Here is a 72089-nt window from a genome sequence, read left to right on the forward strand (position 1 = left end):
AACTACTAGGTCATTAGCTAATGGTATAATTATGTCCATAATATTGCAAAATTTTATACAAAATCAATTAAAAAACGTAAACATTTTTTTTTCAAAATTTCATCTTTAAAACTTAATTTCTCAAAAACTATTTGGTGAAACAACTTAAGTCAAAAAATTAAATAAAGAATAGATTACTAACTTTAATATAGCACAGAATTGTACGTGCATTTTTTGGTTTTTTATATTTTTTTTCTTCCGGCTAATCCAGGAGTAAGAGGGTTAGCACTTAAGTGGCTTTTACTGTAACAAGAAAATGAAAATTTTTCCTTCCGAATAACTTTTTGGTCATTTGGTACCTATTTGATGTGGGAAATGTGCCTAAATATTTTTGGCCAGGTTTTAGACCACTGTGGGTCGTTAAAATTTTCTGCTTGTTAGTCAGTCGTATGGTACTTCACTTTATTTCTAACTGTTATTGCTGTTTTTTTTTGCCAATCCGTCCCTTGTGCCCCCCCCCAGAAAAAAATCCTGGATCCGCCCCTGCATGAGGCGTTCAAAATAATAAGAAGAAGCTCTTTCTCAGAAACTAAAGTCGGTGACTAAAGTCGAAGACTCAAGTCGAAGACTAAAGTCGACGACAAAAGTCGACGACAAAAGTCGACGACAAAAGTCGACGACAAAAGTCGACGACAAAAGTCGACGACAAAATTCGACGACAAAAGTCGACGACAAAAGTCGGTGACAAAAGTCGACGACTAAAGTCGACGACTAAAGTCGACGACAAAAGTCGGTGACAAAAGTCGACGACAAAAGTCGACGACAAAAGTCGACGACAAAAGTCGACGACAAAAGTCGACGACAAAAGTCGACGACAAAAGTCGACGACAAAAGTCGACGACAAAAGTCGACGACAAAAGTCGACGACAAAAGTCGACGACAAAAGTCGACGACAAAAGTCGACGACAAAAGTCGGTGACAAAAGTCGACGACAAAAGTCGACGACTTAAGTCGACGACAAAAGTCGACGACAAAAGTCGACGACAAAAGTCGACGACAAAAGTCGACGACAAAAGTCGACGACAAAAGTCGACGACAAAAGTCGACGACAAAAGTCGACGACAAAAGTCGACGACAAAAGTCGGTGACAAAAGTCGACGACAAAAGTCGACGACTTAAGTCGACGACAAAAGTCGACGACAAAAGTCGACGACTAAAGTCAACGACTAAAGTCGACGACTAAAGTCGACGACTAAAGTCGACGACTGAAGTCAACGACTAAAGTCGACGACTAAAGTCGACGACAAAAGTCGATGACAAAAGTCGACGACAAAAGTCGACGACAAAAGTCGGTGACAAAAGTGGGTGACAAAAGTCGACGACTAAAGTCAACGACAAAAGTCGACGACAAAAGTCGGTGACTAAAGTCGACGACTAAAGTCGACAACTAAAGTCGGTGACAAAAGTCGGCGACTAAAGTTGGCGACTAAAGTCGACGACTCAAGTCGCAGTTGTTAACTCCATTGATCTGATAAGAAGTACCAATACCCAAAACATTCCTTTTTTAAATAACTAGAACTAAGATGGTCTTAAAAAAATTCAATTTATAATAAAATCGCCCTACTAAATGTTCCTAAATCCCTCCCTGTTGATTTGTGGATTATCCTGTCTATGCCAGCTGAATAGATGCTCAGTTTACCGAACTAGATGGATGGCGACGCCATCCGTGTGGATTTTGGTTTGCTACATCGAACAGAATATTGCCGGCGCGAGCAATACTTATATAGGCCGGGTGTGTTCGGTGACGCCACCTAGCCGCTAAACAATGTCAATAATTCCACTCGCATTGCGTTGCAGTTGCATTATGGTCGTCTTGTCGTCGGGCTTCCAACCGCCACCGTTGAGGTTACCAACCAACTCGTTGTCGTCGTTCGTCGCGCGGCGGCCGGCGCGATGCATCGTCATATTATATTGATATTGGCGCAATGTTTAGATTTGCGCTTGGGTTGGGATGCAATCTGCTGGCTGAGTTTTCCAAATTGGACACGTTGAAAGCCATTATAATCCTTGTTCCGGATGTCTTTTATTTCTTCTTCTGTTTTGGGGTTTATCTATATACATCATCAGCAGCAGCAGCAGGTCTCCGAACGTATTGAAGTTCTCCAAAATAAAAAATTTGACGATTTGTTTGGAGTACTGCATACCTATCAAAGATATCATCGTCATATCGTTTTCTTGGGATTTGTATTTATGTGCGAGTAATAGCATAAACAATAGATTATTTGGAAAAATGTGGAACGTGTTTTCTGACACACGTGTGTGCTCCAATGGATAGGGTATGTTTCAGGGAAGCCCTCGCTCTGTTCTGTAACATCTCTAATGGATGTTAAGTCATTTGTTTTTGTTTTTGAATCTTTTTTTGAGAAGATGAATTTATCTTCCTCGATGCTCGACTCGGTGCATTTGGGAAAGGTGTCAAAAATAAAGGGTGTTTATATTGTAGAATTGTAATACTCTCGCACCCCATCGCACATTGGCACACGGTATGGTGGTGTTCCGGAAATATTTTTTGTTGTTTATATATCTGATATCGAGATGAAGGTTTATTTTAATTACTAATCGATGTCAATGTTGTCGCTTCAGGTTGTTGAACTGCGTTGTAGACAACCATTGCCATTGGAAAGATCAATAACCTAAATGAATAAATTAAAACTTTAAATTTATCTGCTTGTTGATTAGGGTGGGTCAAAAAAATCGAAATTCTTTTTTTTTTTTTGATTTGGTTAAAGCAATAAATTTGATTCTAAGGAATTTTTTATAGAACGTTTAAGCCTCTACAAGAATATAATCTTGCTAATTTGAAAATAATGAATTTTCAGTGAATTAGAAAATTTTGAAAAGTAAAAAATGTTTTTATAATTTTTTTTAAATTTGACTTCGAATATCTTTAGAATGGTTAGATTAATGAAAAAAGTTATTAAGACCTTTTTTGTGGAGCAATCAATTTTCAACAAGAATATGTCTTGCGCGTTTGATTATTATAATTTTTCAATTTGTTACAAAATTAAGAACAAAAAACGAATTTTTAAAGATTTTCTCAATTTTTGGACCTCAAATATCTATTAAACGGTTAGATAAACAAAAAAAAAATTCCCAGAAAATCCATCGAATCTTTTTGAAAAAATACTTTAAAAAAAGACAATTTTAAGTTACCTATAAAAAAATCTTATAAATTAGTTGAAATCGTTTGAGAAATTAAGAAAACGTTATATCATTAATTCAAAAACAATTTTTCTTATTTAAAAGTTTGAACTTAGTTGTGACAGTACACTCAATTATTTCAATCAAAATCGTAACAGCGGTTCACGAAAAAAGTGTAATTTTTGTGTTAAATAATAAAATCTCAATTAAATTTGTAAGGAATTACCCAAAAACAAAAATTTTAAGTCTTATGTAGGTAGCTATTACGAATTTATAGCATTTCGAAGTACCTACAATATTTTGAAAAACAGAATACAAAAATTAATAGAATTTCGATCACACAGATGATGTTCCGATTTATTTGGCTATGTGAAGATGGCACCCCCAAAACGCCAATTATTTTTCCAAAACCTGCCTGGTTCGATTGATCAAGGTGAGCACAGGATTTTTTTTTATATCGAAATTATTATTTTTTTTTTGTTCACCTCAAAAATCACGAAAATTAATTTTTTTATTCAGTGTAAAAATTGTTGGTTTGGCATTGTGGTTTGCCCAAGGTTAGCCCAGGATAACCCAACTTATATTTTCGCTATCCTACGCTAAGTTTAAAAATTATAGAATCTTTAGTTTTTATTCACCACAAAAAAGTACGCATACACCACAGTGACCTTTTTTTAATTTAAAATTTAGAAAAATTAAAATTTAATACACTGGTGTGGGCATTGCGCCTCAAATATATTAATTTTTACTTGATTGAATGTAGTCCATATAAAATTCCTTTTAAAAAGCTTAAGTTGATTTTTTTTCATTTCTCCTTAAAAACCAAAACATACAAATATTTTTTCTAGTGATTTTTTTTTCGTTTGCCATATAAGCACCTAGAAAAGCTACACGCTGAGTAAAATCTATTCAAACATTTTTCAAAAGTAACAACAAATAATATAAAATGGTTTGTGAAGTGATTTCTTTTCAGTACACGAATAGAACATTTAAAACCTTTCTGAACTAACCTGGGTAATATTAATTAATTTCATCACTTTTTTCCGTTAGTCCGACCTTAGTTCAAAAATTATGACAAAAAAAAAACTTTTTTTTAAATTACCAACCTCTGAAAAAAAGGGCAGAAATTGTCATTTTTATCTTGGTTTTTTTTTTTTTTTCAATTAACGATGGTTATTCCAACAAGTTCCTTCACTGTTTTGGTTTATATTTCTTAGTTCAAAAATTATATCAAAAAAACTAATATCAAAATTCCTAGTATACATAACAGTAAAATTTGTGGGTTGGGGTCAAAATTCTGCCGGGGTCAAAATTCTTTTGTCAAAATTCTGTTTTCAAAATTCTGCTTTGCAAAATTCTGCTTTCAAAATTCTGCTTTTCAAAATTATGTTTTTCAAAATTCTGTTTTTCAAAATTCTGCTTTTTATAATTCTGTTTTTCAAAACTCTGCAAAAAATTGAAAAAGGGTTTGGAAAATGCTAAAAAGCGCTCCCTTTTTTTGCAAAATTCTGTAAAATCATCTTCTTGAAAAATTATCTGATTACTTACCTACATTACCTACATAATTTGCTTTCTTTGAATGAATAAATTTGAAAATATTAAGAAAACGTTTTTAATACTAAACATTTCCGAAAATAATTCAAAATTTTTTAATTTGTCAAATAAAGATGAATATTTAAAAATTTGAATAAGAAAAGGAATATTTTGTATCAAACAACATCGGTTCTAATAATTTATAGATTTTATTTGACAGAAAGTCAGTCTATGCATTTTAAAAAATATTTGCGACACTTAAACAAAAAAATTTAGGAAATGTACCAATGTTGAATTACATAATGAGGTGTATTTTTCTTTAGTGCTATAAAAAAAAAAAAAAAACAGAATTGGCAGAATTTTTTTGTTCAATTATAATGCTGGCAGAATTTTGAAAAGCAGTATTTAAAAAAGCAGAATTTTGAAAAGCAGAATAGAAAAAAAGCAGAATTTTGAAAAACAGAATTTTCGTTAAAAAAGCAGAATTTTGAAAAGCAAAATTTTGGGTTGGGGTCAAAATTCTGCCGGGGTCAAAATTCTTTTGTCAAAATTCTGCTTTCAAAATTCTGCTTAACAAAATTCTGCTTTCAAAATTCTGCTTTTCAAAATTCTGTTTTTCAAAATTCTGTTTTTCAAAATTCTGCTTTTCATAATTCTGATTTTCAAAATTCTGCAAAAAATTAAAAAAGGGTTTGGAAAATGTTAAAAAGCGCGCGCTTTTAAACATTTTCCAAACCCTTTTTTAATTTTTTGCAGAATTCTGTAAAATCATCTTTTTGAAAAATTATCTGCTTATTTGATTACTTACACACATAATTTGTCATTTTTTAAATGCGAATTAATTTTTGTTTTATAAATGAATAAATTTGAAAATATTAAGAAAAGGTTTTTAATATTAAACATTTCCGAAGATAACTAAAAATTTATTAATTTATCAAATAAAGATGAATATTCAAAAATTTTAATAAGAAAAGGAATGTACAACATCGGTTCCAATTAGTATACATATTTTATTTGAAAGAAAGTCAGTATATGCATTTCAAAAAATATTTGCGACACTTAATAAAAAAATTTATTAAAGTACCAATGTTGAATTACATTGATGAGGTGTATTTTTCTTTAGCCAGCGCATATGCTATAATAAAAAAAACAGAATTAGCAGAATTTTTTTTGTTCAAATATAATGCTGGCAGAATTTTGAAAAGCAGAATTTTAAAAAGCAGAATTTTGAAAAACAGAATAGAAAAAAAGCAGAATTTTGAAAAACAGAATTTTCGCTGAAAAAGCAGAATTTTGAAAAGCAGAATTTTGAAAAGCAGAATTTTGAAGCCAGAATTTTGACCCGATCCCCAAAACTTTGAAGCCAGAATTTTGACCCGGTCCCAAAATTTGTTTGCTTTGGCTCAGTTAAGCCAAAAGTGAGACCTAAATTTTTTTAAACCAAACTAGTCTAATTCGTTTGACCAACTTTTGTTCATCTTTGTCCAATCATAATTTTCGTTTGTTCACCCTTCAAAGTCTGAAAAATCGCTTTCAACGGTCATATTTTGAGGTAGACGTATAAAATCAATTGCATTCGTTTGTCCAGCTCTAGTTCTAGATATATTTCTTAAATTAATCTGTCCACCCTAAGTTCAAAAAATATTCAATATACAATTTTTCACTGACCAATTCAAAAAACCTCAAAATTCCCAACAAAAGTTACGCATACACCACAGTGAACAGAACTGAAAATTTTAAAGCCTACTAAAATCTGCAAAAATTACTTCAGCCTGATGAACTGAATCAAAAAAACTCAAGGCATTGTCGTCATGTTTTCGAGACATGATGACTTCAAAATATGTTCAATACCTTTAAAACATGAAGTCATTTATTTTTATTTTGGGTTCTAATATATTTAAAAATCTTCTAGAATCTAGGAAACTATATATGAAAAAAAATTTATATTGTACCTAATTTTTTTATTAATGCTAACCTACAAAAATCATCATCAGGGATCGGGTCAAAATTCTGGCTTCAAAATTCTGCTTTTTTAACGAAAATTCTGTTTTTCAAAATTCTACTTTTTTTTTATATTCTGCTTTTCAAATTTGCCAATTCTGTTTTTTTTTTTTATAGCATATGCGCTGAATAAAGAAAAATACACCTTATTAATAAAATTCAACATTGGTACTTTAATAAATTTTTTTTGTTTAAGTGTCGCAATTGTTTTTTAAAATGCATAGACTGACTTTCAAATAAAATCTATAACTTATTGGAACCGATGTTGTTTGATACAAAATATTCCTTTTCTTATTCAAATTTTTGAATATTCATCCTTATTTGATAAATAAAAAAAAAAGTGCGCCAAACCAAACCCTTTTTTAATTTTTTGCAGAATTTTGAAAAACAGAATTATGAAAAGCAGAATTTTGAAAACCGAATTTTGAAAAATAGAATTTGGTAAAGCAGAATTTTGAAAGCAGAATTTTGTAAAGCAGATTTTTGAAAGCAGAATTTTGTAAAGCAGAATTTTGAAAGCAGAATTTTGTAAAGCAGAATTTTGTAAAGCAGAATTTTGACAAAAGAATTTTGACCCCGGCAGAATTTTGAACCCAACCCTCATCATCATCTTTAAGCAAACTTACCTATCTTCTGCAAGTTAGAAGGATTTCCAAATATCTGTTTTATTCTCCTTACAAAATTAATCATACTACTCTTCTAATCCCGCGCATTGACAGGTTTCTAGAAAATTTGATATAATCATTATAAGTACCGTCAATCATGTAAAATGCATACCTTTCTTTAACATTCATATACAGCAAAATGCAACAAAAAATGTATGTGTAGTTGCATGGTTCTTGAAATAACTTAAACCTTTCTGACTCTTGACAAAATACCAAAGCGCTTACAATCCTCCTCCCGGCTACATTCATATTATACACATTCAAGGATCAGATTCACAATATTCTTTCGTATGTCATGCTCAGGAACGCATATCATCCATGTGTATATAGAGGATGGCAAATCAATATACCTGCTTACATATCGACATATAAATGAATTTACAGGATCTCGGATATGGATGCCATATGGAATGGTATCCAACTTCAAAATACCTACTGATTGGGTAGAGTTCGGGTATTTCAATGGTGGGTGGTATATATATTCTTTCCCCCATATCGCACATTCAAACGCATTGCGTTGCATTTTGATTAAATTAAACGAAACGATACGAACGAAGGAGTCGGAACTCACCCAGGTAGAATCGACAGGAATTGCGTTGACAGGATTTGGGATGAGATTTAAGGGTGCTGGTGGATGTTATAACTGGTATCTGTCTCCATAGCACTGGAACTGGATAAAAGGGGTAGAGTCGTATGATGATGATGATGATGGTTTGGTTGTGCCACATTGAAATGCTGTTGCAATTTAATTCACCAGTGATGCGCGTTTGTTTATGTTTGCACTTGGGTTTGTTTGTGTACACATTGCACATGACGTGTTGTAATTACAAGGATTGATACGCACCAGGACCATCCGCAGACGGCCATATACACACAATATGACTTGACTATAGCAACAGGGACATCATGAGCATCCAATTCTGTATAGGTACAAATAATATGTGGGTATGGGAAATGGAAATGATATAGGGTTTTTTTTTTTGTACTGATTTCGAATTTCCGCACAAACCAACGAGATAGTATAATGACCACTTTTAACAGATTTCGTTGATTGTGGATAAATTACTAGAGTGTGTGTGCTTAAGAATTTATAAAAGAGTTCCATCATGGTACACAATTTACATATATACAGCACAGACCAACATCATAAATGAATGGAAAATTGAAATGGGGCTTCTTTGTGCATCGGACGGGATTATAAATCCAGAACGAGTGTGCACTTAACTGTTTATATGCCGGTGAGTTATGTAATTAATTTCAAATTAGTATGAGGAGAGGTATGTATTTTTTAAACTCTCGAGTATCTGCTTCCAAAACGAAATTAAGAAAAAAAAAATAATAAATAAAATTGGGTGTCACCAAAACTATCTGATTGATTTGCCAGGTTCACCTGTTTGAATTGAATATAGTTTCTACTTTTAAATTTTCAGCTCCTTTTTTTTGCTAGGTTCACTCTTAAATATTTCAGCTGGTTTGTAACCTTGGCTCATCCGTTTATTTCTCTATATGTTTTTTGACGTGATAACGTCTTATAAATCGATGAACCATGGCAGCCACCACAAAAAAGTGACGCCATTTTCTAACGTTACACTCTCGCACTTTTGCAATGCGCGCAAAAATTTCAATTAAAAATTAAAAATAAACTATAAACAAAAATCTTCTATAGCTTATTTGAAAGATAATAACCTAAAGCTTAATCGAAATAAATATTTTTAAAAATTCAATCATTTAATAGGGTAAACAGGGGTAAAACGGAATGATGAAATTTGGGCTAAAATCTAAACGCGAAATCGTAGAGAATTGATTTTTTTTGCTATAGATAGATGAGATTAATTTAAGAATAACTGCATTTAAGAAAAAAAAAAATCTAAAACATATTGAAACTAAGCTATAACGTTTTGTTTGGACGTTGTAAACGTGTTGGGGCTATGAAAAAATGACAATTCTAAAGATGCCAGGTGAAAGATGAGGGAAACAAAAATTAGGTGTCTATTATGAATTTTTTTCCAACACTCTGCGTTTCGAAATATGAATTTTTAAAAAACACCTTGTTTTTTAGGGGTATTTTTGGGTAATTTTTAGCTTTTAAGCTTTTTTTTGAGCGTTCAAAAAATGTCAAACTTATAGGACATGTAGGCCTTATGTATACAAATGCAAAAAATTGGAATCGTTTAGTTAAATTTGACTGAATAACGGAAGAAACAAGTTTTTAAAAAACACGTTTTTGACCGTTTTTAACCAATTTTCATCGTTTTTTATTTTTATCTTTTTTTTTCTTTAATAGATACAGGAATAAAAAATATGGAGTAATGATAGACCATGACCACGACTAAATGTGTGCGAAGTTTCAATCATTTTCGTAAACACAATTTTGAGATAACGGTAAAATAAAATTTTAGAATTTAACTGGTTATAACTTTTGACCAAGAGCAAACTCTTATGAGCATTCTGATACAATTAAACATTAATCGACAGATAAAAACAAAGTTCGGTATATGACACATAACGGTAGACTAACTACCAGCTACACAATGTTAAATCAAAAAACTTGCAAAAAACCTCAAAGCACCAGTGGAGATCTGTTGCCCATGACGAGTCACCAGTGTGGGAAGTACCGTAATCTCAGTCTGGAAATTCGACATGGTTGACTTTAAAAAATTCTAACTTCTCTTGTAGGCATCTTTGAAATGAGATTGATACGTCATATGAAAGGTGAAATAATAAGCTTTTACATGGTATATATTTTTTATAGGTTGTCAAACAAAAAAATCGATTCCATAGCCTGAGAACATTAAAATAAATGTTTTTTTTTGATTTTTTTAATGAAATTTGATCGAGTTCAAAAAATTCTAGCTCTTTTTGTAGATGTCTCATAGACCTGATCGATATAAATATTTTAAGCTAAGACAATAAGCTTTCAGATGGTATAAAATTTTGTATAGGTTGTTAGGGAAAAAAATGGAATTAATGACGTGAGAAGATAAAGAATTCATGTTTTTTTGCTTTTTTTGATGTAAAAATTTAAAAATGGTTTTATTTTTAAGAAGAAAAACTTGGCTTTTAAATTGCATAATTTTAAAATAAAATAATATAATATAATGAGAAAAGAAAAAAAGTTAATTTTTTTTAGCTTTTTCTTGTAAATTATGGTTGTTTGAAATAAGTAAACGCTTCAATTGACTCATTTTAAACAAAAGCACACAACCTGTTTTCTGATGACATTATCACGTAAAATCATCGTCCGTAAACCGGCTTTACAGACAACCTTTTTTTTTATTACATTAACCATATCATTCTGTTTAATTTCTAGAGTTTGTCTATTTGATTTTTCCTGTTTCAAAAATATTAATAAAAAGACATAAATCAATGTTTTGTGTGCTGATTTTCTTACTAGAAAGTTCAAATGTTTTTTCCGTGAAAGGGTCCGCTGACGTAGATTTTAAATACTAATTACCTAACTACATATTTATTAAGGGAACGGGTCGTTATTCTGAATTCCAAAATTCTGTATGACCAAAATTCTGTATTTGAATAAAAAATTCTGTATGAACATAATTCTGTATTCCATTATTCTGCTTTTCTATAGTATTCTGTATTTCAAAATTCTGTTTTCAAAATTCTGCAAATCCAAAATTTTAATTTATATACATAAATATTATATTCAATTCGTCTGTATTTTTTTTTTTTTTATGTTTGTTACCTCATATCTTTGGACTGAGTGAACCGACTTTGATAATTCATTTTGTATTGGAAAGCTGGGGCTTCAGTGTATTCCGATTTAAATTTCAGCAAAGTTATGGCTCCAGAAAGTATGAGAAAAACCATAAAACCATGTTTTGATGATCCATTGAAGTCGGTTTTGTTTTTTTGATTATTTATGATTATTTGAAAAATCCATTTTTCAAGACTAATAAATGAATTTTCTTGAAATTTTGTTTGAATTATTTTGGTGGACGCATGCCCTCGCGAAAAATGCCGTAAAAACTGACATTCAAAGTAAAAATTTTGTGTTAAAAGATCCTATTGTGTAAACTCATAATCATAGTTTGTTGACATTGGCTTGAACAGAAAACTAAAAAAAAGTAAGTACCTATTCTCATTTCAAAACATTGACATTGTACCTTTTGCCTACATTTATATTTCACACTGAACTTGACCAACCAAGAGTAACTCTACTCTGTGTGTTCACCTGTTCCATCAGATGACAATTATATAAAACTTAACAACACCCTACCCTATAGCTCCAAACAACAACACCGCAGCTTACATCATTCGGAATAAAATTTGAATAAATTAAAAAATAAATATCTTTTTCAATTAATTCACGCTCGTCATGCCAAGTTGTCAACTTAATTATAGCTTTTTGCCTGATACAAAGACGACAGAGTTTCTATATAAGATGATTGCGCGACTCGGTTTCATTGAATGCCACACCGCCTTTATCAAGTGATTTCCATTGAATAGCGCGTGGGAACCGAATAAAATATATTGACACCCTCTTCTCTCAGTAACTTAACCTTCAATTCTTTTCAAGACATCACGCCATTGTCACCCAAAATATTTATACACTTTATAAAAGAAACAATCAAAAATTGCAGCATATCATCGCACCAGCAAATCCCTGACCTCGGCACAGGAAGTTCAACTTCACTTGCACCATTTAACATGCAATACGCGCAAATCACCTAAAGCTCATCCGTTTGCAACATAATATCCAGATCAGCCGGCCGCAGTCGGTCCATCGTCCATGTGAAACAAACAAACTCGCAAACGCAACTTTAAACAGACGAAAAGAAAGAAAAAAGAACCCAATGCCAACTCCGGAAATATTACTCATCGCCACCACCACGTTTATGAAGACCATTTGTTTGCGCCGCGTTCCACTTCATTCCACGGTACTTATCGCCATTCGGCATCTAAAGATACTTTTTGCCCAGCTCTCTCGAAATCGCAATGAAATACGTTTGCCCGATAGCAAGTGATTGGTCAACATGTTAGTACGACGACACGGTTGTCCAAAATGACTTATCTCGTTGCAAAAATCATAACTTTTGAACGGATTGAGTTAGCGGTACAATTTTTTTTTTTATTTGAAGGACATTTCTAGGGCTGTTATACCAATGAATTTCAATAAAATTATTTCACAGGGTGTTTCGGAATCATCGGCCAAAAACAGATTTTCTTTAAAAAAAAAGTTTAAATTAAAATTGGTATGCCATTTTGTAGAAATCACTAATCCACATTTAAAAACAAAATTTCAAAAAAATACAATGTCCCGTTTTCGAAAATTTTATTTTTCAAAAAAAAATTTCAAAATTTTTTTAAAAATCCAAAATTTATTTTTTTTTAAATTTTATTTTTGGCTTATATTTGAGTTATATAAGTGCTTCTTCACAAAAAGTTTCGTTGAAATCGAATAAGCCGTTTCGGAGAATATCGGATTTGAAAAAAAACGGTTTTATGGCAGGTACCGTAAAAAATCCATTCGGTTCCATGCATTAAGCCGAATAGGGTATGTGTACCAATCAATTGTTGATCCAAAATAAAAATATTTAGCTGCGCATGCTTGCGCACTGCCGAGATTTTGTACTTTGAAAAAAAAAATGAAGGCAGAAGGAACAGATTTTCTTTAAAAAAAATGTTTAAATTAAAATTGGTATGCCATTTTGTAGAAATCACTAATCCACATCTAAAAACAAAATTTCAAAAAAATACAATGTCCCGTTTTCGAACATTTTATTTTTCAAAAAAAAATTTCAAAATTTTTTTAAAAATCCAAAAATTATTTTTTTTGAAATTTTATTTTTGGCCTATATTTGAGTTATATAAGTGCTTCTTCAAAAAAAGTTTCGTTGAAATCGAATAAGCCGTTTCGGAGAATATCGGATTTAAAAAAAACCGTTCTATGGCAGGTACCGTTAATAATGATTTTCCAAAAAAAATTTTTTCATTAGAAGATAGACCTTGTTTTCAAACTTACATTTGAATTTTTTAAACAAAATCGTTGGAGCCGTTTTTGAGCAATTACAGCTTTACTGAAATTGGTGTATGACAAGTACCGTTATTTTTGGCCCAAAAAAATTGATTCCAAAAACCCCTCTGGAGGGTCTCCAAAAAATGCTACATACCAAATTTGAAGTCAATCGGTCCATCCGTTTAGGCTGTAGATCCTTATACAGACAGACAGACAGACGGACTTCCGGGACCAACTTTTTTGGCATTCTCTATAATCGTTATATCATGGAAAAGTGTAATCTCAACTTTTTTTAGATGTGAATTAGTGATTTCTACAAAATGGCATACCAATTTTAATTTAAATATTTTTTTTTTAAGAAAATCGGTTTTCGGCCGATGATTCCTAAACACCCTGTAAAACAATTTTCTTGAAATTCATTGGTGTAACAGCCCTGGAAATTTCCTTCAAATTAAAAAAAAAATTGTACCGCTACCTCAATCCGTTCAAAAGTTATGATTTTTGCAACGAGATAAGTCATTTTGGACAACAGTGCGACGTTCGACTCCCTCTTTGGATAGTCAGAGTCAAAATTATGAAAGACCATCTGCTGCTAACCGGAGTCAGAGTCAAAGTACCTAGGTGCTAGCTGGAGTGCGGTGTCCAACGAAACAGCAAATCGAAGTCTGTCCCATTTCGGGGCCAAATGCGAAATTGACTGACTCAATGCGCCGCGCCAAAGCTGGCGGCGCTTTTTTGCCTACTTGTACACCAGAAAATGTGCGCTCCAATCCAACACACCTGGGTAATAAGAGGAGTCAAGCTGTATCTGCGAAGCTGAAGAAACAATACAAACTCCCTTTAACCCAGTCTACACTTGATAACCAGGCAGGCTATTCCGGCGGATTTTTATAATGAGGCGTCTTCCTGTTCGATTTCTGCGGACCTATTTTTCGTTCCCAAAGGGTTTCGTAATTAAATTCACTTCTTTTAGGGGCCTCAGAGAGAGAGAGAGAGGGAAAGAGCCTTGACCAGGAAATTTGTATTCCGCCCGTAACGAGTCCTTTAATGGCAGTTTACGTCATGTTAAACACTTATTACTTCATTGCTATTATTAGTCAGGAATCGCAGTCATTTTTTTTTGGGACAACGCGTTTCATCCATCGTCGCAGTTGCCCCGCCACCGCTCATCTCTCATCATCTCATCAGCATCTCTCTCGATCGAGAAAGGGGGATATCGTAAAAGGGGTCTTCCACTTGTACAAGTTCAGCCCCGGCAGCTTGAATAAATTTCTTTATTAATAATTTGCTAGCCCTGAACTAACTGCTGCGGTATCGTCTTCTTGAGAGCGGCAGCGGCGCAGCGCAACGTGTAAACATGAATTATGATTGACATCCTGAGGCTATGGATTCAGTTTACTTAAATAATGTTAACAATTACCGTTTTTGGGCCCGCTAAGTAATAATTGTTTGCCCTCTTACTTACTGGTTGATAAAAAAAAGACCCCCCTTTTCAACCAAAAAAAAAAAACTGACATATTTAACAAGACAGAGTGTGAGACATTTTAGGCAAGAAGGACGTCGTCGTGTCGTTGCCGATATATCGACGGCCACTTTGTTTAAAGTTCGAAAGGCCTCGTTTAATTAAATTGGTGTGATTAAATGTTTCGATTAAATGGCAGTTAGCAGACAATTAAGATGAAGGCAAAAGGGAAATATTGTTGTCAAGCGTTGAGATGGATGTTCTTTGAGTTGAAAGATAATATATTTTGGGCTACTTTGCAAGAAAAAATTAAAGCCTTGAGGGCGTGGATGATAATAATGAGTACTTTTCTTGTTATATTGCTGGTAATCGGAACTTAAAAAGGAACCAGCGACATGAAATGGGGACAGATACGGTGTGATGGATGGTAGGAATGATTAAATATTGCAACACCGAGGATGTAAAATTAAAACATTGATGGAAACAATTTTGAAGTTGCAAACCTGCGCTTGCAACTATATTTTGATTATTCAGATTATTTAGATTTTTCATAATTTTTGATTGAAGAGGATGCGAGATAACACATTTATTTTAGTTATTGAGTCCTCGTCCAAAAACAAAACCATTTTTTTGTTTAAATTTCATAAAACAAAGGATAGCAAAAGATTCTCTAGGTAATTTAAGGAAAAATGCAATTTTCTCACAAACTGACTTCAAACACAAAAAAAATATTTTGAACACAACGGCAACACCTACAATATATTTACGGAAAACCGACGAAGTTACGAATACCAGAGTTACGGGCGACAGAGTTACGAGCGTCAAAGGTACGCGAAACCGAAGTTACGAAAAACTAGAGTTACGAATTCTAAAGTTATGTTAAGCTATGACATGTGATTTTTGGGTTGGCAACAATTGCGAGGAACGACATGGAATTATGGAAATACAAACAAGAGATTAACATTTTTCTCATTGGTCAGAACTTAATGAGTAAAGCGAAAATGGGTGTTATATGAGTATACTCATGTAAGTTTGGTGGACATAATTGGATTTAACTTCTTATTTGTCCAACTAATATTGCAAATACGTAATTTTTTTTTCTATTAATTAATATAATTATTCATAGCGTATTTTGTAATACCTACTTTGTTATTATTTATATTAAAATAATAACCAAACCACCCCTTTTTTTTACAGACGTTATTTTGGTGTGGTTGAACTGTTGTTGCAATTGTTGCCAACCCAAAAATCACATGTCATAGCTTAACATAACTTAAGAATTCGTAACTCTAGGTTTTCGTAACTTCGGTTTCGCGTAACTTTGACAGCCGTAACTCTGTCGCGCGTAAATCTGTTATTCGTAACTCCGTTACCATTTCTATATTTACAGGCACGTTTTTTTAAAAACCTGTCTTTTTAAAGCCAGAATCTCATTTCTATCTGTAAAATTTTAATCCACTAAATTTAATCAAGAGTTTTTGAAAGAATAGTCCTCAACTCTAAATTTTGGACAAAAAAAAACGTTATTAAAAAATTTTAAATGGTTTTTTTTTTTACCTTTTTCGTAGTAAAATATGAATTTATTTAGAAAATTTTTTTTTGGACATCAATATTATCAGTTGAATTCTGAAGAGGAAAAGGTAATATATATTACAGTTTTAAAATAAAATATAAAAATTACTTTCATCGATTTTTACAAATATGACTAAGCTTTTAACTTTTTAAAAATGTTTATTTAAATATTGTAGGTGTTGCCGTTGTGTCCTTCACTCCTATATGTTTTTTTCCTTGAATTTCCTAGACAATCTTTTGGCATCAATTAATTTATGAAATTTAAACAAAATTTTTGAAAAAAAAATGTTTTTTGTTCACAAAAATTGTCTTAAATTTAAAAAATCAAAACGGCAACACCAGCAATTTTTGAATGCATTGCGATTTGGATACTAATATCTTCTAAACGGTTAAAGCAATCAATTTGATGCTAAGGAATTTTTTGTAGAACGTTTAAGCCCCTACAAGAATATATCTTGCTAAATTGAAAATAATGAATTTTCAGTGAACTGTTTTTATAATTTTTTTTAACTTTGACCTCGAATATCTTTAGAATGGTTAGATTAATGAAAAAAGTTAATAAGACCTTTTTTGTGGAGCAATCAATTTCCAACAAGAATATGTCTTGCGCGTTTGATTATTATAATTTTTTAATTTGTTACAAAATTAAGAACAAAAAACGAATTTTAAAAGATTTTCTCGATTTTTGGACCTCAAATATCTATTCAACGGTTAGATAAACGAAAAAAGTGTATAAGGCCTTTTTTGTAGAGCGTTTAATTTCCTACAAGAATATGAAAAGAAATTTGGTAAAAAGTCAATTAATAAAAAAATGATTTTTTTTTTTAGTAGAAGCTTGATGTAAAAATGGAAAATTGCAAAGCGGAGGACCTTCCCATTAATATAAAGAGCTCATATTTGGTGTGTATATTATAGAGGTGTCTAGCAATCGATTTTTCGGAGTACCAAATCAAATTTTTTTGACCCACCCTAATACACAGGGTTCCCAGGTTTTCAAAATAAAAATACCCTTTTTTTAACACCAAAAAGTTTTTGTTTCCCCTTTTTCGTAAAAAAAAAATCCTTTTTTTCCTGAAGAAAAAACTGCAAGTATTTAAAAACTTTTTAAAAAAAATATTAATTTTGTATTTAATTTATTCATAAAAATGAAAACTTTATAATGTAGGTACATATAAATCTTATTTTGAGGAAAAATGCTACCGTAAATCCCAGATTTAGCTAAGTAGATTTAAAATAAATCTCGAGATTTGTTCTAAATCTACTAAGCTAAATCTCGGATTTACGGTAGGTGGAAACATAGTATAAGGCAGGCTTCTTCAACCACGATGTGTATTAACAATTAATTAGTCTTTTTTGGGGCTGCCGCCGAGCAGAAGGCGCAAATTTGTTTGATATACCCAAAAAAAAAAAAAAAACAAACAAAATGTAATTAATGTAATATTAAGTAAGGTATTTGTTCCCCTTTTTTATCCCCGTCCCCTATTTTATCCCTTTCGTTTTAGAAAATCGGCAAAAATAGTGATTTTCCCCTCAACCTGGGAACCCTGCCCATACATTTCCTCACTAGAATAATGTTGTTTTTTGCGTTTCCTGAACAATTTAAAAAAAATGTCACTTAATACATTCTTACAGGAATGTATCGATATTATAGGTAAATGTATTTTTTTTTTAATTTGAACTTTAGATACCTTGCTACTGTTAAATAGAGTTTTTATTACAAAGTTACTTTAGAAATACATTAAATTTCATTTGTTTGTACAATCGCTCATTCGTTGGTCACTTACATGTGAATAGTGCTTGAAACTGTTTTCTTGACTTCTGACAACTCCAAAATTCATTAAAAAATTTTGTCAAAAAACGTTTGAATAGCCTTACCTTACATACAACAATTTACAAAATTTTCAAAAAAATAAATTTTTTGATTGGATTTTTTTTTAATGAAGCTTTTTAAATTGATTCCATGTTTTGTTTTAGTTGTAATATAAGTTTCCCTATAGTAAGCTTAGGACTCGTACAAAAATCGAAAACGATAAAATTTATCAGACATGACATTACGATCATAGAAAATGCAAAAAAAGTTGGTTCCGCAATTCTGTATCTATCTTGATTTATCTTTATTTTTTTCAGGACCAAAAAATCGACTTACCGATTTCAACGAAATTTTATTAAAAAAAAAAGTTTTTATTATATTAGCCTTGACGTTAAAACTTAAAAATTTAAAAACATGTTTTCTTAAACTCTGTTTTTAAATTGATTAATATTTTCTTTTTAATGGCAAACATACATATTTGTTTTGAAAATACGTTTGAATTTTTTTTGTCTAAAACTTCTTTGTAACACGACAAACGACAAAATTATTTAAAAAGATGTTTTTGATGCTTTTAAATAACAGTATACATTATATATTCTATTGGAAATACCTGGTTTTCCACAAATTTTTACACAAAAAGTTTAAATTTTGTAAGCAACTTTTACCATAAGAGCAAATACCTGCCAATTCGTGCATTTTATTTTTTATTTTCGAATTAAAACACATAAACTGAACTGGTATGTAGGTATACATAAGCTTTAAAAGCTTTTTAACCAAACTTTTGATGGTTTTGTTAAAATGTCATTTTCCTAAAATTTTACACGAACTTTAATTGAATCACCCCTACAATTACAAGTACAACTTTGTTATTCCTAGCTAAACGTTGAATCTACACCTCATTAAATTACCATTCTGATATTCATCTTCATTTTTAATTTTCCAGCAATTTGTGACACAAGACTTTCAACACGGTACATTACATCGACATTTTACTATCATCAAAATTCCCAAACCTAAATCCCATGTGGCCGGTGGTAATTGTTTCTCATTCTCTCTCTGTCTTTTTTTTTAATCAAATCCATGTCAAAGAGTCTTTTTGTTTCATCAATCAACCTACCCAACCAACACCCTCATTTCAAAACCCAACTCAACCCAATTCAATACTACCAAAAAAAAAAAACAATTTGCATACCGAAAAATTGACTGTCGCTACACAACTAAACTGTCAACAAGCGATTTAACTTTTGTGTCAAAATTGACTTGAAAAAGTGATGATACCCGATTGCTTTGACGAAAATAGTATAGAAATAGACATGAGAACAAAACAAAAAAAAACTTATTTAAAGGGTGTGAAAAGTGTTGCCTTAATGAAGTGTGTAAATTGCCACACAACACACCAGCAACAACAACAACCACACGGTTTACATAAGACAAGGGTGAGAATACCACTGAGCTAAAGTGTCATGTCATACATCTTTGTCAGCTTAAATTCTCATTTTAATAAGTTTATTTCGAAAACTGAGAATGAAGTTGTATGAAAAATTGTCATAGATTTTGACGGGGCTTAGGGGGCGGAATAGGTACTAAGGGTGAACAGTGGCTTCTTTGCGTGTTGAGTAGAAAATATATTCTATAACAAAGAATTTTTGGTTGAAAATCATTTCTGCATTATAGTAGCAATTTGAGCATGTATATTCTCCCATAACTTTGAAACTACTTATCATAATTTAAAAAGTGAGGTATTTTTAGAAGCGTCTTTCTTTTCCGCTAGTTATAGAATAGCTAATGTTTTCTAATATGATTATCCCTCCTATTGAATGATCGATAAAAACTATTATTTTGTTTGAGGTAGGTATCGAATATTATAATAGTTTGATGCGGGTCTTAAGAAGCTTAGGCGACGTGAAAAGGTCAAGTAATTTTAGGTCAGATTAACAAAGATACGTGTGTTTAAGGTTTGAAAAATATTTTAGTTTATTTTTAGCTTATAATATCGCGTTAGCTATTCACACTATGTAATTGAGCCTATACAAACTTTTGATCGACATGTTCAGAACTGAAAAATATTAAAATTTCATAAAATTTGACTGGAGCCACTTTTCCCACATTTCCCGTTCCGGTCCCTTTATCGTTATCAGAACAAAAAAATATATTTTTTTATTTATTTGCGAAAAAAATCTCATATTCCCACATGCGATTGCGATTAAAGTTCGAAAAACTATTGTGACAATCTTTTGCAGCATTCATCATGTTTTGGTTAAAAAACTACTGATTAGGAACACCCTTGACCTCCACGTTGTTGGTTGTGGCGATGATGACGACGACCGACGACTTCAACGGACAACGACGCGCAAAACTGTATACAACAACATTCGCCATTGAGATTAATTAAAATTATCATTGAAATGACACTTAATGATATGTCACTGTAATCGACGACTCATATTCCGCCGCGCAAACGATAATCAGCTGTCAAACCGATCGATGAAATGTTGTCGGCCAACAATAATTTAGGGTCAAACAAAAAAAGTGATGTGGAGTGGCAAGACTTTTTAGTGTCACGTTGAATGCACGATCTCTCTCTTTACAAAATATATATACAGACCGACAGACCGATCGACATTATGTATGAATCGGGTTGTCGTTAAATTGCTTTTAATATTGTATTCCCGCTCTTCCCCACTCTTCCTTATATATCCCCTCGATCTTTCACAGCTTATCGATTCAGAGAATTTCACTTTGAAACGAGTGGTGCGCGGTCACATTTTGTTGTCGTTGGAGCTGTCACTTTGACAAGCGTTTTGTTTACACGATGCTTTATCGGAACGATCTCCTTGATCCGATGCTGTGCTGTGTGGGGCAGTGGCGGCGCGGCGCGGCGACTTTATTTTCTTGGTTGACGTTGATTTTTTCATTCTTTTGTGAGAGAGAAGTGAGACACATTATAAAAATGCAAAATTAAAATTGTCAATCAAATAATTAAATTGTCACGGCTAAAGAGTTTAAAAGTCCATTGGACTTGCAACGCCATAATGACTCTTTATTGTAGCTGAGTTTGGTGCGATGTTATAAAATATTTTTAGTTTTGTATGGGGGCTGATCATCTGTCGTGTTATTCAGAATATACGAGAATATAACAAAAGGTTGACATTCGATTATGGTCACTTGAAGCGAGGTTAAGCCCACTTAAGCTACAAGATTGAGGACCTTATATAAAAATCAGACAAAAAAAAAAACATGAATTAAAGAATGCCGCAACAGATGATGACAGGTGGCCTTGAAAAGATTACATAGAACTATGTTAATCGTAGTGTCAGAAATATTTAAAACATGGAGGCTAAGCTTTGAGATATATCACACTCGGACACTGCACAGCAGTTTATGGATCTGTGATGTACACCCAGAGAAAAAACGCATAGTAATTTTTAATCCGTTCTACATTGAATCAATGGTGAAAAAAATATTCATTAATTTTCTAAAAAGTCGTCCTATGCTTAACTTACAGTTTGTCACATCAATTTTTATAAGTGAGATGGCACAGTGGTAAAGCACAAGCTTGTCAACCCAGGTATAGCAGGTTCGATCCCCAGCGGATGCCAGTTTTACTTTTTTTATTTTTTTAATGTGTGAACAACTTTGATTTAATGTGTGAACAACTTTGATTTAATTTGTGAACAACTTTGATTTAAAGTGTGCTACTTTGATTCAATCATTTTCCACTTTAGGCTAAAAATGTAGTGATTTTCCATTGATTCAAAGTGGTTTAGATTGATTTTACGTTGTTTTTTGGCTCAGTGTATAAGTGGAAGTTTGACGAAACTACTTAAACAAAAATATTCAATTGTTTTGATTTTTTTTTTTTTGTTTTGGTTTTTAAAATTCCATGTTTTCTGTCTTCCTATTGAATGATCGATAAAAGCTATTATACTTTGTTTGAGGTTGTGGTTATTATATTAGTTTGATGGGGGTCTAAAGAAGCTTAGGTGACATGAAAAGATCAAGTAATTTTAAGCTAGATTTACAAAGATAGGTACGTGTATTCAAAGTTAAAAATATATATTTTAATTTTGATTTTTCGTTAGACTTATGAGTTATTGGGGTTACACCTGTTTGAGCCACAATATGGTATGATTATAATATTTTAATATTTATTTCAAAAAATTATATAACAAACCCTTCGTATTTGGGTTCATAAGAGTACCTAGCTGGATACTCCTTGGGTAAATCGAAATACTAGAGGTAAAATTATAAATGACCAAAATGTTGGCAACCCTAACAATCGAAAATTGTAAATAAGGAATTTCTTATTTGCAAATATAATAGTAAATATTAAAGGGCCATTCAAATTCATTTATACATAAATAATTTGACATTGAAAACAATAATAAAACATTGCTTTATTTTATTTTTTTTTTTCAAAAGGTTTTCCAGCTGTTCCAAATCTGTTACATATTGTTCCAATGTTTGTTTCCAATAATTTAAAAAATGGAGTTTTGGAGCCAAAAAAAATAAAAATATATTTGACCGAGCTTTCCTCTTCTAAAGTTGTGATAGTTGTTCTTAACAATGTTTCAAAATCAATATTTCGAATGTTAGGGTCCGAAAACAAAAACGAAACAATTGTTCAAAAAAAGAAAATTAATACATATATTTGAAGATATTCTCCTTTTCGAAATTTTTTCACAATTTTTTTTTTTTAAATAGAGTTTTTTTTGCAGTAAGAGTGTCAACTCAAAAATTTCTATAATTCTAAAAAAAAAAAAAAAAAAATTAAAACTTTTTGAAAGTGCTTTTGGAAATGTATGTGAAAAGTGCGTTTTCAAGTTGACACTCTTATTAAAATTTAAAAATATAAAATCCGAAAGTACAGAAAGCACAGAAACCTTAAAATACCAAACATCTAAGTATCTAAGATCACTAAAGTTCAAAATTTTAAAAATCAAACCATTTATGTAGACAAAATGAAAATCCCAAATTTCTAAAAACTGGTAATCCGTTATCCCAACATATAAAATTGTAATCACAACATAACTACAAATTTTGAAGGCAACGCAGAGTCATGAAGCTTGAAAGACTCCTTAAATAAAATAACCCATGAAAAATCAAAACCCAAAAGTAGGTAATTGTGTAAATAACTTAAGATCTTCAAAAGATTTAACAGCCACCAGTTTGAGTTATCCCAAGTTCTAAAATTTAAAGCCTGACACTTAAAAAATCTAGACTTTTCAAAAATTTAATGTCTTGGTATTTCAAATTCACAATAATCAAAATCAAAGTTGAAAGCATTGAAAACTCAAACTCACTTTAAATCTTGAAATACACTGAATATCTGTAATCCGAATCACTCAAAATTGCAGAGCTCTTTTATTCTCCTAATTATCTTAAAATTTAAATAACTAATACTAAACCGATAAGATCGAACATAGTTAAATTTCAATTCTACATAAACCTTAAAATCTCATAGTCTCTCTTGCAAAATACTAGAAGACCCAAAGACACTCTCAAAACTAAAAAAAAATTCAAAGCCAAAAAGTCTTTAAAATCTAAAATTTCAAAAACTGAATTGATAAAAAAAAAAACAAATTTTAAAATTCCATTAATTTTTAAAATACCTACCGAAAATATAAAAAATTAAATTTATGAAAATTTTAAAAGTTATAAAATTGAAAACTTCAAAAGAACGGAACTCAAAATTTGAAAAGATAAAATAAAAAATATTTAAAATTAAAAAATTGACCAAAGCCAAATTTGTATAAAATTAAAAATCCTGACAATCCAAAATCAAGAGAACTCAAAACTGTGCTGGACCAATTTAAAAGAAAGTGAATTTTGAGATACTTATAGGTTGCCATAAGCATAAAATAAATTCTGATAGCATATAAGTCCATATATTTTTTCAAAATATTCCATAAAACAAATCGACAGAAGCGTAAGCAAATTTGTAGGGTTGCCAGAGTCATCAAAATTGATATAATAAATTAAAATTGAGAAAAAAGCTAATGGGGTGTGAATTTTAAACCAGCTATTCATATAGCTGAAAGTAATTAGCAGGAATTAAAATGGCACAAGCATAAGTGGGTATGAAAAGGTTACTAAGTAAATTTTACAAGTAAATTTTTTAAAACAATATTCAAACAGTCTGATGAGATAAAAAAAATTAGGTAAACATGGAACAATAATAGGTTTTCTTAATATATTAATTAAGCTATAATGGCAGAAACTTAAGTCAAGTAATAGGGTTACCAGATTCATAAAACTATAATTTGTAAGTAAATTAAAAAAGAAACCTAACGTAGTTACGAAGGTAAAAATAAACCATAAAGCTTATTTTAATATTAGGTATGAAGGTAAAAGACCTGAAAGGATAGGTATAAGAAAGTGGTTGCCAGGAGCCATTTAAACTTGCTTATGTCTATTTTATATTGAGGTATTCTAAAAGGCCTGAAGACTTTAAAAGTTGTGTCTCAATTAAATTTGATTGATAAGACTACCCGTATTGTCTCTTGCATCTTAAGTTATGTTTCCAGACATTGGACATCATGCATAAATGTCATCGATTCAAAGTGGAAATCATCTATTTATCAGATAAAAAAAAGTCTTCTTCCTCCAAAGAGCTAGACATGCAAAACGAGAGATTTTTATCTTAAGGTCACAGTTACGGTCGTCTTGTCTTCTCTTTTCTTGATTGCATGTCGCGGTACTTCATGTTCAGTCATCCTCGGCTAGACGACTATAGTAGAATATATGTCTTATGCATGTCCACACAGTGTCTTTTCTTAGATGCCAGTGACATTGTTAGCTGTTGGAAAAATCCGTCACTGTCATCGAATATACCAGTCAAGTAAAGTTTTGAGACATAAGGAAGATTCCAACCAAGTCAAGCCAGCAGCAGTGACCGGCAAGATAAAAACAAAAACACGAAAAAAAAAATATATTTATAAAGATGCCCCATGGAGACGTCACCAGTGCGACCAACAAACACCATCCTCATGAATATTAAACGTCACAATTGGACGCACACCCAGGGAGTCAGAGTTAAAGCCAGAGCTCGGAGTTGGCGGCGGGCGCAACAGACACAACATTTTCTCATTAATATCCTGAAGCCAACAAGTGTATAATTCCACAAGATCGCTCAGGTCCCCATTCGGCGGGATTTTACTCAGTCCACGATGCGACGACGGCGACAATGCAGCGATCCGATCAGTCGCTGGGATAAAAAACAAAAAAAAAAACAATGTCACCCTTAAGGGGTTACCCTAGCTTCGAGACTCTACACCGTCATCAGAGAATGAGAACAAGAACCGAGAAGTCGCAAGTTAAGACTCCCTCCTGTTAATGACACTTAATTGCCGTATCCTGTATCTTTTTGATCGTTGAGCAGGTGAATGCAACGGTCATTTATCTTTTTTTGGAATGAAATTGAATAATCAGTGGTTTTATTGCGTTCATTTTGGGGTCATATCTCCTGCGGCTGACAGAGGTTCAATTTCAGTCGCAAGGGAAATTAATTTTTTTGGGACCCAAGGATAGGGTACAAAAAATCATGATGAATTCTTAGTTGTAATTATTTGGGACCCACTGTTACAGAACGATATTATGTTTGTTTTGTCTTGAAAGATTAGCCATTGGAGGCAAGTCCGTTATATTATTTAGCCACAGAGATGAAGACATGTTTGTTTTGCATCAAAATACGATCTAGAAACCAATGCAATTGTTAATACAAAGTGTGGTAATGTACATCCGTGGATATTGCATGTGCGCATTGTGTACACAATCTACAAACATTGCAAACTTGCAAACTGACCATGTACAAGTGTACTTTTCTGTAGAAGACGACTAACCGACGGACGGAACGGTTTTAAATATAGTAAAAACGTAGGACGGAGGCAGTCTAATTTATTTTCTGTGGTTGGCCGCACTCATTATCATGTCATCACGAACCTCAAAAAGCACAAGACAAGATGGACAATAAGACGAAGAACGTGCGCGCGTTGGTATATTACCGCAAACACAACAATTACAACAGAAAAATACAAAAAAACAACAACATCTAGTTTGTGATGGTCAACTTGATGCGCTAGATGACTATCCGATGAAATAAAACAGTAGGACATGCAAGTACAGGCATCTGGATATTGAGACCTTAAATGCTCCGAAATTGGTATTGGCCTTGTCTGTAAAGTGTACACTCTAAAAATATGATTTTCTTGAAAACCATTTTTCTCAAAAAGAAGGTTTTTGTGTAACAGCGTATATTGCCGCTGCGCTCATAAAGTAATCCTTTAGGATTCAAACTGGAGTATTAACTCATGCACCTCCTTTTACTTTTTTTTAAATAATTTCAAATTTTTTTTAGCCCGCGATAAAAGGTAAGTAGATCAAAAATTCACCTCAAAATTTAAAACATTTTATTTTTTTGAGTTCGGCTCCTAAAAGAAAATACCACCGATAAAATGTTCCAAAATGCAGAGCGAATAAATTTCCGTTTTTCGAATTTTTTTTATTTTTTTCAACTTCACTAAAAAACCTGGACCTTAACCAAACAAACGGACTTCGGAGGGTCTGGTCAAATTAACACATAGCTTTTTTTGTAATTAATAAAACATGATTTTAATGGCTTTGATCACAAAACGAAGTATGCCATCTGGTTTCTTGTATGAAAAGAAATTTTAAGAAAAAAATTTTAAAATCGTTAAAGCCATTTTTTTTAAATAATTTTTTATACATAAAAAAAATTTCTAACATTTTTCAAAAAAAAATTGGTATATTCCATCTTGAAGAAATAATTAATATACTCCTAAAAACAAAATTTCGTAATATTTCACAAACCCGTTTTCAAAAAATCAAGGGGCACGGTAGTGCCCAGCCAAGTTCTCTAGCAACTTTGGCACTACACCCTTATTTACAGGAAACAACTCAGGCCATTTTCGACCCCCCTTTAACTTCCACACCAAAGATGCTAGAAATTTCAAACTCGCTACATTTATTGAGCTTGTCAAAACAAAACTCCTCACAAAATTTCAGCCTTTTACGATGAGTAGTTTCTGAGATATAGGGCTTCAAAAATCGCAAAAACCGTAACTGACTGACTGACTGACTGACTGACTGACTGACTGACTGACTCACTCACTCACTGACAGATCATCAAAGTTATGGAGAACTTCCCGTTAACGTAGAAACTTGAAATTTTACACGGTGATAGGGCTTGTGGTGTATACAAAGGGAAAAATCGAAAATTTGAGATTTTCAATTCAGGGGGCGTGGCATCCGCCCATTTCTGCTGAATTGTCATCAAATATTATAGAGCACTTCTGACTATCGTAGAATCTTGAAAATTGGTAGAATGGTAGAGCTGGTAGTTTATACAAAGGAAAAAATTTAAAATTTGAGAATTTCAGCCAGGGGGCGTGGCATCCGCCCATTTCCGCTGAATTTTCATTAAATATAATAGAGCACTTCTAATTATCGTAGAATCTTGAAATTTGGTAGAATGGTAGAGATGGTAGTATGTACAAAGGAAAAAAATTAAAATTTGAGAATTTCAGCCGGGGGGCGTGGCAACCGCCCATTTCCGCTGAATTTTTATTAAATATAATAGAGCACTTCTGATTATCGTAGAATCTTGAAATTTGGTAGAATGGTAGAGATGGTAGTTTATACAAAGAAAAAATTTAATGTTTGAGAATTTCAGCCAGGGGGCGTGACAACTACCCATTTTCACTGAATTTTCATCAAATATAGAGATTTTCAATTCTACAGCCATACCTTGCAAAAAGTAGTGAAATCACAACAAAAACATTACTGTTAAAAAAAGAGCCAAGTTCTCCTATGTTGAAATTATGCTGGCACAAAAAGTACTGAGATGTAAAAGTGTACCAAGTTCTAAAGTTTGGGTTCAAATTCGTATCAATAAAATTTTGATTGTTTACTTGGCAATTTTTGAAATAACTTTAAAAATCGGTAATTAAAAGAAAAATTGTCAAGAGAACAATCAAAATTTTATTGATACGAATTTGAACCCAAACTTTAGAACTTGGTACACTTTTACATCTCAGTACTTTTTGTGCCAGCATAATTTCAACATAGGAGAACTTGGCTCTTTTTTTAACAGTAATGTTTTTGTTGTGATTTATTTCTCAAAAACAAATTTTGAAATATTTTTAAAAATCCAAAAATGTGCTTTTTGAAAATTTTATAAAATTTTAATATTACGGTTACTTAAAAATGCTGAAATCAGGTTCGTATTGTAAGAAATATTCAGATACCAAAAAAACTGTTCTATGGCAGGTACCGTTAGTAACGGTTCAACAAGAAATTTTTTTTTTATTTCCTAAGTTTGGTCTTACACGGTTAGAAATTTTGGAGTATTTTTAAATATTTTTTGGGTCTACACCAGAAATGTATTAAAATTTAATACATGACAAATATTAAAATTTTTTAGTTAATACAAAATGTATTAAAATTTAATATAGTTGTATTAAAACATAATACAATTTATATCAGAATTTAATACCAAATGTATTAAATTTCAAGTATTGCATATTAAAATTTAATCTTTTTATATTAATTTCTAATAAGAATTTTATTAAAAGTCAATATAAAAATATTTCAATTCAATACCTAATGTATTTAAAGTTAATAAAATGTATTCTTTTCCTAAATTTATCACTAAAAATAAATATTAATCATAAATAATATAATAATGGTGATATTATTTTATCTGTTACACAAACTGTGGCATGTTAAATCTTACTGCCGATCAAAATTCATCTGCAATGTATGCATTTTGCTTCGAAAAAACACAAAGCGCATTCAAATTAGTACAAATTTACAGTTTTTGATTCAATTTTTTTTTTTTTTTTTTTTGAAAAACTATAGATTTTTTCTTTTTTTTTAATGGCTGCTGGCGTCCACAGTTCACATAAAACATTGGTCGCCAAATTGTCAAAACATGACCATTTGGCGACCAATGTCAGCTACCGTAATTCTTAATTGTTTAAATTACCGAAGAAAAACGCACACCACACTAATTTTTTAACAATTATTCACCATTTTCCGCGAAGAAACACGAAGAAAATTTGTTAATTTTTAATTTAGAATTTTTCAAATGACATTTTATAAATTAAAACAAAAACAAATTTCCTGTTTACTGCGATTGAAATATAAAAATTAAAGGCCAACCTGACAGATTGGTGCCTATTTTTGACAAACAAATTTTGAAAACGTTCGGAAGATATTACCTTATTATGTGTACTGTGGCTGGCGTCGTTTGATTAAAATTTAATATTCTTGTATTACAATTTAATATTTTTTATATTAGTTTTTAATAAATTTGTATTACATTTTAATACAATTATATTAAAATGTAATACAAAAATATTAAAATCTAATACAGTGGTATTCAAATTCAATACAAGATTAGAATTTAACCCACGGAGGTTATTTTCTAATAATTTTATATTACAAATTATAAACTTAATACTTAAATATTGAAATTTAATACAAAAAAGATTAAAAATAATTTTAATATTTTGGAAGTATTAAAAAGTAATATATCTGGTATTGAAAATTGTTTTAATACAAGAACTGTATTAAAAAATACTCCAGAATTTTTAACCGTGTATCTGTAGAATTACTCACAAAATTTTTAATCAAAATCATTGGAGCCGTTTTTGAAAAAAAAATAAAAAAATACTTTTCTATTTGCGTTATGAGGCAGCTACCGTTAGTTTTGGTTATAAAAAAATTTCAATTTCCACTCTAGGAAATCACTAAAAACTGTTAACTACCAAGTTTGAAGAAAATCGCTCTGTTAGTTTAGGCTGTAGCTCAAGGTACATTTTGTACAGACGGACAGAGAGAATTGCCGGACCCACTTTTTTGGCAATCTCCATCATCGTAATGCATTGTCTGATTGTTATCTCGAGTTCGATTTTTTTCCGAATCCTAAAGTATTAAAAAAAAACGTTTCTGTGGAAGTTAAGGATAATAATAATTTTAGAAAGAAATTCGTTCAAAAGATAGAAAAGTAGGTAAATTAAAAATTATTTTGCTATCAAAACAACTAGATTCATTTTCCAAATTCTTTCTGTTATGTGGCGAGGTATTAAAAAACAAAGCTTAGGTTAAGTGGTTGTCAGATCGGTAACCCGATAAACTTTGACTTCATTATGGTCCATTGTGTTACCACATAGACTAGAGAGCCAATCAAACCATGCAGAACTTTTTGATTTGAAAAAAGATGAAACGAAAAAGCTACACCACAAATCAATTGATCATAACTTTTTTGTTTTAAAAGATAGATAAATGAATTTATACAGTAGATAGGTAATTAAATAAATTATGATTGTGCAAAATTTCAATTAATTTCATATTCAAAATTTTGAGATATATCGGCGAAAAGATGTTCTTTTTCTAAACACGTTATATCTTTTGATCTAGAGCACATAACGAATTTATTTCACTTTAATACGCATGCAGATAATATTACCTTTCATTTAATATATCACACATAACGGTACGTGCTCTACAAGTTTTATAATCTTTAATTGAAAAACTTGAAAAATACCTCAAAACACCTGTGAAGATTTGTTGCCGATGACCAGCCAACAGTAGAGGAAGTACCGTAATCTCAGTTTGAAATTTCGACATGGTTGGCTTTAAAAAATTCTTACTTTTTTTGTAGGCATGGTAGAAATATGATTTAAGCGTCATATAAAAGGTGAAATAATAATGATATAAAATTTATTAAAGGTTGTCTTTTAAAAAATGGATTTAATGGCGTTAGAAGAGAAAAGAGATTGATTGTTTTGCTTTTTTTATGAAAACTAATTGGGTTAAAAAAATTCTAGCTCTTTTTGTAGATGTTGTATAGACATGGTCGATATAAATATTTTGAGCTGAAATAATAAGCTTTCAGATGGTATAAAATTTATTGTAGGTTGTCATTTAAAAAAAGTGATGGAATAAAAAAAAGTTATATTTTTTCGATTTTTTTTTTTAATGATTTTTAAGATTTCACTTCAACCACGTGTGAATTGTACACACATGATTTTTTTTTCTCCGTCTTTGTCCATGCAGTCCAAGTAAATTCGGTAATCCCTGTTGGTTATTATACGTTTTCACTCAGCCCAGATTGAATTATCTTTATCTGAAGAATTCCCGCTTGAAACACGATATAATTGTCTGGTAGGTGGAAGACAATACTCAGATACAGTTTTCCTGAAATTGTTATATTTCATCCTCGCTGGTTTAAAGCTTCCAGTGTAGTAGTATATTCAATAATACAGATCATGAAGTAACTGTCACCTGGAAAATTTTATCGAACATCAATTTGGTTGTTGTAAAATCTAAGAGATCTGGGATAAGTCTGAAGTTATTTAGAATGTAGGTTAGTGTGACCAAAATGATTGCTGGCCCACACACTGTGAGGTAGTTTTTTCTTAGAGTTATTATTTTAAATAAACAATTATTGTTTTTACTAATTGATCAAATTTTGTATTAATTTTCAAAGATTACAATGAACCGGTCACTGTGGCGAATACGTAACATTTTCTTTTTTTTTATAAAATATTTCCTTTTGCTAAAAAAAAAATAAAACCAGTTAGTTTCTGTTGACTTAAAATTCCACCTTGAATTTAATCTTACTGTAACTTAATTTCATTGGTCCTTAAAGACCAATTACGTTTACTCAAAAAAAAGTTTTTTTTTTTCAGACAAAAGTAGTTTTTTTTTTATTTTCGAATTTTATTACAAAATGTATGCACATACACATTCCCCTCCGCATGTAAAAAATACAAAAAACTTTGGCTTTTAAGGAAGTTTTTTTTAAACAATTTTTTATTTTGACATGGGTATATTATTATTTACTGTAACACAGACTGTAATCTGCAAAGAAAAAAGTAACAAACCATGTCCGTTCCGTTTGTGTCTTCTTTGGACACTTGAACGTCAATGCATCATAGCCAACGGTGTGTGTGCCTACTGCCTACATGGGTATAATCCTTCACTGTCGATAATTTGACATTCATTGACGATGACGACCAACGAAGATGACTGTGTGATGTGTGTAAAACAAAGTTAGACGAATAGGTGGCAGTGATAATAAAACCACCACACACTTGTATAGTATATTCAACCAATCCGCAGGCCATTCACCACATTCACTTATCGCCTGAGCGGTTTGCAGTAACTGGCAATTATTATTATTAGGTTTCCACAAAACTCTTCACTAAAAAAACGAAGAAATTGAGGAATTCGACAATCTTATATGACTTGGTGGCTCTCTGTCATCATCTGGTTTCATATTATGCATTTTTGTCGCCATCAGGTTACACAAGAGGGTGGTTTCAATATGTCAAAACCGTCATCATGTTTAGACCGCAAAAACGCATGATGTGCTTCTGCCTTTGCGGTTCGACATATCGCTTCTTTTCCTTCCCAATCATTAAAGACTAGTTATCGGTTAAGCAATTAGCCCGCAGACCCATAATTTTCAATTCAGCTATTAGCTAATAGCCACATCATTGAATGATGGTAGAGAGCAATTACTCACCAGGTCGATAGTTCAATAAAAAAAAAACTAACAATTTTTGGCAAATGCCCGTTTAATGCACACCAAGGCTATACAGGTATAGATAATGGTCAGTTCCGCATTGGATCACGTTGTATTCAAAAAACAAATGAAAAAGTTAAAAATTAATAATAAAAAAAAAAAACAAGATTAATTGATCCTCAACATTAGTGACAAGCTGTGGCGTTATTAATGGAACTTCGATGATGTTCAATCACGATGTTTTGGATTTTTTTTTTTTTTGATGATAATGGTTCCGCGAGATGCATGACATTGATGATATCTGTCAATGACGAGCTACGAATATTTTAGGGGGACCTCATATGGATTTTTTGTTGTTTTTTATTATTTTTTGTAATGGAATCGCAATAAAGTGAAGATGTTGGAATGTATTCAATTTTTTTTGACAGATGATTGATTTTTTAAAAATTTTACGTTTCTTTAATTATATAGGGAGGTATAAGGTATGTTTGTGTATTTGGTTGTTTGGCATAATTATTGTCTCTTTGTTGAGAGGTTCGATGATCTGACCGATCGATGGATGGATGAAACAAAAAATTATGCACAAATCAGGTTCATATTATGATTATATTTAAATGAAAAAAGGCCCCGAGCTAAATTAGTTCCAAACACACAACAACAACAATTGAAATGACTCATTTAAATATGAATTGTAGGGTAGTCTTTTAACTATCATTTCGTTATTTCCTAAAAAATCAAACGAATAACAGTTAAAATGTACCTATTTTAACATGAAAAATTTCAAAATTTCTACTATCTATAATCTTTTGTATTTTGTATCGATCAAAAAATCATACAAAAACTATAGCTCAAAAATAAATATTAATGTCATTTCCGTGGTGTTTCATGTGTATAATAGAGTTAGTTTATTTTTAAAGTCGGAAAAGGTTTTGGCTCACATATTTCCCGGAAAATTTTTAACGGGTACCTTCTCACTTCAAAAATAATTTACAATTGGAACCGCAATAAAGGACCATGGTTTGCCGCCAATATTGATTGTTGTAGCTGCAAAAATGATAACACCTTAACGAATGTATTTATAACCAAAATAAGATTTTATCTTGTTGAATGATTCCAAGAAGTACCTAAATTTTAGAAAGAAATAAAATGCACGCTTGTGTCGCACGTACTTGCCCTTATGGCAAAAGATGCTTCGAATAATTAAGTTTCTTTTAGGTAGCATTAATAAAATAAAACTTTTAATTTAGTTTTATAACTAATTTATTGAGAAATGTAAAAGAGGATTAAAATATGTTTTTAATATAACGAAAACATCTTTTAAAATATTTTTAATCTCCAAACTAAGTATGGCACTTAATTTCTTGTATAACAAAGCATTTTTAGAATTTTTTTTATATTTTTAAATTGTTTTTATTAAATACAAATTTTGAAAAAAATAAAAAAAAACAAAAATGTTAGTATTCCATTCTTAAGAAATTAATTTTCAACACATAAAAAAAAATTATCAACCTGATTTAAAAAAATTGATTTTTCAAATACCTAAAAAAAAATGGAAACTTATTTTCTTATTCCAAAAACGAATTTTTGAATTTTTTCTTAATTTATACTTTAAGGATACTAAGGGCCAATTTATTGAGCTTCCATTAAACTTAAATCACCATTAGGCTAGGCGCACACATGCGATTTTAGTCGCGCGATTATTCAGTCGCAAAAATGAATCACAAGGATTTCAATGGCTGTGAACACACATGCTTCTTGCGATTAAAAATTTGAAGATTGTGTCTACAGTCATTGAAATTCTTGTCATCTAATTTGCGACTGAATAATCGCGCGATCGAAATCGCATGTGTGCGCCTAGCCTTAAAAAGTTAATTCAGTCTCATTTAAGGATTTTTTTGAAGTTTGCCATTATTAACTAACAGAGCATTAAATTTAAATTGACTTTTAAGTAAAACACCAAATTCGACCTTTTAAGAATGATTTTCAAAGCTAATGAGAGTTTAAAAGAGGATATCTAGTTATTCACTCTCCAGTAGCTTTAACTGTCATTTTATTTATTGTTTCATTATTTATTTGAAAATTTGTGCATCAATTAAGATATCAATCATTTCAAAAACATGAAATACCTATGGATAATTGTCTTGGATATTTATTTGATTTATGAGATGAGGATGACGAAAATTCGCTGGGTTGGGGTCAAAATTCTGCCGGGGTCAAAATTCTTTTTTCAAAATAATTCTGCTTTCAAAATTCTGCTTTACAAAATTCTGCTTTCAAAATTCTGATTTTCATAATTCTGTTTTACAAAATTCTGCAAAAAATTAAAAAATGGTTTAAAAGCGCGCGCTTTTAAACATTTTCGAAACCATTTTTTAATTTTTTGCTGAATTTAGTAAAATTATCTCTTCGCTGCTTTTTTGATTACTTACTCACTTTGTCAGTTTTTTTTATGTTCATTGTTTGTTAGATAAATCACATTGTTTTTTTGATAAATCAATAAATTAAAACATATTAAAATATTAAATATTAAAAAATTTCGAAAAATAATTAGAAATTTATTAATTTATCAAATAAAAGTATTATGTTCGAATAATTGATTAAGAAAGGAATATTTTCTATCTTTCTTTTTAGTTTCTAATAGTTTTTAACGGCTTATAGATGTGAATTGTAAGAAAGTCAGTCTATGCATTATAACAAATATTTGGGACAGTTAGACAATAAACAGTAAGGAAAGTAGTAAAGTTGAATTACTTTAATGGATTAATAATGAGATGTAAGCGCATATGCTATGATAAAACAAACAGAATTAGCAGAATTTTTTTGTTCAAAAAATATGCTGGCAGAATTTTGAAAAGCAGAATTTTAAAAAGCAGAATTTTGAAAGGCAGAATAGAAAAAAAGCAGAATTTTGAAAAGCAGAATTTTGAAAAACAGAATTTTGAAGCCAGAACTTTGACCCGATCCCAAATTCGCTTGAAACCAAACGATGGCTTAATTTTGTTAAACCAAACCATCGTTAGCATTTATATAATTTAAATATAAGCCAAAAATAAAATTTTGAAAAAAATAATTTTTGGATTTTTAAAAAAATTTGAAAATTTTTTTTTTGAAAAATCAAATTTTTTTTTTTGAAAAATCAAATTTTGGTTTTAGATGTTGATTATTTATTTCTACAAAATGTCATACCAATTTTATTTTTAAACTTTTTTTTCAAAAAATTATTTATAAAAAATTAGTTTTTTAAAAAACGGCTCTAACGATTTTGAAAATTTTTTTTCTAAAAATGCATCTTAATATATCAAATAAAACTGCGTACTTGTTTTGTGAGGCGATTTGATTTCAGATATTGTTTTATTTTTTTGAAAAATTAATTTTATTTTTTTGTTTTTATATATACCTACATTTCGAAAGTTTCTATATAAAAAGTCTTAAAAATTTAAGCAACTTGAACTCTAAGAGCAAGTTCGTGCGACCCAGTCGTGCATTTTGTTTTTTAATGCATAGTTAATTTTTTAATTTGCGATACGAAATAAGTTCAAACCTCAAATCCAAATGTCGAAAGCGTGAAAGTTTGAAACAAAGGATTAAGCTTAAGTTGTGTCTTATTTCCAAATCTTTTCAATATATGCGTATTTCAGTTCGAAATTCCACCAAAACTTCGCACAAGTTCCATAAAATAAACCTGGAGCTTGTTGCAATATCAGTTTCGTGGTGTTACATAAGTCCTAGTTCTCTATAGAATTGAAGTAAAAAATATTGTCCATTTCCTATCTCACTCTATTTCAATTCTGATTGAAAACCATTTAAAAGAAAAAGTAATTACCCATTCCCCGCTTCTGAGAAAAAATATGAACATTTTTACGTACTTAAATTTATTATTATGCACAGTTCTTCTATACCATATTTCCAGAGCTAAAGTTAAACGTCAAAAAATTACTTGCAACTGCTGCAATCGTGTTTTTATATGGATGAAGATGAAGAAGGAACTCATCATCAACATCATTGGGTGTGAAGCTATTATTCGCAACAAAATTATGACTACCAAGTGCAAGGCAGGCTAGGAAAGTATCAAGGGACGACCTAAAACCGCTTCACCTCTTGTCTTATAGTCTGCCAGAATCTAGCTGGGACGACGACTCATTTCATCAAGATCGTGACTTAGTGTCACGTTCTGCCATTCAATATTCCATGCCAGTCACAAAGATCTTGTTTGGCTGTGCCATAAGGAATAATCCTTCTGAGAGATGATCCATCCACTGCAGCAGCACAGTGCGAAACGCGGCATAGAATATTATCTATACCTTACCACTTGTTCAGCTTGCACCAGTGCAAGCAACTATGTGGCGCTATGCGATGATGACGAAAATCTGCAAAAAAAAAAGATGAGACGATCAACAACGATTGTACCGCTCGTCTCATCCCTCTCTCACACTGTATATAATCATAATCATCATCTGCTCCAGCATCAGCATCAGAGCGTTAGCGACCGGCGCGCGGCGGCCGGCAGCAGTAAACAGCAGGAGCAGCAACAACACGCTGGCACTAGCTGACTAGGCTGATGGCGCATCAGAGATCTCTCATCCGGGGCGCGCAACAATCTGGCGTGCCGAGCGAAATTGGAAGATTTTTCAAAACGACAGCAGTTTATGGGCGACAAACCGCGATAGCGAGAATAAGACGATCAACATTGTTAATGGTGTTACCATACGAGTCACTAACTTGGATGAAAATTGTGGATTTACTTTCACACCTCCTAGACCTGGAATAAAACGACCAAGAAAATGTTATAGAAATCCTGGCATACCTATTTTCTTGGAAATAACCCAAGTAATAGAAATTGGATTTTTAAAGAAAAATAAATTCTTGACCTCTTGACTATCGCACCACCGCACCGCCGCGCCGCCGCGCCGTTTGGCTAAAAAATTCGCCGCACCATTTTCATTTTGTATGGTAAAATTCGCCGCACCATGATACAAAAATTTTGGATTAAAAAATGAAAAAAAAAAATCTATCCGAATTCAGAAATTTTTAAAATGGTGTGGACATGGTGCGGCGGTGGTGCAGTGATTTTTTCCATACAAAATGTGGAGCACAGTGGTGCCTTTGGTGCTTTTTGGCGTCAAAATTTATTTCCACAGCTAGTTCATGATGAAATGTCATGAAATTTGGTACACTGAAGGGGATATTTATATACATACAGAATACAGAAAAGCTGCCAATTTTGTTTGTAATTCAAAATGGCGGCTCCAAAATGGCGGTCAGAATAAACCTTTAAATAGATTTTTTTTAAGAAATAGTATAAAGATAAGCTATAAATTTGGCTAAATTCAGGTCAAAAAGTTTTTAGATGTTAAATATAGAATTTATAGATTCATATTCCTTTAAAAAAATTAAAACTTTTAAAAACAAAGTGCAAGAAGTAGCAAATTAGTAAAACACTTTTAAATACTTTTTTTTAAATAAGCAACATTTTGACATCTCTTCTATTTTTTTTTATAAAAAATTTATATGGTTATATGGTTGCCAACTATGTTTTGAAGCAAATATTAGAAAACATGATATAATGAAAAATTTCAATGTTCAATAAAACTGAGAATTTATTTTTTTCCCTAAACCAAAATATACTTTTCTAATAGATTTTAATATTTTAAATTCATATCCAAAGTCGAAAAAAAATTAAGAAATGACCGTGCAAATGAATTTTGACGCCAAAAAGCGGTGGTTTGGAAATTTTTGATCATGTTGCAGACATGGTGAGGCGGTAAAAATGCCGTGTGACAGTTGTGCAGCGGAATTTCATTTTTATTCGGGAAATTAACAGTTTGACAGATATGTCTGTCATTAAAAAGCCTCATTTACACGGATGTCAAAACTTCTGTCATTTGCGCTATATAAATTTATTCTTCTCGTATAGAAATGGTCTGAAATTTGTCGGTTTTTTGGTCAGAAAAAGGTGCCAAGCATGTCAGCAACTATTGTTTCCAAAACTAGAACTGTCAAAATTTTCCAATCAAGCTGGTCACACTAATTTTTTGTTATTTTAAAAGAATGATATATTTCCGTGCTCCGTGTCGGATTAACTCCGAACTAGTGGTTGCCAGGTTACCTCTTGTCTTTCCTCTCTCAACTCCTTTTGTCTCTGGCCAGATGGTCAAAATTAAGTGCACCAGTGTCGAGCTGTTTACAAGTTCCCGTGTCTCTATGGGATAGATCGATGAGGATCACTATAATACAGCACTGTTCCGTTCAGGGACTGGAAAAATACGAAAAAAAAAAATATTGATCTCTGTCAGGGCGTTTATGAAGCACCTATAAGAGAAGATCCATGTAATATGTATATCGATCTTCTCTCATATGGAAGATGATCGCCGTCAGTTTGCAACAACGCAACGCCACATGGCGAATTTCCTGTTTGCTCCTAAAAATAATTGCTAATCGACTCCTGGCATGATTGCGTTTGCGTTAAATTATTATTTTATATATTTTTTCTGCACTGCAAGTCTTCGACGGCCACCGATAATTGCTGATAATTCGATGAGCAATGCTCACGTTGTTGTCGCCTGTTCTGTTGTGGTGAACAAAACACAACACACGCGTGACAGCGCCAGGAATTGGTGATGCGTGTACTGGCACATTACCTGATTAGATCAGGTGGTGGCAATGGCAAGACGCAAGAACACATGTTAACACCAAGTAAACATTTAAAATGCTGTCCCGTCTTCATCTCTGTCCCAACGACTAATCTCTCCATAATATTAAACAGACAAACTGTCATCTTTCTGTTTTTCAGCTCTCTCAGATAGTTTATGCGTGCGGTTTTTTTTTTGGTTTTGTGTTGTTTCTTTCAAATCACATAAAACGACAGCAGGACAAGTTTGACATTACTGCTGTATGACATTTAAACGAGAGACGCATTTTTGAGGTGATGGATGGGGGATCACCATTTGGCAGCGGAGAAAATGTGTACACGCGGGGAAAATTGTTTTCACCGTGGGTGGTGACGATTGTGGATTGTGGAGGTAGTTTTTTGTCGTAAGCAAAACGTTTTTGGAAAAATATGTACATACCCGCTTGCTGAATAAATAAACAAGCTGTCAAACGATCAAAATAGTTGACGGTTTTTGGGGTTGACAATTTGTGTTTATAAACAAATTTTTGTATGTTGAATGCGATAGAATGTAGAGAGGCGGATGTGGTAGGTATATTCATTCCTTCGGTAAAATCATAAATGTTTAATCGGTGGGGTGTTTTGTTTACATGTGTTTATTTTTGAATTTGGTGGACAAATATTACAAAAATAAATCTTATATGAAAATCTCTTGTTATCTTTAAATAAAATACATAATGAGCTTTTGGCTAAGAAAATAAATTTACTGGAAATTTATATTAGACAAGGATAAAATAGTTTTTCGTATAGGTACTCTGTCTAAGAGGTCAAGAATTTTGTAAAGAAATTCCGGCGCATCGGCTTTCAAAAGACAGCTATGATCCCTGGAGGCGTCCAATAAAACTCCTTTTTTTAATTTGTCTGTCATTATTTTAACGCAAGTGTCAGCTTTGAATTTTGACAGCTATATATCCTAAGTGTACTCTTAATTAATAAAAAATTAAAAATAAATTTCTACTAGAACAAGGATGCAATATAATTGCAAAAATCCTTTTGAAAAATGGAGAACTTTGTGCTTATAGACCACATTGATTGTAAACGGCAGACTGGACGGAGTTGATCGATATTTTTGTGGTTTTTACAGGATGGCAACACCTTTCACGACACCCTAGAAAAATGTTCTTCGTAGCAACGAGTTCCATAATAAGTTATCTATAAGAGATTCACAAATATGTATATTAGGGTGGGTCAAACAAAATGGAAATTCGTTTTTTTGATTTGGTACTTCGAAAACTCGATTGCTAGACACCTCTAGAATATACTCACCAAATATGAGCTCTTTATCTTAATGGGAAGATCCTCCGCTTTTCAATTTTCCATTTTTACATCAAGCTTCTACCAAAAAAAAAATAATTTTTTTATTAATTGAATTTTTAGCCAATTTTTTTTTTACATATTCTTGTAGAAAATTGAACGCTCTACAAAAAAGGTTAAATAAACTTTTTTGAATTATTTAACTGTTTAGTAGATATTTGAATTTTAAAAATTCGTTTTTTGTTCTTAATTTTGTAACAAATTTAAAAATTATAATAATCAAACGCGCATGACATATTCTTGTAGAAAACAGATTGCTCCACAAAAAAGGTCTTATTGACTTTTTTTTATTAATCTAACCATTTGAAAGATATTCGAGGTCAAAGTTAAACAAAAATATAAAAACTTTTTTTACTTTTCAAAATTTTCTAATTCACTTAAAAGTCATTATTATTAAATTAGTAAGATGGATTATTGTAGGGGCTTAAATGTTCTACAAAAAAGTCCTTGGCCTCAAATTGGTTGCTTTAACCGTTTAGAAGATATTCGCATCCAAGTAGCAATGCATAGGAAAACTATTGAAATCAGTGGGCATTGGTTTGGATGCGAATATCTAACTAAAAAATTTCGCTGAATTTTTTGATCTATACAAAATTTCTATGACGGCACAACCTATAGCATTTTAAATTAATATTTTGTACGGTATGTCGTTCTCGAGTTACTGAGGGTTACGTGTTTTTTTTTTAATGAACGTTAGGCATAATAAACTAATAGTCCGGTCAATTTAGACATTCGAGGTTACATTAATTCCCAGCAAGCTGAAAATTGGTAGGATTGTTGTAAACACCATCATAAATTAAATCTAAAAAGTCCTCATCGATCCGAGGTCTGGAAAAAAATTTACGGGGGGTCGAAGGTCACAAAAACTGGTTTTTCACGATTTTCAGCAGATTATTATATATATAAAAAGTGTCATGACACTTTTTTTCCTAAGACCCACCGTTTCTTAGGTATAACGATTCAAAAAGTTGAAGTTGATTTGTAATCGTCATAATCAGGCCTATTCTGAAAAAAAACTCCTAACTGAAAAGTTCCTGAAATTTCATTATTTTTTGAGCTTGATTTTTTTTCTTCAATGGTTAAGAATACGGGGAAAGCAAAAAAAAAAAATGGAAATTTTCGCCACTTTTTCCGATTGGGGCCCTTCTCCCGAAACCATTTTCCTGGGAATTTTTGTTTAGAATATGTCTGAATATATACAGGTTGTGCAATAGAGAATGGACAACCCTAAAACGGCTGATAGCTACACTTATGACTGTTCTAAGGGGAATATTTTTAAGAAAGTTGGCCACTTAGGTTTCTATAGATTTATTTTATACCAGAGGTGTTTAAAATTTTTCATAAAATACTTTTTTTACATTTTGCATCAAAAAACAGATTTCAAAAATTTTTTACAAAAATATGCAATAGCTTTGCAGTTTTTAAAACTTTTATGTACTCATACAATTATTGTAGAAAATGATAAAAAAAAGAAATAAGTAAAATTCATACATTCGTGGTTGTAGTGAACGAAAACATAAGATGATAAAATTTAAAATACACTGAACGAAAAAAAGCCAATATTTTATGAACTGGTTGCGATAGAACTTTTTTCTATCTCTTTTTAGAACAGTCATAAGTGTAGCTATCAGCCGTTTTAGGGTTGTCCATTCTCTATTGCACACCCTGTATATATTCAGACATATTCTTAACAAAAATTCCCAGGAAAATGGTATCGGGAGAAGGGCCCCAATCGGAAAAAATGGCGTAAATTTCCATTTTTTTTTGCTTTCAAATATTCTTAACCATTGAAGAACGAAATTCAAGCTAAAAAAATAATGAAATTTCAGGAACTTTTCAGTTAGGAGTTTTTTTTTCAGAATACGCCTAATTATGACGTTTACAACTCAACTTCAACTTTTTGAATCGTTATACCTAAGAAACGGTGGGTCTTAGGAAAAAAAGTGTCATGACACTTTTTATATATAATAATCTGGTCTACAATTCTTGCGTTGAAAATTTTTTGATAAGACTTACCGTTTTGCTGAAAATCGTGAAAAACCAGTTTTTGTGACCTTTGACCCCCCGTAAATTTTTTTCCAGACCTCGGATCGATGAGGACTTTTTAGATTTAATTTATGATGGTGTTTACAACCAATTTTCAGCTTGCTGGGAATTAATGTAACCTGACCCCCTTATTTTAGTCTAATTTGACCGGACTATAAGCATGTCAGAAATTTAAAATTGAGAATCAATAAATTCATCTAAAATTTTTATTATATCACAACTTTTTTCTTCAGTGTTATCAATATATTTGACTCCCTCTCTTTTGTACTACATATAAGAAAATCAGGTCCTTTTTTGATAAAATTGATGCTTGCACAAATTTTGTGCAATACGTTTTTTGGCACCTAAAAGATTTTGAAAAACAGACAAATATGTACTTTTTTCAGGTACTAGATTTTTTAAGTTTTCAGCAATTTTTAGTGAAAACCATAAATCGTACCTACACCGAAAACAAAATTTGATAATAACAGCTATCAAATTACATTTTTCAGTGACAAAAGTCGTCCAACAATTAAAATATCAATTTTGATATTTTATCATATCATTTTGACATTTTTTAATTTCAGGTGGGATACTGAAAATTTCACTTTGACAATTAAAATATCATTTTGATATTTTTTTAAGTTTAAGTGGATAGTGAAAATTTCACTTTGACAATTAAAATATCAATGTTGACTAGATTTTACGTTTTAGTTTATTATAATGAAACCTATTTCTTTCCTTTTCATTTTTATTATTTTTATTATTTTAAGAATTTTCTTTCTTTTTTCAAAACATTACTGAAAGGGAATATTCTTTGCAAAATAATGGTGATATTATTTTTTCTATTATAGGTGGATGATAATTGTTTTGTTATTTTCTCCCAAACTATGTGAAGTAAAATCTTAGTGCCGATCAAATTTTCTCAGTAAATCATACATTTTACTTCGAAAAAACACAAGGCGCCTTTAAATTAGTACACATTAAGAATTTTTTATTTAATATTTTTCAATAATTTGGAATGAGAAATTGATATGAAAAATGATAATAAAATATCAAAAAAAAAAATATTCCAAAATGTGACATTTTAATATCATCCTGATAATAAAAATGTTGTTTTAACATTTTAAATATCATAAAACACATTTTATAGAGTATTTTTGGCTGATATTTAAAAAATGTTAATTTGATATTTAAAAAATGTTAAATTGATATTGGTTTTTTTTTGTCGGTGTATAAGTTAAAAGATACATGCGTCCGCGATTTGTACTTATGTATGCGTCAAAGAGACTTAACTGAAGCTTTTAATCAACCATGTTCTCATTTACCCCTGTTTACATTTACCCACATTGACCCTAAGCAATTAAATTCTGAAGAATCCCAGTTCCTGAAGCGAATTCTTTCAGTGCAAAACCCGATTTGAAAATTCAGAAGAGTTTGTGTGAATATCATTTGCCATTGTTTGTATCGCCGTTGCTTGATTATTCTGATACTAATACTATTCTGCCCATAATCTCGTAAAGCCCCTAACTACAAAATTTTCTATTTTGATTTTTGATCCACCATCGACCGTTTTTTATACATGTAAACATAATAATTCTACCTTTATCAAAAAAAAGTCTTCCTTGCTTCAATAAGCGGAACCCAATTACAAAGTTCTTGATTGATGCAATTTAATTTAAATACCTACCTACTTACATGAAGAAAAATATAATTTTCTTAATGTTTATCACCAATTAATATAAAAACTGAATATCATAACGCCAGCAGTTTCAGCGGTGGTATACATGCCGCCAACTTCAAAGAAAAAAAAACCTCCCCATTCTAAATATAGTCCCACATCATATATGCAATATGCATAAACACCAACAACGCATCAATTAAACACTTAACCCTTCCTCTGCAACAAAATTTACAACCACCATATTACCATGACCAGACGAACATTTATGTAAACGTTAAAAACCGCATCGAAATTAAGTTACAAATCTTGTCAAATAGTCAAAATGGGACCATCCCTCTGCATTTTATATGGAAAAGTCATATTCTCCAGCTGCATTTGTCGAATATACAAAGAAACCACAAAAAAACACCCTCTGAATGGGCGTTAAGAGTCCACCACACCGCGAGATACAATTCAAAATCATAGCAAATATTTCATTTAAATTGGCCGCGCACTGGACTCGACTCCACCTTATCGATCTGGGAATAATAATGTTGACGCGAGGCTGCATGGATTGGAAGAGCTAACAACAACAACGATGACGACGACGAATACCACGACTATGTGAGAGACAGACCGCATTTTTGGTCATATATCGTCGAGAAATTCTGGGCAGCTAACCTCTAATTTTCCAAATGGACAGACGACACGATATCATCTGCGCGACTGTGCTGTGGTCAGTTTTTGTTGTAGGCTGCCGATATTGCTGTGGTTGTTGGACAAAATATTTCCCATTATACATATTGCCTATATGGAACATATAGAACTCGTCCATACTCTGGTTTTATTATATGGATGTGAGTTAACCACTTTGCCACCATTTCTGGACAAGGTATCCGCAATGATGACAACACAGAGACGACCCGACTTGGACGATTGTCGATGCGGTATATGATAGAGGGACCTATATTGTTTGTGAGTGTGTGTGTATGTGAACCCCCTTATTACTAGAACAATAAATAACACTCCTCTGTAATTTCGATGGCAATTATCTAGCGATAAAAGTCAAAAGCGGGACGGCACTTATGAAACACACATTCTACATGATGTACACTGTACACATATAAAGAAAACACCGTAAAGTGATTCACAGTATTTTATCTTTAAAATCGTAATAGTCATCATTATTTCTTTGTCATTAAAAGAGTGTCCTTGCTTTCCACAGTTCTTTTTTTTTTTGTTATTGGTCTACAAGAAACTATATAATTTTGTAGAAAAATTCAGTGAAAAAAATGGAGATGGAATAAAAAAAAAGAATTTGAAATTTTTGAGATTGAAGAAAGGTGTCAAAGCCGTTGCTAACCAATGTTATATCCAACAATCTTCTAAAGATGAGAACTTCCTAGGGAATAGATTCCAAATGTAACCATTTGGAGCATTTTATCGGGATACCTAGACAAATTGAACTACTTTTTAGTTGCATTTTTTTTTATTATTATAAAATTTAAAGAAGAGCCGTCACTTTCATGCCAACCAATGTTCTTAGTAGTTATTTTTATATGTTTATATTTAAATTTTAGCAAACTTTAAGTTATTCAAATAAAAATTTGTAGGTATAGTTTTAGTTATTTAATACAGTCGTTTTTTTTCTTGTTAAAAAGTATAAAAGTATCGCGTGCGTCGGAACATCTTACCTGTTCTTGTAAATTACATAACTAACATACTTTGACATGTGGCAAAAACCCACCAAAAATTCAGCAAATCACTTATTAGATCTTTTGTAAAAATTCAATCAAATTTGTATGAATTTTAGAAGTTATAACTAAAATTCAAACGTTCACTGTGGCGTATACGCATCATTTTTTTTTTTAAATGTTAGTTAATCATGAATTAAACTGGTCGGCAAAAAACAAAAAAAAAGTCGGGAGCAAGAACTCTGTTAGGTGATTTTAATTGACTTTAGTGTGCAAAACTGCTTACAGATTTATTCTATCACGTCTAGTTTGTTAGCTACACCCATCACTATTTTCGTAATAAAGTAACAAAAACAAATTTTCAATTAAGTTCTTTTTGATGTTTAGTCAAAAATATATATTTTTCCGTAATATATTGCTTTTTGTTAGTCTAAATCAGAAGGCGCAAACTGGAATTAAGTTAAAAAAAACCATTCATTACTTTGAAAAAAAAAAAAAAAACAATCAAGGTTTTGAGATACCTACTCCTACATAAATGTATCATAAATTTCTTTTTCCAATATCTTTGAGAAAAAAAATAGTTTTGAAAAAAAAAAAAAATAAATAGCTAAATACCTTTAGGACATTTAAATATGGCGTTTTGAGAGTGAATGATTAGTTTTGAAAAGAAAAAAAATTTTATGGAGATGTAATTCGATGACAAATGTACCGAAAAAATGCATTTTTGACCTTCTAATATTCAAGTATTTCAAAAACGTGACTTTCCAGTTAAATTTTGACTTCAGATTCGGACTCAGCAGACAAAGATCCTTTAGAAAAGTAGCTGACCAGTGTTATATTTCTTTTTACTTAAAAAAATAGTTTTACTAATTGGTATTGTGGACCGTATGTAAGTAATTAAGGTAATGGCGAGTTATTTGACTTGTGAAGTGGTAGTCTTTGTGATGAGTAGGAAGTTTCGTAGCGCACTGGGTAATTCCACTGAAAACTACTGATAAAAACAGAAAAAAAAAAACAATAAACAAAAAATGACAACCAAAAACAACAAAATGCCCAATTCACCATTTTGATGCCAATTTTCAAGGTATTTTTACAGTCGGATTTTGTCCTATTTTATTTAAGTTTTATAGCTCCGAATAGATACAAAAAAGTGCCTTTTTGAAATGTTTGTGCACCATTCTTATGAACAGAAAGCAGCACATATATCTGGACATGAAAGGATAGGTAGTTAGTTACTCTTAGGGAATAAAAAAAAATGGTTTTCGGGAGAAAATTACCCAAGAATTAAGTTGCATTTTGATAATAGATCCTATAGTTCTTGGAACTTTTTTTACTACTTGGAACTAGTTCGATTTTAAAGAAATTTTTGTTTTTCGAAGAATTATTTCTCGGATTTTCAAAGAATTCTCATTTTTTTTTTTTTTAAATCAAATTTTCGAAACCGGGTTTTAATGAACTTGTTTGAAATTTTCGTTTAAAGTTTATAGCAATATTAACTACAATACCAACTTCAATTTTTACTTGCGATATAGGTACTATAATATATCAAGTTATAAAATTTTTTTTGGACCAAAAATAACGGTACTTGTCATACACTGATTTTAGTAAAATTGAAATATCTCGAAAACGACTTTGTTTAAAAAATTCAACCGACCCGACTTGGACGATTGTCGATGCGGTATATGATAGAGGGACCTATATTGTTTGTGAGTGTGTGTGTATGTGAACCCCCTTATTACTAGAACAATAAATAACACTCCTCTGTAATTTCGATGGCAATTATCTAGCGATAAAAGTCAAAAGCGGGACGGCACTTATGAAACACACATTCTACATGATGTACACTGTACACATATAAAGAAAACACCGTAAAGTGATTCACAGTATTTTATCTTTAAAATCGTAATAGTCATCATTATTTCTTTGTCATTAAAAGAGTGTCCTTGCTTTCCACAGTTCTTTTTTTTTTTGTTATTGGTCTACAAGAAACTATATAATTTTGTAGAAAAATTCAGTGAAAAAAATGGAGATGGAATAAAAAAAAAGAATTTGAAATTTTTGAGATTGAAGAAAGGTGTCAAAGCCGTTGCTAACCAATGTTATATCCAACAATCTTCTAAAGATGAGAACTTCCTAGGGAATAGATTCCAAATGTAACCATTTGGAGCATTTTATCGGGATACCTAGACAAATTGAACTACTTTTTAGTTGCATTTTTTTTTATTATTATAAAATTTAAAGAAGAGCCGTCACTTTCATGCCAACCAATGTTCTTAGTAGTTATTTTTATATGTTTATATTTAAATTTTAGCAAACTTTAAGTTATTCAAATAAAAATTTGTAGGTATAGTTTTAGTTATTTAATACAGTCGTTTTTTTTCTTGTTAAAAAGTATAAAAGTATCGCGTGCGTCGGAACATCTTACCTGTTCTTGTAAATTACATAACTAACATACTTTGACATGTGGCAAAAACCCACCAAAAATTCAGCAAATCACTTATTAGATCTTTTGTAAAAATTCAATCAAATTTGTATGAATTTTAGAAGTTATAACTAAAATTCAAACGTTCACTGTGGCGTATACGCATCATTTTTTTTTTTAAATGTTAGTTAATCATGAATTAAACTGGTCGGCAAAAAACAAAAAAAAAGTCGGGAGCAAGAACTCTGTTAGGTGATTTTAATTGACTTTAGTGTGCAAAACTGCTTACAGATTTATTCTATCACGTCTAGTTTGTTAGCTACACCCATCACTATTTTCGTAATAAAGTAACAAAAACAAATTTTCAATTAAGTTCTTTTTGATGTTTAGTCAAAAATATATATTTTTCCGTAATATATTGCTTTTTGTTAGTCTAAATCAGAAGGCGCAAACTGGAATTAAGTTAAAAAAAACCATTCATTACTTTGAAAAAAAAAAAAAAAACAATCAAGGTTTTGAGATACCTACTCCTACATAAATGTATCATAAATTTCTTTTTCCAATATCTTTGAGAAAAAAAATAGTTTTGAAAAAAAAAAAAAATAAATAGCTAAATACCTTTAGGACATTTAAATATGGCGTTTTGAGAGTGAATGATTAGTTTTGAAAAGAAAAAAAATTTTATGGAGATGTAATTCGATGACAAATGTACCGAAAAAATGCATTTTTGACCTTCTAATATTCAAGTATTTCAAAAACGTGACTTTCCAGTTAAATTTTGACTTCAGATTCGGACTCAGCAGACAAAGATCCTTTAGAAAAGTAGCTGACCAGTGTTATATTTCTTTTTACTTAAAAAAATAGTTTTACTAATTGGTATTGTGGACCGTATGTAAGTAATTAAGGTAATGGCGAGTTATTTGACTTGTGAAGTGGTAGTCTTTGTGATGAGTAGGAAGTTTCGTAGCGCACTGGGTAATTCCACTGAAAACTACTGATAAAAACAGAAAAAAAAAAACAATAAACAAAAAATGACAACCAAAAACAACAAAATGCCCAATTCACCATTTTGATGCCAATTTTCAAGGTATTTTTACAGTCGGATTTTGTCCTATTTTATTTAAGTTTTATAGCTCCGAATAGATACAAAAAAGTGCCTTTTTGAAATGTTTGTGCACCATTCTTATGAACAGAAAGCAGCACATATATCTGGACATGAAAGGATAGGTAGTTAGTTACTCTTAGGGAATAAAAAAAAATGGTTTTCGGGAGAAAATTACCCAAGAATTAAGTTGCATTTTGATAATAGATCCTATAGTTCTTGGAACTTTTTTTACTACTTGGAACTAGTTCGATTTTAAAGAAATTTTTGTTTTTCGAAGAATTATTTCTCGGATTTTCAAAGAATTCTCATTTTTTTTTTTTTTAAATCAAATTTTCGAAACCGGGTTTTAATGAACTTGTTTGAAATTTTCGTTTAAAGTTTATAGCAATATTAACTACAATACCAACTTCAATTTTTACTTGCGATATAGGTACTATAATATATCAAGTTATAAAATTTTTTTTGGACCAAAAATAACGGTACTTGTCATACACTGATTTTAGTAAAATTGAAATATCTCGAAAACGACTTTGTTTAAAAAATTCAAATGTTAGTTTTAAGCTAAGGTGTATCTTCTATTGAAAATATTTTTTTTTTTGAAAATCATTATTAATGGTACCTGCCATAGAACCGTTTTTTTTTTCAAATCCGATTATCTCCGAAACTGCTTATTCGATTTCAATGAAACTTTTTGTGAAGAAGCATTTCTATAATTTAAATATAAACCAAGAATAAAATTTTCAAAAAATAATTTTTCGATTTTTAAAAAAAATTTGAAAATTTTTTTTTTTGAAAAATCAAATTTTCGAAGACGGGACATTGAATTTTTTTGAAATTTTGTTTTAAATGGCATACCAATTTTATTTTAACCCTTTCGGACCCAGCGTTACTCTCATGTAACATTTTTTTAAAAATTCGGAAAAAATATTAAATTAAACAATTTTTTAGGTTACGATGGCTTAATTGAAAGATAGTAATTCCTAGTTACTGGATTATTACAAAAAGTTAATCAAATATCATACCTTTAATTTTTTTTTATCGAGAAAGGGACTGAAATTCGGTGCCGTGAAATAACGCCGAGCGAAATAACGCCGAATTCCAAAATTCGGCGTTATTTCACTTTACAAAAGCGAAATAACGCCGAATTTCAACATTCGGCCTTATTGCGCTTTGTCAAAGTGAAATAACGCCGAGTCCCAAGTGAGAAATAAGGCCGAATGCTAGAAAAGTGAGCATAGAAGTGGACCTAAGTTAACCCGTATATTAAATTGCTAACCTTTTTTATTTTCAAAGGCATATAAGGCCCTAATTTATTAAGGCAGAATGGCCCCAATACCAATTCGGGACTTATGTCCATCCAATCGAGGTATAGGTTCCAAAAAAGTTTTTTGTCTTATGTGCCTCTTATTTATTCATTAACAGATTAGTCTTAAGAATGTACAAAAACATGGCGCAGGGACAAAAGGCCCAGGGATATAGCACCCACTTTTTTTTTTATTGGAGTTATGTTCAACTTGAGTGGGTGTCAACCCACTTAAAAATTATATCCCACTTGAGTGGGACATAAGCTCCATATATTTTGCATTCAAGTGGGACATAAGCCCCACACTTTTCGAAATATAAAACAATAATGAACAATTATAACTTTTGTTATATTTTATTCGCGTTTTGTTCCAGATTCTTTAAATGCAAAAGAAACTTTGAATAAGATAATGATAAGAAACAAATAGATTCCAACTGTTTTAGTTGGTGGAAAGCAAAGCGAAAAATAAATTCTTACATAAGAATCTATTTAATTTTTGGAACCCGAACGCGAAGCGGAAAAAAATTTTGCCCACGGGAGAATCAATTTTGAGGTGTGAAAATAAAAATTCGCGCGAATTTTTATTTTCACACCTCAAAATTGATTCTCCCGTGGGCAAAATTTTTTTCCGCTTCGCGTTCGGGTTCCAAAAATTAAATAGATTCTTATGTAAGAATTTATTTTTCGCTTCGCGTTTGCCAAGTTATAACACAAACATATCTCTGTTTTGTTTGGTATGCACATAAATAAAACAATAAAACCCAGGACTTAGGTTTATAAACAGTGAAATAGGTTTGGAGGCTGGGAGCATGCTGCTCTGCTGCAATCCCCTTGATTGGATACACTATTGAATCGGCTTATTTGCCAATAAGGTGACACATAAGTGCAAAATCGAATTATGTAACTATCCCAAATACAGTTATCCAGTTGGGAGATAATTTTATAATTTGTAAATTCTTTGTTAGTGAGACATAACGCCCATCCTTTATTTGTGGGTCTTTTGTCCAACCTGAGTTTGACATAAGCCCCACATTTAATTTGGAACTTATGTCTCACTTAAGCGGGACGTAAGCCCCACAAATAAATAGTGGCTTTTATTCCATGGGCCTTATGTCCTGTGCCAAAAATATGGCATTTCAATACCAAACTGACTGCAGGTGGTAACATAGAAATTTTTCCTAAGCTCCACTTAGCAGGAAAAAGTGAAGTAACGCCGAATCGGCGTAATTTCACTTTATCTTTGCGAAATAAGGCCGAATGTTGAAATTCGGCGTTATTTCGCTTTTGTAAAGTGAAATAAGGCCGAATTTTGGAATTCGGCGTTATTTCGCTCGGCGTTATTTCACGGCACCCTGAAATTCACATTTTTTTTTTTTTGCAAAAAAAAATTTTTTTATATATGGTCATAATTTTGAAAAAAAGATGAAAGAATGTTAATGCAGAAAGTGTTTTGTTTTTTTTTTTGCTTAGAAGAAGTAGCATACATTATAGTTTCATAAAAAGTTATTTTCTCAGCTCTCCGACTTTTTTTTAGTGGTCATAGGCAGTGCATGTTACTAACATGTAACATGAGAAAAACACATTAGTTTTGCTATTTATTATTTTGGAAAATAACTTTTTGCTGTTCATATATCTTAGTTGTGATGTTTTTGACCCGATAATACCGAAAAAAACATTTTTTAATATTGATTTTCATAGCTTGGGTTCGAAAGGGTTAAAACTTTTTTTCCAAAAATTATTTATAAAAAATTAGTTTTTTAAAAAACGGCTCTAACGATTTTGAATATTTTATTTCTAAAAATGCATCTTAATATATCAGTCAAAACTGCATACTTGTTTTGGAGGGCAATTTGATTTTTATTTTTTTTTCCAAATTTCTACATAAAAAGTCTTAAAAATTTAAGCAACTTTAACTCTAAGAGCAAGTTCGTGCGATCCAGTCGTGCATTTTATTTTTATTCAAGCCGTTCTAACGGGTTTGAAAGTGTTCGTTCTTATAATCCACTTCGTTATACATTTAGGTACCAAAATTGTGTGAAAAAGTTCTAAAAATTTAAGCAACTTGAGGACTAAAAACTAGTTCGTGGTACCCAGTCGGCCACTTTATTTAACTTACGATTAAGGTAACAAAGAGTAAGTTTTGTATTTTTTCTTGCTCATGATAATTTTTTACTTTGAGGCACATTTTCTTCGAAAAACGTGTGATTAACAAAGTGTTTTATTAATGTATTCTTATGAACAAAACAATAATAAGGACTAAGTCATTCACAGGTTTAGAAAACTCATATATTTAAGGATATTTGGGAAACATGCACTGCAGGTAAAATGAATTTCATGATCTCTAATAGATGTTTTCCAAAATTAAAAATGTTCCTTAGCTTATTTTTTACAATTAGATATTGAGGACATAAACTTATTTCTTAAAATAGATTTTTGATTGTAGTTTCTGTTTTGTTTTCTGTTAAAGATATTTGACTCAAAATCTTGATAATTTTATACAACAATTTAATTTCTACCTTCAATGTACTGACAGACACATCAAAATGACAATTAAATCACAATCCTTTCATCGACATCCTTTGTTCGACCATACATTTTTATTTTAACAAATTTAATCGACTGGCAATTCACATTTTTGTCGTGACTTCCCTCCAATTAAACCTCAATTAAGTGTCCTTTACTCTTACCTCAAATTTTGTACCAATATCTTAACTCTATCTACCCCAGGTGACTGTCTTTTCTATACAAAACAAAAACAACTATAAAACCTGACATTAAAACAATTTGTCAAAAGTGTCAAAATTCAACTGGATTTTTGTTGGCAGACTGCGTGCTCCATTGTTGTCTTGCCTACATCTCAACATCCAGCTGCCAGGATACAAAAACAAAAAACAAAAAAACAAAAATAAAGATAACTCTCTACGGTCGTCGGTTGTCTGTGTCCGTGTCGTCATCTTAGTAAGAATGGTGTTGGCGTTCGGATGCTTTATTTCGTGTTGCTGCTTTTGATCGAATCCAAACACACTACACCACTCACTGAGCGGTGTTTTCATCTTTCTTTCCGTTTGTTTCTGATCACAAAGACATGATCAAACCCCACGATGATCCAGCAAAAACCAATATCGGTCCAAAAATAATGGAAAAAACAAAACAAAAAAATAAAATGTAACTTTAACCAACCGAATCGAAATTGAGAAAAACTGGTCATCATTTTGTTGATGCACAGTGGGACAGTTTGTGTAACAAAGTTGGAATAAAATGTAAGCAATACTTAAGCCATGTTGTCTGAAAGTTTTGCTCAAAATGATCCGCCATTAAAGTCAAATTCTTCAAAATTTCGTTCATCATTTTCACTCTCCCATGCCCCACTGTAGCTTGTCCTTATCGTAATCTCCTTTGCATAGTATCTTTTTGTCTTCTTCCGATTAAAGTTTGTATCTTTTTGTGGTGCAACCATACGCACTGTATTTTCTTTTTTTTTTTACACCAAACAAAACAATCTTCTGCCCAGCACCGAACCAAACCAATCTGCTGCAGACCCCCAAAAGATTGATGTTAAGTGCAACGGGCACTGGTCTGGCTGGATGGGACACAGTGGACAGCAGCAACAAGAACCAGCAGCGGCGCTCTCTCAGACGACATTCGAAAAGATTGGTAAAGTGCTCATGCGACGATGACGTTGTAAATTATCGATGGCGTCTACATTCTTCGTCGCGGGACTTTGATTGACTTAAATTGCGGCGCGGTTGTGTCCAAAACAACAACAACAACAACAAAATCGAAAAAAACCTATTTAAGAAGAACAAAACTACCGACTGCCCTCGTCCAGGTGAAGGGGTAATAATTGAACAACAACAAAAAAAAGTCCAGAATCCAGGTAAAAGGGAAAAAAAATGCATTTTGGAACCCGGTTGGGATCATAAAAATATGACGACTGACACAGAAAGATGATGATGAAATGCCCTAGCAGAACGAATTTGTATCTTTTTTTTTGTGGTGCGGTCGGTGCGGCCGGTATTTAACTCCTGCTTGGTAAATATCTTATTAATGCATTCTAATGTTTGAAACAGATTTGACAACGACCACGAATTTGTTTTTTTTTTTCTTCATTTGAATTCACAGTCAATTCGGCTGGAAGGTAGGTATCTTAGTTTTATAGTGGGAGAAAATAATCTTTATTGGGACACTTTTATAGTTGGGGTGTCGCTTCAAGATATAATCGATGGGGTAACGATTTTTCATTAGACACACAAAAATATTGTAGGTAGCTGTCGGAGTCGGTGATCTTTGGGCGTGTTGCAACTGGGAATTTGGTTAGGTTACTGGTTAGGTAGGGTGTTTGAAAACATATATAATAATGCGGTGTTTGATGTGGGCTGTGGTTTGAATTTATCACAGACAACCTGTTCGAAATTTTTAACGGAGACTTTAACTAATTTGACTAAATGGAGTGATCGTTTTGAAAAGCAAATCATGCAGGCAATAAGGTGGGAAAACTATCTTTAACTGATTATGAGAAAATCAGTTAAAGATAGTTTTCCCAATTTATTGCCTGCATGATTTGCTTTTTAACGAAAATTAAAAAAAAAAAAAAAAAAAAAAACAAAATGTCCGAAATTTCAAGAAATCGAAAAGTATCAAAATCTTTTCTGATTTATTTGGGGATTGCTTGATCCTGCATTTTGTTTGAAAACTTACCAAAAGACTGAGTCGAAAAAATAAAACAAAGTGCTGAAAGAAATGCTATCTAAGAGAAATGCAACTTAAATAATTGCAGTTATTTTCGGCCAAAGTGTCTTATATATCAATTACTCATCAATGAAGTTTTAAATTGTTTGATTTTAATTTTCGGAATTTTTGTTGTGTATTATGATGTTAATATAATATCACACGTTTACTATAGTTATAGATGCTTTTGTACAAAATATTGTATCAAGTTAGCTATGAAATTGAATAAAAATCAAAATCCATATAACTACTAATAAAAGACATGACATAACGAAAAAAGTAGATACCTCAATTCTGTCTATCTCAGCTTCCGTTTGTCTGCATACGAAACTACATCCTTAACATCCAGGTGGTTCGATTTACTTCAATATTGAATTTTTTTTTTTTTTACGTGATAACGTCTTATAAATCGATGAACCATTGCAGCCACCACAAAAAAGTGACTCCATTTTCTAACGTTACACTCTCGCACTTTCGCAGTGCGGCATAAAATTTCAATTCAAAATTAAAAATAAAGTATTAGAGATACAAAAATCTTTTAAAGCTTATTTGAAAGATAATAACCTAAAGCTAAATCCAAATGAAGGATTTTTAACAATTCCGTCATTTAATAGGGTAAACAGGGCTAAAACGGAAAGATAAAATTTGCTCTAAAATCTAAACGCGAAGTCATAGAGAATTGATTTTTTTTGCTAAAAATAAATGCAATTAATTTAAGAATAACTGCATTTAAGAAAAAATTCTAAAAATTTGTAAACTAAGCTATAATTTTTTGTTTGAACGTTGTACACGTGTTGGGGCTATGACAAAATGAAGATTTTGGGTAAAGGAATTTTTTTTGACAATTCTAAAGATTTCAGGTGAAAGATGAGGGAAAAAAAATTAGGCATCTAATACGGATTTTTTCCAACACTCTGCGTTTCGAAATATGAATTTTTGAAAAATACCTTGTTTTTTAGGGGTATTTTTGGAGCGTTCAAAAAATCTTAAACTTATAGGACATGTAGGTTTTGGCCTTATGCATACATGTGAAAAACTTGGAATCGTTTAGTGAGTTTGAACTGAATAACGGAAGAAACAAGTTTTTAAAAAACACGTTTTTTTTTACCGTTTTTAACCGATTTTCATCGTTTTTTATTTTTATCTTTTTTCTTTTATATATACAGGAATAAAGTATATAGAGTAATAAAAGACCATGACTACGACTATATGTGTGCGCAGTTTCAATCATTTTCGTAAACACAATTTTGAGATAACGGTAAAATAAAATTTTAGAATTCAACAGGTTATAACTTTTGACCAAGAGCAGATAGAAATTTTATTAAACTTTTATGAGCATTCTGATACAATTACCTTTAATTTTTATATCACACATAACGGTAGGCTAACTACAAGCTACACAATGTTAAATCAAGAAACTTGCGAAAAACCTCAAAACACCAGTGGAGATCTGTTGCCCCCCGAACAGCCACCAGTGTGGGAAGTACCGTAATCTCAGTCTTGTAATTTGACATGGTTGACTTTAAATTCTAACTTCTCTTTTAGGCATCTTTGAAATGAGATTGATACGTCATATGAAAGGTGAAATAATTAGCTTTCACATGGTTTATATTTTTTTATAGGTCGCAAACAAAAAAATTGATTCCATAGCCTGAGAACATAAAAATAAATGTTTTTTTTTTGCTTTTTTTAATGAAATTTGATCGAGTTCAAAAAATTCTAGCTATTTTTGTAGATGTCTTATAGACCTGATCGATATATATATTTTGAGCTTAGACAATCAGATGGTATAAAATTTTTTATAGGTTGTTAGGGAAAAAAATGGAATTAATGACGTGAAAAGATAAAAATTCATGTTTTTTTGCTTTTTTTTTTATGAAAATGATTGTTTTCAATAAATTTATTTTTATACTTTTTGCGCATTGTAAAAATTTAAAAATGGTTTTATTCTTAAGAAGAAATACTTGGCTTTTAAATTGCCAAAATTGTAAGAAATTCGACGAATATTAAAAAAATATTTACCTAATGCACAAATTTTGTATTTAATTTTTTGTTTTTCAATGCAGCAATTTTTTTGGCAATAATTTTTTTTTTTTTCTATGCAAAATATTTTTATTTGCAATACAATTTTTTTTTTTTTTTTAATTTCGAATGCATATTTTTTTCAATTGATGTTTTTACAACCCTGCTCTATATACGTATGACTGTCTTAAGTTGTACTTGATTTCATATGACTTGGCCTTTAAGATGAAAGAGAAAATCACAAAAACTCATTTTTTCAAAATCGCGGCCGAACTAAACGTTTATTTTTTTTTTTAATTTATTTTTATAGATATGAAAATGTGTCTCATATTATATGAAACATTACAGCAGCAAATTTTCACCGGAATAATACCAAAGACACAAACAAAAATAATGTAGTTAATTAATTAATTAATTAATAAGAGAATAATTTTACAAAATTCTGCAAGAAATTAAAAAAAAAAACAACAACATAAAAAATAACAATAATCTCACTCTTGTATTCGAGGTACTTAAACATAGTTTGGCAAATATCATAAATTAATATACGCTTCCACTAAATTTATTCATGTGTTTGCACCTTTTAAATTTATTATAAAACAAATTTTCGACAGGGCCAGTTTTTCATCTTCTGTCCATACATCTGTTAGCTTGTGGTGGAATTATTGAAAATGACCAAATGACCACACGTACACACCTTTAATCGACCAATCCCTTTTCCGCCATATGTTCCTGTCAATAAAATTTCAATGAGATCCTCACCAATCCTATCCTGTCAATGGTCAACCCCTATTAACGCCTTAAACATCTGTTCAAAAGTATTTCTTTGGTTATTGTTGGTAATAATTTTAGACGATCGCGCTCCTCCTAAAAAAAACATTGACCACTTCTAATCAACACTCTCTCGCACCAAATTATTAGAAAAAAGAATAAGAAAGACAAAGAACAAAAAAAAAAAAACAAACATTCTAAGCAATTTCCGCAGAATTCAAAAACCAACTTCAGTGGCAAGGTAGCTCACCAACAAACGTAATCATATAGACAGATTCTCTTTGGTTGCAGACCCATGCTTTAATACTATGCCAGACATGCACGTGACCTATGATCTTCCTCAAATGAGACACTGGCACCAGAGTGTCCGCCGCGCCACACAAATAACCATTCTAGCTTCCAAGTTCCACGACCTTTTGCAGCATTGTTGCAAATGTGCAGTCTCCAGAGTGCTGTGTTGCTGCTGCTGTTCCTGGCCAATTTCAAATGTGTTGGCCATGTTGTAAAATTAAGGAAGGCAGTTGGACCATAAAGTTGACCAACAAACCGCATGCACACACTAAACAACAAAAATCCAATCGGACAAATCAATTTCAAGACGATTCGGTTGCGGTCTTGAGGAACTGATTGCCTTGTGCTGTGTCCATCAAAAGAGGCAAGGCGAGGTAACAAGATTTTTAGACGACATTTTGGCCGCTAATCGTTTTGGAATTGAAGCTTACTTTTTTTTCTGGAAATTTTGGAAATAATTAAATGATAACAGGGTTGCCACATATCACCATTAGCAGACTCAATTGAAGAAAAAACAAAAAACACAACAAATAATTTGAACCATCACATCTATCAAAATTTCAATGTTCAAGTGTTTACAATTCTATAACGCTTCTATAACACTTCTTAACCTCAAAACTACTTCTATAGAACTCCTATTGAACTCCGATAACACTTCCAAATCTGAAAAAGTCTTTGTGATGGTGTTTTCAAAAAAAAAAAAAAAATCGGTTATGGCAACATGTTTAAATGTTGCCCCCATCATACCACCCACCTCAATAACTGACCTGAATCCTGGTTAATATCTTCCTTTGAGTCGCACCTTCTCCCCCAACACGTACTTCTCACTGAGCAGTATTAATATTTTCATCGGAATGTGATTAATGGCTGCGATGTCGTTTGGAAACAAAAAGACGAAACACACAGTGCACCACGGGGCTACAAAAAAAAAGAAATTGAGAGTTCTTGAGATCGCAGGTTATTATATGCTTCGCGGGATATCCTTGTGAGTGGAAGTGGATTGGATTGGATTGCAAAACTCATCTTCAGTTTTTTTTATGGAGGAGGATTCATTGTTTTTTTTTTGTGTAAAACTTCTTTTTCCGTTTCATCATCTTCGTCATATCTTTCTTTTGGTAATAATCTGACTTGTTTGCTTGCGATTCAGGGTCCTTTTGTTAGTGAAGCGTTAAAATACATTTCATGGCCTTTCTTTTTTTTGTTGTTTGTTGAATCTGGAAGAATCTGCATCAAACAAAACAACAAAACTAAAAAAAAGTTGCCTCCTGTGTGCTTTATCTGATGTGTTTCCTTGTTTACATGATCTTTTGCTGTGGTTTTTTTTTTGTATGTTTTTCAACTTTGGCTCTTAATTTTGAATCTTTTTTCTGTTTTTGTTTTATTTTTTGATCAGAATAAAATTTTTGTGGAGATTATATGTGCACGGATGTATAATGTAATCGCGCGCCACCTTTTCCTTTCGGATGGCAGGCATTGTCTCCACGAATGATCTCTTGGTTCACCTGGTTGGGGGAATATTGTAAATGATTCCATCTAATGGCCAAAGGGCACTGTAATTTAGTCTTTGATTTGTGTTGTTTTTTTTTTTTTTTGTAGTTTGTTTGTATATTTTTATATTGGATATGAAAAGGAATGTCATACTTATTGGGATGATATAGATTGTGGTCAACAAAATGAAACAAATTTTTCAAAAAATAAAAATCCAATTTTCTGGTAGGTAGGTATCATTGATACACAAATAACAAATTGTGTTTATTTCGCCTTAAGATGATTGCTAAGTTAAACGAATGATCAATCACAAAGTTAAAGGGGATGAAATGCAACTTGAAGCTATTTAGATATATACATAAATGTGTTTGTTCTTATGTAAATTAAAACTGAAAAGTGAGGTTTTACTTGAATTTTTGAAAATTGGTCACCTGGCGCTTTTTTGAATTCGTATTTCCTCGCAAAAGTAGACCGCCTATTTAAATAAAATACACGAACTTGTTCTTATGGTAAAAATGCTTGAAATAGATATAAAGAATTTTTATAGAATAAAAAAAAAATAATATTGATTTAATTTTGTCATTTTAATTAAAAAAATAATACAAAATAGTAATAAAAGTTATTTTTAAAATAACGATAACCAATTTTTAAATGGATTTAACTTACAAATGAATCGTTTATTTCAGAAACAGCATTAGTCCATTTTTCCCAAAATTTTTTTTTTTTGACATTTCTCATTTATGTATAGTTATTCATCTTCTGGAAAAAATTAAGTATGTCAGACCCCCCCAAATACGAAAACTGAAATAAAAGGGTTCAAAATATATGGAAATATTTCACCCGGTGACAACATTTTTGACTGCTAAATACTTGACTTTTTGCCAGTTTTAAGTTATTTTGGCAGCAATCTTGACACGCACACCCTTTTGTTATACATTTTTAAAAAGGTAAGGAATTGCTTTATCTATATCTATTTAATTCATTAAAATTGAACTCAGGGTTCAAAAGTTATAGCCAGATTTCCTCGCGGTGGCAGCGTGTTTTACTCTTGAATATATGACATTTTACCAGTTTTTAATTATTTTGCCAGCAACCATGACACGCAAGCTTTAAAATTATACATCAATGAAGAGGTAAAGATTTAATCTATCTACTGCTATTTTATTCATTAAAATCAGAAGCAGGGTTCAAAAGCTATAGCTAGATGAAAACAAAAGTATTACCAACAAAAAGTCGTTTTGAGCAGAAACGATATAAGTCCAGCGACTTTAAAGGCTTAAAAACCCGCTAAGACTTGAAAAAAGGTCTATATTTTAAAGGTTTTTAAATTTGTCTTTAGCTAGATTATAACTCGGCATACTCTAAATTTGAAGTGTTGTGGAGTTTTAACATAAAAAACAGTTTTTTGTTGCTCCTGAAAAGTTAGTGCTCATGGACTTATGCTGTTTCTGAAATAAACGATTCAAATAAATTATTTGAAAAAAAAAAATTAGATATGCCATTGTTAAGAAGTCATTTATGCATATATTAGAACAAAGTTGAACGAAAATTTATCAATCTATTTTTATAAATTTGATTTTATAAAAAAAAATTATAAAAAATCAAAAATTAATTTTTTGAAAATGAATCTTAGTTTTCAAATTAAAATGATTACCTAAAAGGCTTTTGGAAAATTTTCGTTTAAATCAGTTTAGTGGTCTACGAGAAAGTCAGAAATCAAGAAAATGGTTCTATTTTAGGTACCGTTAGTTAATTGACATATATTAAACAGAGTGTCCGGTAAAAAATGGATAAGCCTGAAATGGCGGATATTAAAACCAAATAGAAAAAATTTCTATCGCCACCAGTTTAGAAAATATTAGCTTTTATCGTTCAGTGTATTTTAAATTTTATCATTTTGCGTTTTCGGTTACCACAACCACGAATGAATGAATTTTATAAATTTATTTTTTTTATTATTTTCTACAATAATTGACTTAACACATGAGCATTTAAAAATTTTCATATCTGTTGCACTTTTTCTTAGAAAAAATATTGAAATTCGTTTTTCGATGCAAAATGAAAAAAAAAAAAAAAAAAAATATTTTATGAACAATTTGAAACACCTGTGGTATAAAAAAAATCTATAGGAACGTAGGTGGCAAACTTTTTTAAAAATATGCGCGTCCAAAGGGGTTTGCAGAATGGTAATAGTTTTCTTCAAATCTAGAGTTACTAGGAAGTTATTGGTACCAAAACTACGGACCAAAACTAACGGTACCTGCAATATGATTAATATTGCAAAAATTGTTTTTTTGTAAACACCCGTAGTACCAAAATTTAACAAATTGTAAAAAAAAAAACAGTTTTTGGACTTTTTAAAAATAATTAAAATTTTTTTTTTTTTGTTTGAAAAATCAATCAAATTTTTTTTAAATTTTTTTCTTATGTGTCGAAGGTTTTTTTTTTTTAAGTTTTATCTTAAAAATTAAAAAAAACTGTGTAGTCATTAAATCTTTAATAATAAAAAAAAAAAAAAAATAGACATAGTATGTACCTACATTATATTCATATAGAAACTAGTCTTCAAAATTTCCAAAAATTTGGGGTAGGTATATAGAATACACCAAAAATGAAAAAATATTTAAAAAAAGAAAAAAAAAAATTCCCTTCTAAGGAAGGGTGTCTTTGTATGAAAAAATTTTGATAGTTTTTTTTTTTTCATTTCACTTAATAATAATTCCCCCAAATGTTTTTTTGCCCTTAAACAAAAAACGATTAAAATTAAGCTTTGTCATGTAAACTCTATTGTTTAAAATAAAAAGTTAAACAGCATAATTAAAGCAAATTCAAAAAAAAAAAAAAAAAAAAAAACAAAATTATCACAAAAATTCAAAGCTACAAAAAGCCTTCCTGACCCTTTTTTAACAATATAAACCTGTGTAAAGTACAATTTTCAGCATATACATTACTTTTTGAATGTGGCTCCCCATTTTAAAATATAAAACTCAGAAATCATTTCAAAAGAAATTCAAAACAATGCAATATCCTGGACAAAAAAAACAATGAAAGCTCATTTTTCTCCCTCTTAATAGGTTGTTGTGGTGTGTTTATCCCGGTGAGATATTTCATACAGGAATATAGGAAACCATTATGTGGCTTTGGCCCTTGGCCGTTAAAAAGGACACGGATATCGCGCCCATGTCGTTGTCGTTTTTTCGCTTTGTTTGGTAGTAGGGTTGTGTTTGGTTTTCAAACTTTACCTTTAAGGTACTGTTTGTTAACTGGTCTTCTTTTGTTATAGCCATGTTTAAACTTTGATTGTTTTTGTCGGTGTATGAACTCCTTGATTTTCATTGTTCTAAAACATATAAATAAAAAGAAAAATTGTGTATTAATAAGAGAAGTCCAGCTTTAAACTTGTTTCAGAATTTGTTCAATCATACTTATATTTAGGTCAAATGGGACTTTTAAAAAATCCAATATTTCTATTCTATGTATAGAAAAAAGGGTTTTACCTAAAAAATCACCCAATATCTAAAAAAAAAAAATAACCTTTAGCTTACAAATTATGCACAAAGTTGTTAAAACATAGGTACATACTTTCAAATCTCAGTTCAGCAATGTTTTCCATATGTCGTATTTCGTACGTTAAAATGGGGGACTCCATAATTTTTGCCTCATTTCTGAAGACGTTCGCAGGCGCAAACGATCGCCAAACAGAGTGTTTCTCTTGTGGTCGTTCCCTAATTAAATCTCAATGTTATGCGCGTATTCAGTGAGAAAGATACAAAGTTATTTTTTTCGTTTCGTTCGTCTTCCTATTACAACAGTTTGTTGTTGCATTTGGAAAATAAAGTTAATTGCCAGGTGGTGGATGGTTAGCGTTAGCGGTGCTAAGATGGTACCATTGAATATAATCAAAGTGGACATCGTCACTCTGCATAAGCACTTCTTTAATGTGCAGAAGTAAAGCACCGTCATCAAACCTATATGATCACAGTTTCAGTGTTTCTTTTTAGTTTTCCTTTGAATATTACGTGATAGTGTGTAATTTAATTAGAGATAAATAGCGGAACGCATTACAAAAGTTAGATAGGTGCACAGTAATGTACCTGAATACCATATCAGTGAAAATATGAAGAAGGAGGTTTTTCTTAGCCATAATTCAAGCCTCATAAATTCAATGAGAAATTATATCACTCGCCTACCAAAAATGAAGAAAGTCTTTCTTTGAAAAGACTTGGTTATGAAAGGTCATAAAAATCAATGCGTTTTATACTTTTTTTTTTGGTATTTAAAAAAAAGGGGGCGCGAAAAGAATTTTTCAACAAAAAAACTAAAGAAATCATGATTAATAGTAACCAAATTGCTTAAAAACCTACCAAATAAGGCACACACAACATTATGAATCTATTGCTCATGAAAGATAATAATAGAAACGAAAACATTATTATCATTAAAATGAATAAAATTATTGTTTTGAAAAAATCATCAATTTGAGTGCGACGACGCACGCAAAGTAACTTTCTCGTGCGCGCAAGTGCATAAGCATATATGCGCAGTGCAGGCAATGCAGGGCATTATAGTGTTTATATTTGACTTGTGTCAGGCACAGGTTTTCGTTAATGTTATTTGATGACGGATGACTGCGTTTTAAGAGGCCATTAATAAGATAGCTCTAAGCTTTCTAAAACAATAAAATATTGAAATTCAGATAAATTTATGTGATACTTGTTGGTGGGTTATTACTTTTGTAACACAAAATTTAGCGTTGAGATGAAAGTTTTCCAGGTAGTGTCTAGCGAAAAATGTCATTTTCATCATTAGTCCCTAACCCTAGGGTCCTCCAATGCCGTCTTTACCATAAGGGCACACGGGGCCCGTGCCCAGGGCCCCCATTCTCAGGGGGGCCCCGAAAGTACGCAAATTTATCTCACGCTTCTTTTATTCTCAAAGCATTTTTGTCGGCCAGACCATCTACAAAAAAAAAAATTTTAATTTTTATGTGGCATCCAAACAATATGTTTTCAAAAAGAAAACAAATTATGTGGCGTTGTATGCGGACAAAATTTTAAATCCAAACAACCAAACCCAAATTCAATTTTCAAAAAAATAAGACAATAATATTTTCAAAAAACAAGAAAAATACCTTTTTTTTCCACTGTAGGTAAGATTATTTATTATTTATTAATAAAAACAACGAATTCCCTTTCATTATCTTTTTCCTAGAATAATAATTTCGTTTTAAGTTTGCAAAACTGTCAAACTTGAAGTGCGTGTTAAAATCAGTGTAAAAAAAAGAGTGTGTGTACACATGTACACGCGACTGAAGTTATACTTCTCACTCAGTATATTAATTGAATTTCATTTAATATTTTTATTATTTTTCTTTTATATTATTATGAAAATAATCAAAGAGCGTATTTTTTTAACAATCTCAGCTTATGGTATTCTTAGGAAATTTTTTGATGCTATCTCCGTATTTTAACCCAAGACAATCTGACTTCCCTGAATATAGTAAGGTATGCATGAAAAAATCTTTATAATTGGAAATTAAGAATCTTCATACCAATTTCCGGGGCTAAATTTTTGAGAAAAAAAAGGTTTTCTTTTCCCGTGTTTTTTTTACCGTACTGCATTTTTAAATACTAAAGTACTACCAACTCTAAAGGTGAAACGACAGCCCTGCTGCCCAAGTGTCTCCGAGATTGCGATCGCGTCATAATCCCTTTGACATTCTTGTCAAAAAACAAATTTTCACACCCACCGTCCCATAAGAAGTATAACTTCAAAAATATGTGTAGATTTGCATTAAAAGACGAAAAAAGAATCAATTCGTCGGGAAAAAAACAACAATACTTTTTCCGTTGGAAAACTTTTGAGAAAAAATTTTTGCCGGCTCGTCGACGGTACATCAATGTTTTGGTTCAATGGAAAACGCCATGGTAGAATGGTTGGCACCATTTTTTAATTTGCATTGCGAATTTCTCTCGAATTTAAAGACCTACACATAAAATTCATTAAATAACTTTAAAAGGAATTGTTTTTCAAAAAAAAAAAAATATTTTTTTCTTAAATCCAAAAATTAAAAAAAAATTTTTAAAGTTTTCTTAATTTTAATATCAGTTTAAACCTTTTTATGTCTAAATTTTCATTAAAATCGGTTGTGTCGTTTACATTAAGAAATCGGTTCTATGGCAAGTAGGGACCGTTAATAACGGTCCAAAAAAAATATTTTTCTTCTTTCAAATGTGCGGCCTTATTTGCAGCATTACATGTTAGCAAAATCGTTATCCGTTTTTGAGAAAATTGCATTATCTCGAAATCTTTATATTGGAGATATCCGTTGCAAAGGAGACATTAAAATAAAAAAAAAAAAAACAAAAAAATTAAAAAAAACCGCTCTTGGAAATTACGCACAAATCGTCTGTACCGAGTTTTTAGCAAATCTATCAATCCGTTTGAGCTCTTTTTTTCCAATTCTTCAAACTGAAACTTATAACGGATACGGGGTATAATTATTGGCAGTATAAAAAGTACAGTTTTGGCAGTGGCAACGATTGATGTCTCAATGCACGTATTATTGGCACCCCCTGTCAATAATAAAGACACTAGGTACTTTATATGGAACGATATATTGGCACCCCTTTCTAACCATAACCATTGCCTTTAAGCCAACCATTGTACTTATTTTACTTTCCAAAAGGGCCCCAAATTCTTGTGTGCCCAAGGGCCCCAGGATAGTTAAAGACGGCCCTGGGGTCCTCTGATATTTGCTTAGAGAATAAGGCTTCAATGACGTTAAAGCCTTGCTCCACTTATATGAGGTTGTCCTCGTGCTTTTTAATGTATGTATCTTTACCCGTTTATCTGTTCCATTATAGCTTCTAAACTACTTATAATAGTACAGGTAAAACAGTACATAAAATCAACAAATACAAAAAAAATTGTTGCACTCATGAAACTTGGCAAAAAGTTTGATTTTGGAATAAGAACCAAGGATAAAAAAAGTCTATACAAAAATTTGGTTGTAAGGGCGTTTTTTTTTTTTTGAGGACAAGAGGGAGGAGGGGAAGTCAAAAATATAGTGAATGTTTGTGAAATATCATCATATGACACATGTTTTTAGGTTATTTTTTGATGCTAAATCTAATGACATAAAAATAAAGTCAATACAATTGCTCTAAAAAAAGTTATTGCCGATTAAAAACAAGGGTGCTTGTTTTTTAACCTCAACAGGTAAAATATAACCGAAACCCATGTGAAAAACATGCTACACTGATGAAATTCGGGATGAAGGTAAAGCAGGGACAAAGGATTCAAAAAGTATTTTTTTTTGATAGGTTTAGTTATGTGTGAGAAAGGTATCATAACAGCTGATTTAAATTTTATTAATTTTTAAAACTTGGTGGAAAAGTTTTGGTTGGTATAAGAATTAAGAATCTATAAAGTGTAAAAAATTATCTTTATTGAAAGGGTGTTTTTTTTTAAGTAATGATGAAATTCTTATTTAGTACCACAAGAACTGTGTAAAAATGTTTCATTTATAACAGAAACCAAGAGCCGAAACAGTCTATAGGGGAAGTGGGGGCAAGACCACCCACTTTGTGTTTGACTGTCTTAAAAACCAATCAAAAACATCTTTTAAATAGAATAAAATTTTTATTCATTAAGTTTAATGTTTTTTGCAGAAGCTCTCATTATTATAGAAAAAATGAAAAAAATAGTGAACAAAAGATAACACGTTTTGAAAAAACATCAAACAAAAGAATGTCTTGCTTATTCTTTCGCAGAAAATACTTTTTAATATCCACTTTCTATTATAAAAAAAGGAAAAGTTAAAAATTTTAATTATTTCATTGTTAAAAATACAACTGACTTTTTACATGAACGATAACAATTTGATGAAAAATCACAAAATTTAATGTAACTCTTCGGGGTCTTAACCGAAATTGCTAAAACTTACAGACATGATCGATCGTACCAAAGAGCACCTATTTTATATTGCAAGTGTTCCCAATTTTACTTTTTTTCATACATAGTACAAAAACCGTCTTGCCCCCATAGGCGGTCTTGCCCCCACTTCCCCTACAAATATTTTAAGAAAAGGGTTTTTTTTTTGCTAAATAGGGAAAATCGCGATAAGTCCATTAAAACCAATGGTATAAAAGGCACCCTTACGAAACTCATTAAATATGTTATGGGAAACATGGGAATTACGAATAAAGTAAATTTATAAATTTGTTTTCATGTGAAAGGGTGCTTTTTTTAGAGGTAGAGAAAATATGGGTATATTTGAAAAAGTGTGTAATACTAGTGGTAATATTAGTGGTACCCTGTTGAAATTCAGCAATTATGTTACTTTTAAATTTAGAAACATGAATTTAAAGTGTCTATAAAAATATCATCGTTAAAAAGGTGTTGTTTTTTTTTAGTGAAAACAAAAATGATGGGTCACCCTAAAGAAATGTTTTCACTAAAAAAAACACCCTTTTAACAACCAAAGTTGTTTCAACTTTGAAAAAAGCATCAATTTAAATAAAAGAAAAAAGAAAAAATTCACAGCCACTGGGGATCGATACTACAACAAGGGGTCACAAGGCGAATTCTTGCTATCTCACTGTTAAAAATAAGGGTGATAAAATACAATACCTAAAGCTTAAGTGCGACAAAAATTTAAATTTTTAATTTTAATTTAATTATATTTTATGTTAGTATTTTCAACATTAAATCTACGTTGACCATATTACATTTAACGTTACGTTTTTTCCCTCAGTGTAGTAACTAAGAACTTTCAAACATTTAAGTGTGAATGTAATTCATTTGCAAGAATTGAAGGTACCTACTAGATACCAGCAAGTCCAAGCAACTAAGCAGATATGCACTTTTTTTTATGAAAATGATACTCTTGGGGGCTTGGAATCTTGGATCATCAATATCCATTGCTAGTCTTTGGTGTTTTATATATGAAAAACGGTACCCATTAACATCTTTGGTCATCGCTAAGAGGAGCTTTAGACTTATTGATCTTGTACCAAACTTTGCTTTGTTTCCAATTGTGACTTAATCCAATAGCGAACTTTGGGTCTGGCCGGGATTTTCGCACCTGGCCTAATATCTCCTAGTTTACTGGCAGAACGATTTACTTAACCTAGCGTCTCTCTGATAAAGATCATCGCTAACTTCTCAAAGTGGACCTGAATTATTTTTCATCATGTGTAGGTCCAGCGATCTAAAGATATCGCTTCCGTCGAAAACCTTTAAAGTATTTTTATCCTCAGTGCAATACAGAACGATTGATTTTTTCTTACATGCAAAGATGTTTTGCTGGTGTTGACTCTTTTTGGAATGATTGCCTGAAAGAACCGATATTGATTTTACGTGAAGTCATCGATGTCCATTTTAAACTGGCATTAAGTTTACCTTCAGTCACTATTCTGTGTAGATAATGTAAATCCTTTAGATCTTGAGGACTTGACCTGCCTTGTTACTATGATTCTTTTAATATTTTCTGCGCAAGCGAAAGTTTCAAAACTTCAACTTATGTATTTTTTCTGGTTTGGACCTTAAGTTAGAATTATGTTGTACATTGTACTACTTTTTCCTTCCTTTTCTTCACATCTGTTATTAATTTCCATTTTTTCAAAATAGTCACAAGATGGCTATTAAAATAAAAGTCTTCAACATTGATTGAAGACTTAAATGACTTAGATGACAGTGCCCACTTAACACTTCATCCTGTTTTTTTTTCACTATTCCCCATACTCTGTCAACCAGTTAAACTTCAACACGCAACAACTCTGTCATGCAATTGATCCTCATGATGGCGTTGCACGGTGGCGATGGTGATTTCTTTCTTTTTCCCTCCAAAGTGGTTCCATCATTTCTATCAGAAAATTCCACAAAAAAAAAATTATAGAAAAGACACCAACTACTGTGAGATTTTTCCCATCTTTCTGCACAGTCCGCCAATCAATGTTGAAATTTGTTACGCCAACTTTGGCGGTGGCGCAGTGCGACGGTGACGGTGAATGAATGTGTTGTATCACTGTCACGCTTGTCGTTTGGGGGCCATTCCAAGCGACTAATTCGCATTTCGCTGCGGTGGCGATGCGATGGGAACCAGAGAAGTCAAATGATACACCAACCCAACCGCACAACTACGAACTACCGCATCCCATTCCGAAAACTGATTTGCATTTAAGTGACGCAATTTCTAATTGACTTCCCTGCACAGCATGACATGGCGATGGCGGCGGTGTGTACATAGTTTGCCCTGGCCACGACATCCAATTGCCAATTTAATAATTGCCACCTTGCATGCTCTCCCGCTCGCTTCGCACAACTCCATCAGCAGCGGTAACAGCAGCGTTGTAGTATTAATATCGTTTCGTTGACGTTGTCACACAGTTTGCAGTGTCTTTTGTTGTTAAAACCGGACTCAGCCGGATCTTCCAGCGAACAGAATACCTTTGTAATGGCGGGTAGCAGAGGTAGTGCAACACTTCAAAGCGCTCGTGATCCCGAGCTTTGTATTGTATTTGAATGCAGTCGCATCTGTGTGCACCTATAAGCTAACAACTGCCAAACGCTAACTGCATCGGCGTGTACAAATGTAGCGTGTTTAGAAGTGTCATTTGCATAACAATGGGAGAGGTGGGTACGCGACTTTTCTGACTTCGTCTTTATGATAATCTCCTCGCTGCCTCGATTTGCCCTTTCTTCTTTTTTTTTTTTGCACGGTGGACAATTATATCGCTGTCATGGAAGGACGACAATTGTAATTAATGTTGATTTTGCGCTTTAGAGGACAGTCGGAATGTTGCCAATGAATTCAAGAGTGTCAATTAATTTTATTGTTGTTATTATATATGCGCAGTTGTTGTTGTTAGGCAAATAAAATTGTTGACTGTCAATGAAATTAGTGTAAAAGGGGGAACACTATTTTCTTATAGCGATATTTAGGGCAGTTTACTAGTTAAACAAAATAATTATACTTTAAAACTATTTTTAAATGAATTTTATTTAAGAAGTACTGTTGATTTGTTGCCTGCAGTATTTAAAGTTGAAGTTATTCACTGTACTAAATAAATTCGTCAAAAATTTCTTAATTGACATCAATTCGAGTTTGATATTCTTAATAACAGCTTTTCTTGCTTCATAAAAAAATGCTTTTACGTTTTTAATAATACGAGTATCTCTCTCTAAATTTTCTTTCTTGTAATTCCCAGTTTCATTCCCGTTCGATTCCAAAGCATTTGTTATGACGTTCAAAAGATTTTAACCGCTTTGCGCCGCACAAAGAGATTAACAAACTCTAAAGTAAAGTAGTAAAGTAGTAGGTTTTCATCCCATTTATAAACTTTTGAATGACCAATCAAAAAAAAAAAAAAAAGTTGCGCATACGCCACAGTGACCATCAGAGTTCGCTCTATTATAATCTTACTTACTGAATAGTAAAGCAAAAGGATTTCAGCTGACCAATCACTGATCATCAAAATTTTATAGTTTTAAAGTCAAAACCTTACATATGTGTGTATGTGAGTTTCTAGGATATCTGAACTATAACACAGGTATTTTATTTTTTTTCCCTTTTGAATTTGACTGCTTATTTTAAGTATTTTCTAGCGCCCTCAGCCTTTTTTTTTTAAGTGGTAAAAAGAATAAACATATTTAAGACGATAAAATAGTTTTTTTGAAATTGCATAATTACATAAGTAGTTTTGTAAAAAAAAATTTAACGGTGACGTAATTCAACGTCAAAAGTGCCAAAAAACGCGTTTTGACCTGTTAATATTCAAATATTTCAAAAATGTGACGTGCCAGTGAAATATTCACTTCGGATTAAGAATAAGCACATCCT

Source organism: Episyrphus balteatus, chromosome 2 (genome assembly GCF_945859705.1).
Source record: "Episyrphus balteatus chromosome 2, idEpiBalt1.1, whole genome shotgun sequence".
Taxonomy (NCBI): Eukaryota; Metazoa; Arthropoda; class Insecta; order Diptera; family Syrphidae; genus Episyrphus; species Episyrphus balteatus.